We start from the raw sequence: 57,038 nt of genomic DNA, 5'->3' as shown, positions 1-57,038 counted from the left end.
CAGTTAACAAGCTATTTCTTAAAGTGATTTTAAAAGTGTGCAAAACCATTGTCCTTTCAGAGGCACCAACTAGAGTTTGAATGAAATGATTATTCCCTTCTCCCAAACTTCTAAACCTGCCAAAGACCACTGTCTTTCCGTCTCCTTGTGAGGAGCAACTGTCTGGAACACTTGTGGGCAATCTCCTTTCCTTGTCTAAACAGGAATTACAAAGAGACAATCTATTTGTCAGCTCTTCATTCCAACACTATTGTTGGTCCCTCTTTTCATAAAGTCAAACATTAAAAACATTTGGATTTCTGAATATAATCTCACACTAAAAGAGCATTTGTCAACCTGAAAAGACAAATGTCACTAAGGAGTTTTACTTGTCACGGAATCTCATTTGAGAAAAGACTCCCTGATTAACAAGACATTGTTTTGCATCAACAGATATAAGAATTGCAGTTGTGTTATTTTGGGGGGGGAATATATTTTATTGTTTTTTTTTTAATTTTAACAAAAAGTATTTAAGATACACCATGGTTTGGGTAAACAAACATTCCAAGGGAAAAATAACATACAAAAACAGCTCAACTTAATACATTCACTATCATCTCTCTATTTCTTACAGATAACATAATAGATTTAATATATTCCATTTCTAGCTTAAATTTCTATTACTACTCAACCTGTTTTAAAGCTTTATCAATTTAGAATTACCATAATTAAATATTGTTTTACATCAACAAATTATCACTTCAAATATCTCTACCAAGTATATTAAAGTTCTTAATCTCTCTCAGCCCTCTTTTCATCATCAATCTCATTCATTTCTTCTTCCAATGATAACTAACTTAATTAAAAAAACAATGTTAAACCTTAATTCCTTTCACTTCATTACACAAATTTCAAATTCCATTCAATTAATTATCATATCTTATCAACCATAAAGCCAAGGTTCTTTTTTCCAAACAAATTTCCATACAACAAAAAAAAACACATGTATATAATTGTAACTAACTTAATTAGGGAAGAGAGAAAAGAAAAAAAAAGGAAAAAAAAAGAAAAATATTTTCAATTCATTACACAAACTTCAAATTCCATCCAATTAATTATCATACTTTATCAGATCATATTATTATCAAAAATCACCTAAACAGTTTAAGCATTTCAAAATTCCATTTCCATAACTGAACATTTTTTCAATTCCCAAACATATGTATCTGTATGTATATGATTATATATTTTCTATCCTTAATAGCCTTTCAAAAAAAAATCATCTAACTAATTTAAACACACATGTATATAATTGCATTTTTCTTACTTCTAACTTTAAATCATTATCCTTAAAACAATCCCTAAAATCAGCATTGCCTTTTACTCCATTAAACATTTTTGAATTTCTTTTTAAGTCTAATTCTGGGTTTCTTTTTATGCCACACAGGCTTCCATAGAAGTGCTTCCCTTTCAACCAATAAATCCATTCTTGTTGCTTGTAGTAATCTTTGAAGGAATATAAGTCCCTTCCTCTGAAGTAAATGTCTTTTTTCCCTTTCAACCAATAAATCCATTCTTGTTCCTTGTAGTGGTCTTTGAGGAAATATAAATCCCTTCCTCTGCAGTAAACATCTTTTCCTGTTCTCCTTGGAATGTAGTTGCTTTGTAGTTAGAAATCTTGGTCTCTGCTTCTTCTGGTACTCTAAGTTGCTGAAGAAAGAGTTGTCAGATGAAGTAAATTCCTCTTCTATCTCTTTAGAATCCTCTTCTGGTACATTTTGATTTATGCCATAGTCAGTTGTAACCTGAACATCAGTTTGAGCAAATGTAGTAGAGTCTCTGGATCTTAATTCTAAGTTAGAGTTTTTAATTGTAGCACATATTTCTGCAGTGGCCTCATAAATCTTTTCCAATATAAGTGCACAGTTCAGTTGTAACTGAGGTTTCTCCATTTTAATATTAATGCTTAAAAGAAGATCTTTTTCTTTTTTGTGAAGGCTATATTTAATACAAAAAAACATCCACCCCCCCCCCAGCTTCACAGGTGCACAGCTTATCTTTAGTATTTTAAAATTCAATAGAAAAATAAGCAAAGTTGTAGTATTGAACTTTCACCACTAGATGCCCTCAGTGAGTTAAGAAAGTCTTTTCCAAAAATCAATTCCTTTTTTTCTGTCTTCTGAAGTATTTTTATATATATATATATATATATATATATATATATATACACACACACACACACACACACACACACACACACACACACACACACATATATATATATATATATATATATATATATATATATATATATATATAAAGAAATGGTACAGTTCTTAAAAAGAGAAGAGAGAGAAAACCTTTTCCATCTTTTTTTCCTTTTTAGTATCCAAATAGAAGTAAATAGTCTTTCAGTATTTGTAAAATGCCTTTCTTCCCAAAAAGAAGCAGAAGCCGCCTTTCGAAGCCAGGGAAATAATTCCAGAGGCTCTTACAGGTACACAAACAAAAAAATCAGAAAAGAGAGAAAAAACAAGAAAAGATTCTCACCCGGATTCACCACAGGGGCACTCTTAGTTTAGATGTTGTCTGACTTGCGGTCTGTAGTGGCAGGACGATCAGCCATTTTACTGACCGATCTTCTTCTCCGTCGGCCCTCGGAGATTCGTCCGGACAGCTGGAGGAGCCACTGCTCCTCCGTAGCCGGACAGCAGCCTCCTCAATGGAAGTTGTACCCTCCAGGGCGACTTTGGACCCGTATAAAGGTCCACCAATGGAGGGAAACCTAGCCGACAAGGAGAGAGATCTTTCCGTACGACTAGTGACGCCGCAAACCGGAACTGGAAGTCGCAGTTGTGTTCTGATGGAATAAAAGTCCAGACGGTTGCCTCTCTCAGTGAAATGACTTAAGGCATAATGAACTTGATTTAAAAAGCCATTCTTACCTATACAATGTTGTTTTATGTTTGCAAATGATATTACATAAAATACCTCCAAGTGTATTATGAGATCCATACACAGAAGAAATATGTGAAGAAGCATACAACTATAGACAGATTTTTTTCCATCCACTAAAATAGATGTCTAACTATGTTTCTTTGCTTGTAGCATCTCATGTGTGTGAGCTTGTTCCTGTTAACTTTAGGATATAATGAGTGCAAATTGGGTCTGCTGAGCTATGGACATAACTGGTTAAGCGTCCCCCATAGCAATAACCAATTCTAACACTCAAAAATTATGTAAGTTGTATGCCAATGTTTACCATCTCTCTGATGAATCTAAAGCAGTTTAGTTAGTATATTTACTTTAAAAAATCTATTTCCTGTTTTATTTTTCTATGAAAAGCACTGCATTGAACAATAAAATAGACAACAATAAAAACAGAAAACAGTAGCATCAATGCATTGTATTAAGATGAACAGATAGCAACAGACTAGACAAACTGGTAATTTCCAAGCTATGCAGAAATATGTTTACCCATGGGACATGTCACCCCCACTAGATAAACCAAACCAGTTTAGGAAACAACTACACAAGCAAGCTAAGACTACTTTTGTAAAGATTGGTTGTAATAAAATAATCTTGAAAGTATGATTGTGCTGTACCTCCTTTAACTTCTTATAGTCCTGTGAATCTCCCAAGTAGAGGCTGCTAAAAAGAAATAACTATCTAGTTTCCATTCTCACTTGAAAAGAAAGAAGAAGGATCTTGCATTATTTTAAAATGTTGGTGAAAATAAGATTGGTTCAAGTGTCTTGCTCATGTTGATATTCATATTATTTGGTGACTAAAGATCTGCATGTTTTAACATGTCAGCATTTCTAAATAGGGAGACTTATATAACTCTACTCGATATCCAGAGAAGATTATTGTAAATGATTAAAATGATTAATGTAAATATTGGCCATGGTTGAACATCTCCATCATATCATGTGTACTGAAAAAATCAACCCTTGGAACCATAGAATAGGGAAAGTGTAAAAGAAATCTAAAGGGATAATTATTATTATATCAATGTCTCAGACATGCTCATTGTGCTACCCATTAGGCACGAACATGAAGCGTTTAAACCTGCCCCATCAGTAAATATAAATCCAATGTCTCATTTAATACATTGTACTGCTAAATTAAGGAAAGAGAGCTCAAGACATGAAGCTTATTAGTGTTCAGTTGTACTGTATGTCCTAATCCTACTACTGTAAACTCAGATTACCCCCACTCTTCCATACGGATTGGCAACAAGGCTGGATATCAGCACTATTCTCCATGTATTGTTTGGGATATTCTTAATGCAAAGCACTATAATCTTGCTACACTGTAAGACCTATTGCCTGGAACAAGGATACTCTGGATGAAACATATTATTTCATCCAACTAAAGTAATAAATAGAGTAATAATGATCTCCGGATCTGTTGTACAGGAATCAGAAGCCAGTATCATAATGAACAGAACTTTTAAGGAGCTTTTATTCTTGTGCAATACAAGCAGGTTCTGACCGGCAAAAGTAATCACAGTATGTGGAAATCAGGCATCTAAAAAAATTACAAGTGAAACGTTACACACGTATCTTTCCTTTCTTCTTTGTTCCACTCATTTCTTTGTCCTTACCTTACATAGTTAGTTCATTTAACTATAACATTGCCCAATCTATTGTCTATCAGTGCTGACATATTTTTTTATAACATGTCTTCTTTAAGGAGAAATGTAACTGAACTGAGTTGGACTCCATTGTAAAAATGAAATTTAGTCTCTTTTACCCAATAGTGTAAATGCAGCATTTCTGGATATCATAGAAAACTATAGAAAATTCTCAAGTTTTGTGGAAACACTCCAAAACCGTGAATGCTCCCATTTGAGAACAGTTGCAAATATGATGTTGCAATAATACAATAGCTCAATAAAAAATTATGATCGATAGATTTATGGAGGAACAAAAAAATAATCATTGATTGAAGATTATCTTGCATTTATAACATTATTATTTTGAAAGAAATAAAATTATAGGTACAGAGATATGAATCAACTCTATTCCTATTCTAAAAATATATAGGATTGTCAATATTTTTATGATAAATAGCTTGCTCATCCCCACCCATTTCCTGTCTTCGCCTCTTTCTGGTATCTGAAGTCCTGAGTTATTCAAAAGTATTTGGTTTCTTCATACTGAAGGAAACACCAAGACCACTTCCACCAACACTGACAGGGAAAGCCACTAATATATACAATGAAAGCAAGCCCCTCTCCCTACTAGCACTGATGATGTTATCTAATTTGGTAATGAAATAGCAAGCTCAGAACATCTCGGACCCCACAGTTCAACCCTCAGCTACAAATATTCTCTTCTATCAGTTTCTTCATAGTACACCAGAGATTATTGGAGTTGAAGTCCATACATCTTAAAGTTATGTTAAAGTTTGAAAAATGTTGCTATAGATCAGGGGTGTCAAACTGCCAGCCCACGGGCTGGACGCATCATCTGGAAGCCGCACCCACCCCATTGCCGGCAATGGCAAAACCGTCCTGATACGTTGCACGACATCACATGACGTTGCAAGTTTAACATGTCTGCTGTACGTCATGACCTTCCAGGTAGTGAACAGCAAATTTCAGGAAGGTTTTATCTGCTAGAAATGGTGTCGGACTCCCAAGTAGAGCAGACAGTAAACATGACATGCTGAAATGTTTCTACTTGAAAGGCTACATTAAGAGTATCTGGTAAATCTGAAAGTACAGACCTTGTCTTTTCACAGCCTGATAAATTAGGGCAGATCCTTTCTAAGTTTATTTCTCTGCCCATTATTCAGTTTTGAGCTTCTGCCCCTTTTTTGGATTATTCCCTAGCTAACATCTCTTCTCCCCAAATCTTCCAAAGTCATCCTCATAGTCCATTACAAATATTTCATTGCTCATATTCTATTACACATGTAAAGTTTTTGCTGAACTTCTGGTGCTGGACTCCTGCAATGGTTCCTAATTGTTCCTGATCAAAGCAAGAACATGCCTAGTTCTTGCATAGTTAAACTTCTTTTCCTGACTTTCTCTAGGCTGCTTCTTGGGGAGAGATTGTCATAACAGATCTCCACATAGAGAGGAAGCAATGGCACCTTAATCCTTGATAAATCAGTTTGGGCAATTCTGTGAGTACCAAGGCCATCCACGGAGTACACCAGGTATGGGTTCTGACAGAGATCCAGGTTTCAGTGCAGGAACCTAGTTTTCACCTGCACTATTGAATTCTACCAGACGCATCTCTCACTGCCTGGACAAGCCAACAGCTAGCTTGTCTAGGCAGACTGGAAACTGCAGGATAGCAACAGTCCTGTCAGAGTGCAGGCTAACTATTTTATTTCTTCATTTATTATGCTGGAGAATCATTGTGCAACAAATCTGAGAACGGAAATTACTGCAAAAATAATTGCAATGTATAACCATTGTGTGTGTGTGTGTGTGTGTGTGTCTTTTAACTTACCTGAAATATAGTTCATTTCTTAAAAATGTATGTGTTGTACTTCAACACCATCTCCCCCCTATCCTTTATCTTTTAAAATAAAAATCTGCATTCTTTAAAGCTGAGATATGCTATTTTTTTCATTGTCTGAACCTCCCTAATTTTAGTACAGCTTTAGAGTTTACAACTAGAATATTTCCTATTTAATTAATTGTTTATATAAGCACTTCAAAAGGTAAAAGATATATTTTGAGGTGCTTATATAAAAATTAATGAAGTATTAAATGTGCATTCTGTACATACTGTACATACTATACAGTTTCTCAAACTTGTTGTACTATGTTATCTGCACTAATCCATAATTTGTTTTAACATAATTTGTTTATGATTTATCAAACAAGCCAAAGTGGTCTGGTTCAGTTACAACATCAGGCTATAAATCATAGCTTGTAGAGCACAATGGATATGTTTGGAGCATCCAAAAAGAGAAATATTAACTGGTATAACAATCATATGAAATAGTAGAATTTTAAAAAGGATAAATAAGAGACAGAAATCATTTCTTGCACTACACAGTAACCTTGCTATACCAACGGTTAATATTGAAATGTTATGACTGCTCTTACTGAATGGGTATTATATGAGATAAATATCTGCAGGATTATATTTCATGTTTCCTAAATATTGTACAATATTTCCTAAATGTAATATCCTGTATCTTTATATTAAAACAATAACTTCATTATTTTGTTAAAATTATTCTTATTTTTTATATATTATCTGGGCTACAATCTTATAGCAGACTGTAAGGATACAAAACCATTCATTACGATTTACATGGGCAGAGATATATTGCAAAAGTGAGGAAGTTGTAGCTATGTCAAAGTTGTGGAAGTGCAATTCCCAACAGACCAAGCCATTGGCTGGGCTAGTTGGGACTGCTGATTTATAACTGAATATTTGAACAGTCACACACTAATGTATAGGATTGTGTAGTTTGCCTTCTAACAAATGGATCACTTCTAACAGCATCCACAGTGTGCATGTGGGGATGGATAAAAAGAGACATGGCTTTGATCCTGTGGCAATGGCTACCATCTTTGAAAATTTACCAAGGAAACTGCAGGAACTAGTCCAGGCAGTTACTAGGAGTCAAAAACTGACTGAAAGGCACACATATACATAAAGACACATAAATGTAATTCAGTTGCATAAATTTTGATTTATTAACTCCCCATATAAAACATTTCTCATAACTAATTAAGAAGACTAACCTCATGGATTTGTCTAGTCACCTTTAATAGACAGAATGATCTGCTAATTTTAGTGGACAACTTCAAATTCTAGTGTTTTGAATGGAGAGCAGTTTCTTCTGCTGCTTCCTGCTTTCATGCTTCATTTTTTTAAACTTCATTGTGTATCCCCTTTAGAAGGAGAGTTAGTTGTTATTTGGTGAAAAAACAACTCTGAAAAGCCAACGTTTTCTTTTATGTTTTTGTTTTGCTTTTTTTGTATGCAAGGAGAATAGAGGACAAGATCCAATCACAGCCATTCTTCAGGTAGCAAATAACATCCCTCAGACTAATTCCTGAAATAAAAACCACTAGAAAAACCACTGCTGTCCAGCAACAACGATAAATTTCTAAAGGAAGCAATAACACTAACTGTATTTCTTACTTGCCTGGAAGTAGCAAAACTGGTCAAGAACATGGTGGGTTTGTTTGAGTTGAAGCAATTGGTTAAATAGCACATAGGTAAAGCGTTCTTAATTAAAGATATTGATTTCTAGGAAAGAGAACACTGTATCTCTACTGCCATGTAAATGCCATGTCTTTCTGAGGGAATCATTAGCATTTCTTTAGATTTTGAAAAGTAAAATGTAATAATAATTGTATTTTTACTTTCAAAGTCTATGGCTAAAGAAAACCAGGCTACTGCTGTTGTGAGAAGAAAAAAATAACATTAGGAATCAAAGGAACTTCTCCAAAATTCTAACATTGGAGGGGGCTTTATTTATCTATTTAAAATATTTTTATTTTACTTCTCAGTTGTAAAGCATTCCAACTTTACAATTAAAAAAAGCAAGCTATCTCTTTTCAGTCAAGTTTTTAAAGTCCAATAAATATATTCAACTACAGGTAATCCTGACTTAACAACTAGACTGAAGTTACAATGGACCGTCCAAAAGGTACCTACAAACCAACTTTGAAGTTCCAATGGTTGCAACCTGCCACCCATGATCATATAATCTCATTTTGGGCATTTGACTCATCTTTACGACTCTTGGTGGCTTTTTCTGGTTTCTGGTATTTGCTTCTGCTCATTGAAAAAACTGATTTGCTTAACAACTGCTGTGTTTGCTTAATGACCACCACATTCACTTACCAACCATCACAGAAAAGGTCATAAAATTGGGCATGGTCACTTGGGGATCTGCTTAATGTCCACAGTGACTTATGACTGTAATTACAGGCTCAATTACAGTCCTAAGTCAAGGTCTATCTGTGGAATTGCCAAAATCCCTAATAGTTCAGGAAAAAAGAAACTCTGCATCTGAAATATGAAAGACTTTAAGATTCTACAGATAGTCCTCAACTTAGGATTTTGTTTTTATATATGACCACTGCAGTGAGATTATTATATAAACAAAAATGGAAAGACTTGATATTGTTGTGCAATTAAGGAGTTTTCATTATGGCTTCTGATTGCTAACTGGTATTCATGGATGTGCTCTGCTAATCTTCTGCCTGTCTGTCTTACATAGTGGCTGTTATACTCCTTACACTGTATGTCACAACATATGGACAAACTTCCCCATAGTGTCAATGGGGAAACTGTATGCATCCTAGCCCAACAGCAAAAATTCTAGAGAATCCTGGAAGCCTGGTACTCATATAAATCAGCCATCAACGGGCACATGGAGATAAGCAACATCTACATACCATTCAAAAGAGACAATCAAAAATCTGAAAAAAACCAAAAAGACCAAAACTTCCTCACCAGCAATCAATACTCATATGAGCAGAGATTAACACCAATCTCTTTGTAGATCAAGGGGGGGTCTACAAAGTCAAAAAAGTGGCTGTGTGATCAAAACCTCATCCCACATGTGTAGCATACATAGAAAGCTGTGACTTTTGGATTGACTGACTGCCATCTTGAGGTTTTTTTTAAACTCCCCCCCTCCATCATGAATGCACATTTCCTGAAGATGGCCTGGCTGCCAATAAGGTGGGAAAACTTTTTTATGTTATTACAGAGGCAGCACACAATTTGCATTCAATGTGGATCTCAGATATAAAAAGATCAAATCTGTGTCCTTTTTTAAAATACATAAATAATGCCTCATTTCTTTTATCTATGTTTGTAACTAGTGAGCTTAATGTTACAGCAGCACCTAAATGACCCTGGCAGATTTCACTAAAGCTAAGCAGGCTTGGATCTAGTTAGCAGTTGGATGGAAATCCAACAGAAATTCCATGATTGTAGACTGCAGTGAGAAGATCTGGAAGGTGCAATGAAACTATATTGTTGCCAAGAAAAGATTATGGTATGTCTATGTAGTGAACAGGATCTGAGCTGGTACTTTGGATAATAGGTTGATTCCCCTCATTATTGTGGCAGCCTACATAATTAATTAGTGAAAGACCACTCCTCTCGGAAAATGATTCCATTGTTGATCTGCTCTTCCTATCCAGAAATACAAATATTATAAATGTATCCATGTATAAATGAAATTCATTAAATCTAATTCTAGGATGTACAGGGGGAGGGGGGACTCAAGATGGCACATGTGGACACACAGCCAAAACCTTGCCTCCTTTTGATAAGTGTCAAACCCACTATATTGACCCTTTAAATCTTAATATTCAAGAATACCTTTTTTGCTTTCTTCTACCTTTTGGGTTTCTAAAGAATACATATATTCAATTCCTTCAAATTACTATACCTAAAAATTTAGTACATAGAAAAATTGTAATAAGGGTAATTATTTCTATTTTACTATAGGATTAGGATAATTTTATGTCAGCACATTATGAATTGCTACATTTCTTGCTGTTATTTAATTGGATAATAAATTAATTGTTGACACTTTCCCCAATATGTGCCTTCCTATGGTGATCAGCAAATCTTCATTTTCAGTTTCAAAGACTTCTTCAGAAAAAAATGAAGATATTTAAAAAATAATAACAAAACCAGGGACATGTTATATTCAGGAACAGACTGCGAGAGGAAGCTTTTACAAAATGAATAGATGCTCAGAGCTGATATAAAATGGGGCAGAGAGCCAATAATGGTAGTGACAGTAAAGAAAACTAGTTTCACAGCCTTTGACAGCTTAAATATTTGATATTTAAGGGAGAGAAAGGAGGAAAGAAGGGATGCAAAACTTACGTTGTCTTCTATTTATGATCTTGGTATACATATGTTAGTGAATTGTGTTATAAATGAAGTATCTTCATAAGCAAATAGAATATTGCAGTTTTTAAAAAATGATTAATGGAGTTGGCATTTACTCTAAGCAGAAGTCATAGCTGCTGATCAACAAAAAAAGGAGCAATGAACAAAATCTTTTGCTTCAATCCAAAACAGGTTTACGGGGATTTTGTTTGTTTGTTGTGCCTTCCAGTAAATCTTGACTCCAGACCACTGTATGGACAAGTCCATGCAGTTTTCTTCTAAATATTTTTGGGATGTAGCTTGTCACTGGCTTATGCTAGGACTCCAAGTCACCGAGCTGGCTTTGTGTCTAAATAGGGACTTTTCATGATTCACAGCCTCCCATTTTCTAGCCTGGTATCTTTAAGCACTACATCAAAGTGGCTCCAAGATAATTTAGTGAATGTAATTTTAACAAAATGACTTTCAGATCATATGCTTTAGCAAACGCCTTTGGATTCAGAGTAAACATTGGAAGCAATGTTGCCATAGTTGTAGGATTTTTGTAATATGTTCATTAGAATAAGGAAACTTTTGTAACTGAACATTTATTGCCTTCCTTTGGTTGCTTAGAGTGGGCTTTGACATAAGATGTGAGAATTATGGGAGCAGAATCTCATAGGGATTTTTGATCTCGTATGCCATAAGACAATAGTCTTAACCTGCCTTTGAGTTAGCATGCTGTAAAAGGCATGCTGAAGAACAAAAACAAAGATAGTAGTAGCATTTATTTATTCAATCAGTGACCAGCAAAAAACAAAGATAAATAAAAAGCAATAATAAAAAAAAATAGAGGGCTGGAGCAACATCCTATGAGGAAAATAATGTTCAGGACTTTTAATGTCATGGAAAAAATGGGCTAATGGCTGACATGAAACTGGCATATTCATTTATTTTTGGTGATGAGAAGTAGGTAAGAATTACTAGCTCAGGTTTTAGGTTCATCTATAAGTCAGTGGTTTCAACCTTGGGAACTTTAAGATATGTGGACTTTGTTTCCTGAATTCTTCAGTCAGCATGTATGTGTGGACTAGATGCAAATTCTGGAAGTTGAAGTTATCAACTTCTTAAAGCTGATAACTTTAAAGTTATCTTAAAGTTCCCAAGGCTGATAAACATTGCTGTACATTGCCATGGGTCTGCTTGAAGTTAGCAAGTTACAAACCCAAACAACAAATATTTTTACCTCCTTCTTGTAGTAATATTACCATAGTTCCATCCTATTCCTGTGGAACAGGATAGGGTGATAAGAGGAAAGGAGAAGAAAAAGATTGCCTGCCCATAATGTAAATGAAAATTTCTGCAGAAAAAAAAAGATTTTAAAGGTTAAAAAGCAAGCTAAGCCATTTGTTTTCCTCATCAGTTAGCAACCTCAATAAAAACATCACTGCAGTCTGATAAGGTTAACAAAGGAATCTGATACAAATGATTCTTTGCTAGATACTTAAAATGTAGTCATTGTCAAGGCTTGACATATTAAAAATAGGGCTAAGAGGGCCAATGGAGGGCATTATTTTGTAATACTTATGTCCTTGCTCTTAAAATGAAGTGCATAATCAACTCCATCCTTGAAGATGACTTTCTAAGGAGGGAAAGACACTTTACTGAGGCAGCAAAAGGGAGACTTGTGACAAACATGCTAAAAAAAATAATTTTGCACTGCATATTACTAACAGAGCCAAGTTGCCATTTTGACAACAAGCCCAACTATGAAAATTGAGAAAATCAGTTAGGTGAGTAGCACAACAGGAGGTTCTTAATTTAGGACAGATTATTTTTAGGGACTGTAAAGAGTTCATCTTCGAATGAATATGGCAAAAAAAGAAAAGAAATCTAAGAAATGAAAATGAAAGTAGAATAGGAAGGGGAAGTGTAAGTATTGTGTGAAAATGCATCAAAAGGCAGAATAGTCTTCCAGAGAATTAATCATTAAATATAAAAAAGATTGTTTGATGAAATGATGATGTGAATGATATACTGTATAAGAAAAAATGCACAACAATTTTTTTTAAAAAAAAAATAAATGTTTTAAAATGGATGAGGGGAACTAAAGGATGCACCTCCTGTTGAATGAATGGTATTCAAAATAGAAGTGATGGAATAATTTAGGATTAAACTGAAATGACGGAATGCTGAAAGCCCCATTTTAGAGATGCATACAGAAATAATAGTTTGTTAAAGAATAGCTTTGAAACAAACACTATATATGTTCACATATAAGAAAAAAATATAAAAGGAAGTAAGAAATGCTGTAAAAGGTTAAAAATGTGAAGTTGAAAGTTTAATGGAGTAACCAGAGATGTGGCTTACTTGTGAAGTGGCTATGTGACATTTAATGTATTTGTAAAGACTGTGCCTAACACTCAGAGGAATGGAGTTCCCCTTATATAAAAACTTGGAAAGTATTGATCAGAATTCTGAAAGACTTTCAATCTCAGAATTCAGAAATATCTGAAAGGTAAGAATGACGTTGAGGATGTACAAACCATACTTATGCTCTTTGGCTATTTAGAAAGTAATGAATGTGAGATTTAGGTAAAGCATTTGATAAAGTGAAGAGGTTTAAATTTATTATTATTAATAATAATAATAATCTAATGTTTAATTATTGAATGTTTTGCATGAATATGAAGTTTAGTTGTTGAAAGCAATCAGTTGTATATGACAGAAGTAAATAATATATGAAAATAAATGGAATGCTTAGTGAACAGAGCAAGTAAAATGTTAAGTAATATGTTCTTTGTTTAATGTATTTATTCATAAAGGAACAAGGAATGTTTGTGGTGATCTCAGAGCTGTGTCAATTGGGGAATATCAGTATACTTTTTTATGATCTTGGCTATTTTGCAGTAAATGTTAGATTTTATGAGCAATGAGTAGCAGATCTGAAAATTAATATGTCAAATATCAAAGTAGCTGCATTTGACAAAGAAATTGAACTGATTGAAAATTATTTATAAATAGCAGTAAAATTAGATGAAGTAGAATAATTTGCATGCCTTGGTAGAATGTTTATGATAGATAGGAAATAGTTGGACAAATATTAAAATATGCAATCCTTGACTATCATAAGATATAAAATAGAAAAAACAAATTTAGATGCACACACATTAAAAAAGTGTGGACAGTATATTTCAATTGCGAGGAATGAAAGTTTGTTGAAAGCCATAAAAATGGCTATGTATAAGAATATTACCCTGACTATTTTGTTAGATGTAAATGAGATCTAGTTGTCTCAGGTAAAATATAGAATAAGTTGAATATTGTGATGACAGGATACTTAAGCATAATAATACAAGAAGAAATTCAGTACAAAAATGGATAGGTGCTTAATGAATATGGTCTGAATAGAAAATATGAGTGATCATTGTGAAATAAATACTGTGAGGTTATTTAATAATATAGCAATAGCAATAGCACTTAGACATGCACTGCCCCATAGCTTTACAGTACTCTCTGGGCAGTTTACAACATCAGCATATTGCCCCCAACAATCTGGGTTCTCATTTTACCAACCTTGAACCCCATTAGGATCAAACCCCAGGTTCAGACTTTGCCTGAAATACTGCATTTTAACCAATTTGCCACCAGAAAAAAATAAATGAAGATCAAATTGCAAAGCAAATATGTTTATATATTAGATATGTAGAAAAAGGAAATTGGTCAAGAGGATGACTGAAAAAAATGGCTTGGGTAGTTGATGAGATCTTGACAGCAGTAAGAAAGTTAAAAGCTAGGAACAACCTTTCCCTGGAGATTATGGATGACCCTGATTGCATTTGTCTTTTGAGAGGTATTTGTTTATTTTACTCATTTATTAAGAAAGTAAGGCATGGATTCCTGGACTGGATAGCTTGTTTTTTTGTTGTTGTTGTTTTTTTGTTCACCATCCAGATTTTTATTTGACAGAGGACATATCAGTTTGAGAAAAACAGGCACACAAGCAATGTATGAAGTCATATATGAAACAACAATGATTTAGAAAGAAAGAAAAGTATGGTGCTACAGTGAATGTGTAGTTGAAAATGTCAATTACCCACATATTGTTTTCTTCTCTTATCTCTCCTGTAATTTAGAAATAGAAATAGAATCATGAGCTAGAAAGGATATTGAAGTAATTTTAGTCCAACCCCCTCCTTAAGACAAGAGTCCTTATTCCATCCTGGAGAAATGGTTGTCCAGCCTTTTCTTTAAAACTTCCAGCAATGGAGCACCTACAACTCCAATAGGCAAGCTGTTCCATTGACTAATTGTTCTCACTTTCAGGAACTTTCTCCTTAGTTCCAAGTTGGAATTCTCTTTAACAAGCTCCCATGCATTGCTTCTTACCCTGCCCTCAAATGCTTAGGGAAATAAATTGACCCCCTCTTCCCTATGACTCCCCTGCAAATATTGGAAGATGGCTACTATGTCACTCCTAAGCCTTCTCTTTGTTAGGCTAGACATATCTAGTTCCCTTAGCTATTCCTTGTATGGTTTAGCCTCCAGACCACTTATCTTTGTTGCTCTTCTCTGCACTCTTTCTAGGGCCTTAGCATCTTTTTTTGTGTTGTGGTGACCAGAACTGGACACAGTATTCCAAGTGTGGCTTTACTAGTGCAGTATAGAGGATACTATCATTATCACACATACCTGTATATTTGGGTTTTCCTTCCTAAGTGCAGGATCTTACCTTTCTCATCACTGAACTGCATCTTGTTGGATAGGGCCCAGTGCTCATGTCTGTCAAGATTATGAATCTTGAGTCTATCTTCTAAAGTGTTAGCAATTCCCCCTAGCTTGGGGTCATCCGCACATTTGGTGTGCACCCCCTCAGCCCTCTCATCTAAGTCATTTATGAATATGTTACTTTTCTGTACCCCATATTATGTTGTTTTGCAATCTATCTAGATATATGTGCCAGCAATTAAATTCTCTCCCTGCTCACATTAGTGAACTTCCTTATTTGTACCCAACCTTGCCTATCACCTGAGTGTGATATGAATTTGTGAGGCTGTGCCATAATATTGACAGCTAGACTAAGATAATTGCCTAACTTGGATGAAAAATGCACAAAAGAAATAAACTGCTGTAATGTTAGCTTTTATATGCTTTTGAAGGCTTCACATTTACAGTCAGGAAATATATTTCAAATATTGCTTGATAAAGTGCATAATTTCTTTAATTGGGGGTTTAGATCCATCATATATTCCCCTTCTTCCCACACATCTGGGATTGATGTCTTAGCAGAGTTCAATACAGAGATTTTTTTTTAAAAAAAAAAAGGCGGGGGGGGGGCTCATTTCATTTTTTTTTTAAATATGACTCATGTTCCTTCTAACCTTGGAATGGCACTTTTAAAGCCTTCCTCTAATTCATTGGCAGGAATGCTACTCTACCAGCCTCTGATAGAGTTTTCTCTCCTCTGTGTTCCCTGCTGTTAGGAGCCGCAAAATGACTGGAGGCTCTGGAAAAATGTCATCCAGGGAGAACTCTGGACAGTTGATTTTTGCTGCTGCAGTATTCTAGGTATAAGCAGGGATGCTGGTCAGGCTGTAAAAAGTCTCTTCTTACCAAGGAAACAGAAAACAAATTTCTTATCTTGTTCACCTGGTGTTTAAGTGGGGATGCTAGATCTAAATTGTGAAACCTAAGCAACCAGCCCTTGGCTGCAAAAAGCTATTTTCTTTTTGCTGCCATCTAGTGGTTTGCCAGAGTTTTTTAAGCATTAGTTATCCATAGACACCTCCAAAATGTATATTTCAACTAAGGAATTCAAAACTTTGAGATAGTGTTCCTGTCCCAATGTTATCTTCCCAAAACTGTTTTATCTTATTTTATTGCTTCTCTCCCTCCTAACTCTCTTGATCAGAACAAACTTTTTTTTCCTGCTGTGCAATTCCCTTGCAGGAATTCACATTGAGTTCCAGGATGAGACAGGATAAAAGCAAGCAGGAGAATTATGCAAAGCCCAAAGTAAGAGAAACTCTTTTTTATTCCTTTCTAGCACACCTGCTCTCACTCTCAGATGGTGACTTGCACAGGAAAATGTAATACAATTAATGAAAATAGGCTGATGGACTCATTAAATTAGGCTAAGCTTTGCAGATTGCTTTAGCATTAGGTGTTCTATTCCTGTTTAAGTTGAGGTGGCCTTTTGGTGACATAAGGACATGCTTAAAATAGGGGAAAAGCTATGAACCATATTATATGAGGATAAGAGCTGATTTTTTGGAAGAAAGGAATTTGGGCACTGGACTTCTTTATATCTTAAGAGTGATGTTCTTTGATTAAGGCTTATTTTTTTTAGTTTTCATCTGTTACCCAAATTAAAGTAACAAAAAACTTGTTTTCAACAATCATGAACAAAGGAGACTCGTAGATCACAAACGATTCTGAGTCTCATGGGTTGTCCACCCATTTAACCAAGTTACAGTGTGCTTCCTTCTGCTTCAAATAGCCACAGGAAAGGCACACTTTTATAAGCCATGACTTTACATCAATAATGAAGTATTGGTATACAAAGCCATGAACAGTTTCACCATGAAGAATTTACAGGCCCTGAAACTCAGCCAGACAAAGAACAGGCTCCTTGTGCAGGAAAGTATTGTGTGTAATATTTATGTTTAATAATATCTCTCTTGAATAGGTCAAATTAAAAGTTACTACTTTTACTTTCTCCAATGTTTAAAATATGCAGAAAGAACAGTCCACACATAGTATTAGTGTGCCACCTGCAGGGGAAAATGGGCTCATGCTGAATTTTATATTTTGTCCAGAAACAAAGAGTGATACTGTCCTTTGAACCTACATAGATTTTGAAATAGGCTGTTGTTTTAATAAGTAACTTGTAAATATTTTATATAGTCTGCAGGGAAGTAAAAAGTATCCTCAAAAATTGCTACTCAGATGCAAGCAAATTTAACTGATGATTGAGCAAAGTATTTTACCTCAGATCTGCCCCTTGAGATAAAAAGAAAGAAAAGGTACACATGGTTACATTTTGTCACTAGCAAGTTATAATGTCATCTATTATTCATTTCAATTTATGAAGCAGTAACAGAATTTCATGTTAGTTTATGAAAGGTAAAAAAGGATAAAAAATAGATAAGAGACATTCTTTCTCAACCTGTATAGGTCAAGCTTTTCTATAAATACAATAGTCACCCTCTTCTTTTCATTTAAAAAAAAGTGTTCACTTTTTGCCTGCATGTTGATTTAATGTAATTAATTCCCTGCCTTTCAATTCAGTAAAAACTGTGTTAAAGGCTTCCAATTTAAACATAACATGTTATATATTTAAAAGAAAAGTAAAATAAGGGAATGAACAAATCAAAAAGAAGCATTGGGAAAGAACATTTTTAAAAAAGATTGGGAAGAATTTAATAAGAATTTAATAATAGGAAAACAAACTTCAATGCATTACAAACTTGAGAGAAAATACATGGTTTAGCTTAATGTTACTTGTCAGAGTTGGCATCAGATTTTTCTGGGAATATATATCTAAGGCAATGTCCCCATCTCTAACATTCAGCCTCCACCCCCACATCATTAGTTGATTATCACAGGTTGGATCAATAAGAAAATTATCTTCTTTATAAATCATGTAACAGCATAAGTTCTGACATACCAAGGACCAGACAATAATGGGAGATTTGAAATGGAAAAAAAATATTTAAATTGCATTCAGCAAACCAGAGAAAAGCCACAATAGTTCTTGTATCCTTATTAGTTTTCCATTAGTTATCTGGTTGGCCACTATGAGAACAGAAATGCTGAATGAGATAAATTTTTGATCTGATATAAATTGGTTGTTCTGAACTATTCTAATATAGTAACAGGGATATATTTCAAGTTAATTCCAATTAATTATCAAGACCCTCTTTTATATCTCTTGATATCTGTGAATTAATAGAACTTATTGAAGAAGTTCACTCCATTCAAATGTAGCAACAAGGAAACAAAGGAAGAAAGATAATAAACTTGAAAGGATTTTATTCAGATTGGAGATTGATGATTACAAGAGGGCCTGAGTTAGTTCAAGTTTAGTGAACTGACTTAATTCAAGCTGCTGTGAAAGTCCATTAAAAGAAGATGTGTCCATAAGCTACAATGGGAGAAATATCAAATAGTCTGAAGTTGCCCCATTATTTGGGGCAGAATAGAATGAAAATTACAGGGATGGCAAACCATTTTGCAGGTATTCACCCTGCTGTGTTTCAAATAATGCTTTAAAAAAGTAAGACCCTATTTTTCCAATTGCTTTAATGGAAGCTAAGAATAAACATGATATTAAATATATATATATATTATTGTGCTTCCATCATGGAGTGCTAGGCTGCCTCTCATTGCTTTCTTTTTTGGGGGGGTGCCAGGAGAGTTGTCAACCAGCATCACTGGTTGTGCCAAACTGTATAGGCCACACATTGGCAAAGCTTGACATTTCCTTGGCAGGATTTTAAACAATGACTGTTGTTGATTTTTCCTTATAGGAAGTGTTTTGCCTCTTCCAATTGCTGACTTTTGGGGGTGCCTGGTTGGCATATCTGGTTGGTAAGCCTGGCTGCTCCTGAAAAGAATCTCATCAGTACTGTCAGAACCTAGTTATCATCAGAGTTGGGACATGTTGCCACTACTATATACCAATTGGTTAAATCAGCAGACGCAGAAGAAACATGTTAGCAGAGTGAGATTTACTACCACAAAGACAGGTAGACCACAGAGAAAATCACATTTGTATGTAGTTTATCCACATACATAACATAATACATGTTTAGAGCAATGTGTGTCAGTAATGGCTTTGCACCATTCACTCATTATAAAGAGCTTTAAACATAGCCTCTGAATTTAACTTGACTCCCGGTGAATGAATCTATATAGTATTTCTGGCAGCATTATGAAAACACCTTGCTGTAGCCTTCCAATTTTTTTTTTTTTTTTACACTTCCCAGTCTAGCCAACACCTATCCAAACACTCGCCAGGCCTGACATGGCTTAACTTCTAAGAACAGCTAAGGTCAGCTGAGAACAGCCCATGCTGAGGCATCAAACCCTAAAATCTGTTCAAATTGATGTAGAATTCAAAAGTACGGTTTGATCCAAGTGTGTGTTTTGGAATTGAACTTTTCTTCAGAATACTGAGAGCTGACGTGCACCTCCAGGAGCAGCATAGAAACATAACGTTCCATTAGCACAAGAGAAAGCAGAATGAAAATGTGCAGGTGACCTCATTAAAGAAAACCGGAGCAAGGACGGATTGAAGTTAAAGCAGTATTCACTTTTTGCCATGCCATTCGGAACCTTGCTTTGCAAAAAAAAAAGTAAGGAAGAACAATGTTGCTTCCTAAATTAAAACAACTGGCAAATGCCAATCCCTAATGTGAAGAGAGCATCCATTTGCAAACCTGTTCCCTAACTCTAATAAGACTTGGGGAAAGTCATGTGCTTAGCCATGTGAGCTTGCCCAATTCAAGTGATGTGAGCATGTATGTTAAAACTAACCTATAAATGTTCTGGTTCAACCTCCTGGGTCAGTGACTTATATGGACAGGAAGGCAAATTTGCACACCTGCTTGAGATGAGAAGTTTCCCATGATTTTCCAAAATTAATATTTTAAAATCAGAAGTCTACTCATTATGCCCTCTTAGCACCTAGATTAGCCATGTCTTATTTAAATAGTTCCATATGAAAAAGACCCAAGTGGATGATCAGGGACATGTTTCAATCTTTAAATTCAACTATCAAGTTTGTGACTTGCTGGCAGTACTCAGTGTCAATGATGTAAAGAGTTGCCCTTCAGAGTGCTGCTCCACCTAGTAAATTTATTGCAGATAGAGGCAAAGTGGCAGGCAGGCTTTCGCAAGACAAGGTAGGCAGTCTGAGAAAAGTAAAAGGATATGAGTTGTGGGGAAATGGAAAGGTTGCACAGGCTGTGGTAATTGGCAGGCAGTTAGTATGTGACAAAGGTCAGCTAGTGGAGGATTACAAACACAAGGAAAGAAGGACCATAAGGGCCAAAACAGGCAGGCTGGCATAGGAGGAGCAGGAAATTTGCTATTAACCGCATTCCTGTACAGTTTGTATAATTGTACTATACAATTATGGTCAACAACCATAATGTTAGGTAAACATGCCACAGAAAGGGGATCTAGCAAGAGTAGCTTAAATATACCGTACTAATTAGCAGCATGGCATTATAGTAGTCAGAGCTATTAACTAAGCCAGGTTTCCTCATCCAATCCATTAACTTTTGTATTTCTAAGTAATTAATTTCATAAAAATGGTCTACATTTGGTAAAACCATGATCATACTTTGCATTTGAAGAATCAATAGGCATAGCTTCTATTAGCAGTAATTAAAAATTATTCCCACCTGTTTCCATGTCTCTCCATTAACAGCATCAGTGGACATTCAGGGTCAACCCCTTTACTCCATGTTGAGATGTAATTTTATATCTTTAGTAGAAATCAAAGAAAAATCAAATGCTAATTGCCAGGTCCCTTGTTCCCAGAAGGAATGAAACAAACCTGTGGAATCAGGCATAATGTTAGCTGTGACCTATTATTTTTAAAAATTGTATAACAAACTAGCTCAACCTTAATTATGTCCCCTATTCCCAGAAAGTATAAAATGAGCTTTTGGGACTTGGCCTAATATTAGTTGTAGCTATTAGCTAAGCATAGTTCCTTATTCCAAAATATTAACTTTTGACATCTTAAAATCAATGTACACTTGTCAAGACTCATTATCATACCCCCCCCCCCAAACTGCCTTAAACAAATGCATTAGCAACCAAGGGCCAATCCATTTACTCAGGGTTCATTTAATACTTGCCTTGGGCAAATCAGGTTCCTTGTAGATTCTGTTCTGTCTTTAATTTTTAAAAAATATACAGCTGCAGTGAGCCTCTAAAGACAGACAATCAAAATAGCATAGATGATGAAAGTGCATTTCCAAGTGATTTGGGAAGAAAACCATAATACAAGAAGCCAAGATAGAAATAACAGAAGAAGGTCCAGGACCCAGGCCTGCTAAATTAAGAAACAAGCTTGCATGATGAAGAATTGCAAGATTGAACTGCATCTACACCCTAGTTATTTATTTATTTTTTTAGAACTGGCAGCTGCATCCAGCCTACTATGTGTGGACATTTTAGCTTTCTATACATTTAGGGTCAGGTGCCCTAGAAGTCAGAGCTTTTATTTCAAGAGCATCAAGCCTCAGCCAGATATTTTTCCCAGGACTCTTTTCAGGCAACAGTGGCCCCATCTCTTCCAAGTCATTTCTCCAAGGGGGGGAAAAACAGACTTCTCATTTGTACATTGTTGTCAATATTGCATTTTCCCAGTTTCCCAGAAACTTTCAGATAATAATGATTCAAAGCTTCTTTCAAGCCTCCCCAAAAATAGTTGAAACAAGACAAAACACAAATAAATTAACATTCCTCCTCTCCCCCACATACACACTTTTTTTTCCCAGCTATTCTTTCAGACAACAATGATGGTACCATCTGGAAGGTATCCCTAAGAGAGAGAATAGGCTGGTCACCAAATATAGGGAAAATTAAGATGAAGATGCTTCAACTGTATTTTTAGAGTGCTCAAATGTGGTCGTGGTGGTGAATAATTTAAGGCTAAAATCAGAATGATCACCCACTCTTCTAGAAGCATCATAACCCATGTAACATCTATAAATTATAATAAAACCTCAAACCACTAGATTGCAGTTTTCTGACTCTTTCTTCGTGCTATCTTCAATTAGTATGAATTCAGACTTTTTTTATCTGGATATGATAGCCTAAAACCTGTGTTCAGCTGCAGTATATTTAAGTTTACCAAATGTTGGAAGTAAGTCATATATAAAGGCTGTTTTATCCCAGTTTACAACTTGGCGACTTTAAAATGTGTGGAATTCAATTTCCAGAATATCCCAATCTCACATCTTAAAGCTGACAAGTTTGCAAAACTTTGCCCTAAGCTTTCAAAAATTTCAAAGTACACCCTTTGATACCTAGAATAATTTATTAGATAATCATTATATAGTCCACTATGGTGCCCTTTTGACTGCTCTTCTTCTTTACCCTTAAATTTGGACACTTTTAGTTCCCAGCTTCAGACTGCAAATTTTAGTTTATCCTTAAGGTTGGCTTTTGCTGTGATTATTTTTAAGAGTTTCTGTTCTAATCTCATTGGCCTACATCTATAACTAATTAATTATCTATTTGTCAGAAGAGATTATTTGTGGTGAGTCACGAAACAAGCAATTGACTTTTTATATTTCTGTGCTCTTTGATGAAAGGCAACAATTTTATAGTAGAAGAGTTTAAAAAATGTAATTTTTCTACATATATAGGCATATAATTGTAGTAATTATTTCATCTATATAACCCAAAGTAATTCCAAGCGGCTTTTGAATTGAAAAGAAATGTCTTACTAGTATTATTTGTTGCAGTCAGAATGAACAAAATTCAGAAGAAATAAATAACATCAAAGAGCATCCAGGGTGAAAAGAGTCCCATCAGCCATTCTCAGAACAAAAGAAAAAGATTAAAGCTTTCAGAAACTCTTACAAGTTAGGCTTGTTAAATCATTAACTGACATGCAGATTACACAGAAGTCTGAAAATATTGGACTTAATTATTGGAACATTTGAACTGGATCACTTTTTAATATTTTAATGGTTAATATGGGTGGTCAAATGCTATCCATTTCATATATGAATGCAAGAATTATTTTAGATAATAAATCTGAATCTGAATGCTTTTCTTTGCTGGATCTGATAATGCTTCACTTAAATGAAAAAGTCTGACCTGCCTTCATAAAACTGAAATTACAAAAAGAGTTTCTCAACAAGAATGTATTATTTGCTAAAAGCAGTTGGATTTTGATATAAAAACAAGTCACATTAACCAGGTATCAGCAGGCAGCATCACATGGACAACCTTGTGTAGGTTTGGAAGCTAAGCTGCATCAAAGTTTGGAATACTTAGAAACCATCTGGGCATCCCAGAGCTATAACAGGGTCAAAAAACATTACAGGAGAAGACAATGGCAAATTACCGCCAGATGGTTGCCAAAAAAACTGCTTGGACAAGGAATCAAATATGGCTTATATGTGTCTTCACCTGTATATGTTAAATAAGTTAATAGAACATTCCTTTGACTTAAAAAATTGGAATCAATTTATCTGGATTAATATTTTTATTCTCAAACTGGAGAGCAGTTATGGCAGATCCCCAGCTTTTCCTGACCTCCATTCTGCCAGTTTCATCTCCTGGCCCTCTTAAACTTCTTCAGTGTATCCAGCCCCAAGTTGAAGAAATACAGTTCAGTGGTAGGTTTGTATGGAATAAAGATAAAAATCAAGTTGCCTTTTGGGGGAAAAATATATTGGGATGACTCTGTCTTTTCTTGCTTTCTTAGATGATGGGATAATGCTGGGCTGAATTACAAATGGCTTATCTGGAGAATAGGCAATAGTCCAGCTGTCATGAATCAAGACTAAATGAGCTCCAAAGTCAACAGGACTGGCCCAAAACAGTAAAGATTCATAGGACCGTTGCATTTGAGTCCATAACTGACTCCAGTTCTTTCCAAATAAATTGTTTATGCATTTATTACAAATAATCCCAGACGTTATTAAAATATTTAAATCTTCCCTATATTGAATTGGGGTACTAGATATCTAGATGTTCATTAGCTATAACAATAATAAGAAATATTGCTACACCAAAATCACCAGCTAGTGTAGTCAGCAAAGGTGATTCATCAACTACAGGAACACTCAGACGTGTTAATGAGAGTTAACATGGGATTTTTTTTAATCTATTTACCAATGGTGAAGATTGAACATGGAATCTTCAATAAAGTGTAGGCTCAACCAATTTGCCATCCCAAGCAAAATTAATGAGAAGTAGCGTAATATCCAAGATGTTGCTTCTACAATAGACATATACCTAAGACAATTTGATTTAGTGGGAGGATTCCTGCTCACATCTCAGGGATATTCATAAGATCAGTTTGAGCATGGCTGATGCCTGGTACTTCAGGGTTATAGGAAAGTTAGTAATACAGCTGATTAAACTCTGAGCTGAAGGAATTTGGCAATTGGTAGATGTTGTGTCCTGAGCCTGCAAAAGCAGACTCGGGATGTTGCATTGGTCCTGGGCATTCCAAAAGCTGCCTGGGACTAGACTGAGTGGCGCCAGCCTTGTGCGCATGCGCAGGGTACAAAAACCCTCCGCTACTTGTTGCCATTGTGTACGGGTCTCTGGGCAGATAAAGAGAGGCCTGCGTGCCGTTTGCATCATTGGGGTGTTGAATAAAGAGCTATTAACTACACAATGAGTCTTCATCATTCGCCCACGATCAAGGGACTTAACACTGGCAACGAGGGTGGGTTGCTTTACAAGCTGAAGAAAAGAAAGCTTTAAAGACTTACCCAAGAAGTCCTGAAGAGGGGAAGACGGCATTGGAATCAGCATCCCAGCCTGCCAGTATAGCGTTGCTGGAGGGTGAGCTCGGCTGAAAGACCCTTTCCCCAATAGAAGTTGCAGAGGAACGAGTGGTGAAAGTTGTAAACTACAGGATGGCGAAGATTGGTTGTTTATCCGAATCTGATGTCTCACACCCAGAGAGATGGGAATCCTACATTGCAAGGGTGGAGAATTACTTCAGGGTAAAACAGATTAGAGAACATGGCTTGAAGGCTGCAACCCTGTTGTGTGTCTGTGGACAGGAAGCTTTTGAAATTGCAGAGAACCTGGTGGCCCCTGCACGTCTGGAGTCAGTAACGTATACTGACTTGAAGAAACTGCCAAAGGAACATTTCCAGCCCAAGTTGTCTGTTATTGCTTGGAGGCACACGTTTGAGCAAAGGGACCAGAGGGCAGGTGAATCTGCTAAGGATTTTATTGTGGCCTTAAGGCGAGCAGTCAGACTATGTGAGTTCAAGGACCTGGAAGAGAGGCTGCGAGATCGCTTTGTATGCGGTTTAAGGAACAGAGACTTACAGCAGAAGATTTTTGCAAAAGAAGATGTCTTTTTCCAAGATGCTCTATGAGAGGTGACAGCTGAGGAAGCAGCAGATGGGGCAGTAAAGACTTTGCGGCCCACCAGGAGCCCTCCAGAGGCAGCCACCATCCATCAAGAGGACGCTCGAAGAAGAGGTGGATAGGCTTCACCAAACAGCTGAAAGGAGGCAGAAGGAATGTCCAGACAAGGCCCCTGCAGCTCTTCAATGCTTCGGGTGTGGAGGACGCCACGAGCGAGCTGACTACAGGTTCCGCTCTGCCATTTGCAGAGCATGTGGCAGGCAAGACCACATTGCATCCATCTGTTTGGGTCGCCAGGAGATCCAACCTCATGAAGAATTGTGTCTGAAAGGTACCAGGGTCCCCAGCCAACATAGGGTGGGTTTCTGCGCATCGCGCAGGAATATTTTGAGGACAGGCGCACATAAACCCCTAAAGAAGAAACTGTCCATTAAAGTAAGGTTGCAAGGGGTTCCTTTATCCATGGAGTTGAACACTGGGTTCACTCTCTCCATTATTTCCATTAACACATTCAAAAGGATTTGCAACAGCAGTGGCCTTCGAGCCAAACTCAGGCCATCCAATATAATACTCACAGATTTTCAGAATTCTATGGTGTGTGTTAAGGGGGAGGCCACCCTTAAGGTACAGCACAAGGATTTTGAAGGTCCCCTAGATGTGGTGGTTGTTGGGGGTGAACGCATGAGTCTTAGGGGACTCGATTGGTTCGAGGCTATGGGAATCCAGGTCACTGGGCTGCACCATTTGCAAATGTTGAGCCTGGCAGAAGTCTGCAAGGAGTTTGCAGATGTGTTTAGTTCAGAGCTTGGATCCTATAAGGGGCCTCCAGTTTCGCTACAGTTAGACCCAACCATCACGCCCATCAGGGTTAAGCCTAGGAGGGTACCTTTCACCCTCAAAGGCAAGATTGATGCTGAGCTGGACAAATTGCTACAGCAGGGCATTTTAGAACCTGTAGACTCAAGTCCATGGGAAACCCCTATAGTAACGCCTCCAAAGGCTAATGGGCACATACGTATATGTGCAGACTACAAGTGTACACTGAACAAGGCGCTGCAGCAGCACACTTATGCAGTACCTGTAGTAAGTCACATCCTGGCCTCCTTCAAAGGGGGGCTCATTTTTGTGAAGCTTGACCTGGCATAGGCCTATCAACAGCTACCTGTTGATGAAGCAGCTGCTGAGGCACAGACTATTATAACTCACAGAGGGGCCTTCAAGGTCAAGAGACTGCAATTTGGAGTAAATGTAGCCCCTGGCATATTCCAAAGTGTCATGGAGAGCACACTTCGGGGTATTCCTGGAGCCTGTCCCTATTTTGATGATGTCCTCATTGCTGGAGAGTCATCTCAAAACTTAGCAGAGAGACTAAGGGCTGTCTTGCTTCATTTTCGAAAAGCAGGCCTTAAACTAAAGAAGGATAAATGTAAGATAGGAGTCACTTCTACTGAGTTCTTAGGATTCAGGATAGATGCTCAAGGCATTCACCCTGCTGAAACTAAATTGCAAGCTATTCAGCAGGCCCCAAACTCTAAATCTAAGAGTGAGCTACAAGCCTTTTGGGGGCTATTAAATTTTTATCATGCCTTTCTCCCACATAAGGCTGCTGTGGCAGAGCCTTTACACAGGCTCTTGGATAAGCAGGCTCCTTGGCAGTGGACTAAAGTCCATGACAAGAGTTTCAAAGAGGCTAAGGCCTTGCTCACGTCTAATGCTGTTTTAGCACATTTCAGTGAGCAACTGCCTGTTTGTATCACCTGCGATGTATCTCCTTATGGGGTGGGAGCTGTACTTAGCCATCTGAAGGCTGATGGGATACAGGTCCCTGTGGCCTATTATTCAAGGACTCTGTCTTCTGTAGAGTGTAATTATGCTCAAATTGACAGAGAAGCATTGGCTATTGGCTGGCATAAAGAAATTTCATGATTTCTTATACGGCCGCCATTTCACGGTCTATACTAACCATAAGCCTCTGCTGGGGTTGTTTACTGCTAACAAACAGACCCCACATATCATTTTTCCTCGTATGCTGAGATGGTCCATTTTCCTGTCAGCATATGACTATACATTGGTTCACAAACCAGGAAAAGAAATGGGTCATGCCGATGGCCTGAGCAGATTGCCCTTGAACCAACTGGAGCCTGATCCTGCTCCAGCCGTGAATATTCTGTCCATTCAGGAATTGCCTGAGTCTCCCCTCAATGCTAAGGATGTGGCTGCAGAAACTGCCACTGATCACACGTTTACACGCGTGCTGACATGGGTGTTGTCAGGATGGCCTGACAAGTGCCCAGATACTGAGTTCCAAAGTTTCTAGCAAAAGAAGCATGAGTTTTCCACTTTCAATGGATGCCTGTTATAGGGTAGCAGGGTAGTGATCCCAGCCTCATTGAGGTCTAGAATCTTGGTCTCTCTGCATGAGGGACATCCTGGCATAGTCAGGATGAAAGTGCTTGCGTGCAGCCATCTTTGGTGGCCTGGACTCGATAAAGCCATCGAGACCCAGATGCACGGGTGGCAAGTGTGCCAACAGTCACGGCCTGAAATGCCTCAGGCCCCAGTACATAGGTGGGAGGAAACTCAAACCCCATGGCCTAGGGTGCATATAGATTACGCTGGGCCCTTTCAGGGGCAATTCTTCCTGGTTGTTGTTGATAGCCATTCCAAGTGGCTAGAGATTCTTCCTGTTTCCTCCACTACTACTGCCAGGACCATCCAGATTCTGAGAGGAATTTTTGCAGCACACGGTCTTCCAGATGTTCTGGTTTCAGATAATGGCCCTCAATTTACCTCTTCTGAGTTCCAGGCTTTTCTTCAGGCCAATCTGATCTGGCATGCAATATCGGCTCCCTCCCATCCATCCTCCAACGGATTGGCAGAGAGAATGGTGTGCACCACCAAAGGTGCCCTCAAGAAACTGACTTACAGTAACTGGCATCACGGGTTAGCAGATTTCCTTCTTGCACACCGCACCATACCATACACTGCCACAGGGAAGAGCCCTGCTGAACTCCGTTGGGGTTGCTGCCTCATTACTAAACTGGACAGGTTGCACCCCGACCGGGTGGCTTCACAGGTGTCACAACCACGGGCACCTAGGAGACTCCAAGTGGGCCATCCGGTCTGGGCATGGAACTATAGGCCTGGTCATCTCTGGGTCACAGCTGTGGTCTGCAAGGTCTCCAGGCCGTCGTCATACGAAGTTGCCTTGGGAGACGGCCGTGTTCTGCACAGACACATAGACCAACTGCGTTGGACTCTTCCGCTCTTGACTCTGCTCTGGGAGGGGGAGGAGGACCATAACATGCATTCTGAGGCTCAGTTTCACCGGCCCAACAGGCCATCACTAGCTGATACTGAGGCTACTTGGGATTCATCCCAAGGTTCCGCAAGTGCTCCAAACAGGAATTCAATGGATAGGGGGTCATCCCACACATCCATAATTACTCCAGACAGGGAATCACACCGGGGGTATCCACAATATTCATATATGTCAGATAGTGCTCCAGACAGGGAGACTGGCCAGGGGTATCTACACAACCCACAAACTACAAGAGAAAAAGAATGCCAGCAGGAACACTCGCCAAATTCTGCAATTGCTCCCAAAAGGAGGTCAACAGCAAGGGGGGTTGCCATGCAGGCGACTCCTGATTCTGACACCTTGGGTATGTGCTTGGGGGCTACGGAGTATTGGGGCAACTCCACTACCCAGCAATCTCTATCTACTGGCCTGGGGTTCGAGGGACAGTGTCCCAAGAAGGTTCCATTGTGGACCAGGGGAATGCCACCTCTCCTAGGTATGCTGGCCTGGACTTAGAGGGTCCAGCCAGCCAGCAGATGGGCGGGTCAACCGGGTATTTGGGGCAGCAAAGTCCTGGGCTGCCGAGCCTGGTAGGCAAGCAGGTAGGCCAGGTAACAGCACCAAGGTCACCTGAGAATTTAGGGTAGCAACGCTTTGGCCCACCTAGCCTGGTGGGCGAGCAGGTGAGCCAAACAATCTCTCCTGGTCAGAGGAAGTCACAGCGGGCTAAGTGCCCACCCAAATATCTTAGGGAATTTGTGAAGTAGCTGTCATGTTCAAAAGGGACTACTCATAAGGGACCTGAATAAAAGGGCATGGTTATTTTGTATTATTTCCTGATTTCGGATACATTTATTCCCAAAACAAAGTGGAGGGGGTTTTGCCTGAGGGTAGCCTCAAATATTCCACATTCCAAGCATTTGATTTATGGAATTATGTATCACTTCCCCAATGTAGGACGTACATGTATGTATGCAGAGATGTTCCATCTAGGGGGCTGGGGTGTTGTGTCCGGAGCCTGCAAAAGCAGGCTTGGGACGTTGCATTGGTCCTGGGCATTCCAAAAGCTGCCCGGGACCAGACTGAGTGATGCCAGCCTTATGTGCATGCACAGGGCACGAAAACCCTCCACTACTTGTTGCCATTGTGTCCAGGTCTCTGGGCAAATAAAGAGAGGCCTGCATGCCGTTTGCGTCATTGGGATGTTGCTGTTAAACGAATAAAGAGCTGTTAACTACACAATGAGTCTTCATCATTTGCCCACGATCAAGGGACTTAACAGTAGAATAAGGTCCTTAAGTGGGTTTTAAATTGGACCGGCAGAAACTGTTGCCTTTAGTAAATAAAAAAGCAATATGGGAAGATGGAACTTTATTTACTATATCCTAGGAGTGATGCTGCAGGATACTAAAATGAGGGAGAAAAAGTCATTTTTTAAGTTTAACAGAGTCTTATTTATTTGTCAGGTATCTCTATAGTTCATACTGAGCTAAGATTACCGCACAGATACAGAACAGCACTGAATGTTAACTTCACTTTAGATGCTAATATTAACAGTATGTATTGAAAGCAGATTAGACTAGAAGATAAGCTGAAGCACAGTCATTCAGCACTACTCTTTATTTACCAATGCAGAATAAATATGAAGCTACCACTTTTCTAATTCTGGGCTTCTAACAGAGTTGCTTCCAGCTTTGTTTCTTGGACCTCCAATACTCTTTAAAGCAGCCTTAGCCCTTTTGCAGCCCCAAAATTGCTTGTCTGCAGCCCTCTGAGACCCTTCTGATTTGATTACAAATGATCAGAACTGACAATTGTTTTCAACAATTTTGCTTGTTCATTTGTAAACTATTGTCATATTTGGCATGCCAGTTGTAAAATATTGTCATATTTTTGCCACGAAAAGTACATTGAGAGTTCTTTGAAGTTACCAGAAGGCAACATTGATGGAGATCTCACTTTTGAAGAACACCTAATTACTTAAATTAGGCTTCCTAAACTGAGGAATGTCACCAACCCGGTAGTTGCAAGCAGATTTGATAACTCTTGATTTAAGACCTTTCATTTTTTTCTTGCTTTCTAGTTAACGTCTACAACTAACAGATAGCATAAATTAAGAATAGCTAATTCGAGATTGAATTGTTTATCCAGGACTGTTCATTGAACCAACAAACACTCATAATAATATTTTGTCTTTGAAACCAAAGTCTGAAGTTCAGAGTAATTATTTTAAAAACCAAGCAAAATGGGAAAACGCAATCTAATTAATATTTTGAATAGGCACTTATTAAAGTTTATTCTTTAAACATTTTATAGCCACTTCCTACATAAATTATGTGGATCTGAGTACTATATTCATGGATCAAGAGAGAAAGCCATATATATTAACATCAATTTGTTTGAAGTGAGCATAAGCACAGGCTTGGTACTTGAATACATTATCTATTTAACTTCAAATCCCCTGATATTAAAAATCCTTATTGGGAGTTTATAGGAAATAGCTTCAATCTCTGGGAATGTTAGGTAAGAATGCCTAGTGCATTCACATTCCCTTTTTCAAACATAAAAGAATATTTGGAAATTGATGAGGACAGGTATTGTAATCAAATATATCTGGAAGTAAGAAGTTGAAGAAAGCTTTCATAAGTAATCGAATCTCTTTTATTGCATGTCTATGGAGTTTCTCAGTAATCTAAGTCATGGTTATCCCAAAAGTCCTTTTTCAAGAGACAACTGGACTTTCTTGTTTTCTTTAAAGACATTTTACTTCTCATTCAAGCTGAAGAAGCTTCTTGGATGAGAAGCGAAATGTCTTCAAAGAAAAACAAGAAACTCCAGTTGCCTCTTGTAAAAGCACCTTTGGATTTTTTATTACATATTCTCTCCCCATTCCTATCACAACACATAGAATGTGGCTTTTCAAGGTAATTAAAACAAATGGTCAAAAGTAACTAATAGGCATACCCGTGTTTCCCCAAAAATAAGACCCAGTCTTATAATTTTTTTGCCTCCAAAAGAGGCATTAGGTCTTATTTTCAGGAGATGTATTATTTTTTCCATCGTGTCACCGCCAGCCCACTTCTTCTGCGACCACTTGCTGCTGCTTGCATGTGTTGCTCCCAGCCTCTGTTTCATCTGAAGGCCTCTGCCAGCAAAGCAGAGGCTGGGGGGGGGGCGACGTGTGCATCAACCCAGGGCTCCGTTCTCAGCTTCAGAGGCCTTTTCTGAAGGTCAGGGCCTGGGGTGATGAATGCAAGCAATGGTGAGTGGCCGCAGAAGAAGTGGGATGGTAACAGCCACATAGGGTCTTGCTGGATGGGGCTGTTGGTGCCACCAAGTGTCAGGGCATTGGAGGTCTGTGTCGGGGCATGGGAGGCCTGGCTTTGGTGGTCCTGAGGTAAGCAGGTGTACGGTGCATGGGCAGCTCCACCTACCCACCCTCACCTTCGCTTGATTTTTACGTGTGCGCCTCAGCCCACCTCATGCAATCAGATAATATAGAGCAGGCATGGTGTTAACAAGAGCTTATTTTGGGGGTAGGGCTTATATTAGACACACACATAAAAATCAAGCTAGGGCTTATTGTCAGTATAGGTCTTATTTTTGGGGAAACAAGGTAGGTAAGCAAAAGTAAATAGCAGCCATGATGATAGCAATGAATTTAATCCTTCCTCCATTTTGTAATCCTCAGAAAAAACAGCAAACTGAAAGTGTTGTCGTGAGAAAGAGTCTAAAGTTTATTTATTTATCTATTTATCATATGGTATATCATACATGGACCAGCAATATTTATTAACATTTCAACTAGATTACTAGAATCCAATAAAATATAAATGTTAAAAAGATCTATGTTCAAATATCAATGTCTAGGCCATCTAATGACTGAAGCACAACATTATTTATATAGTCTAAAGTTAGTTCTGGTTTTGACATAATTAAATGTTCAAGGTATTTTTGAAAAAACGTCTTTTGAAAAAATTTTCAATAATTTCAAGAAGTGCAGAAGAACACTGATGTTATTGGTGAAAGTTCTTAAACTGTCACAAAACTAAAGAAGAATTAGTACATGTTCATTTGAGAACCATGGGTCACCATCAATTGAGCAGGCCAATTAAGCAGATCTATAACAGTAATCCTGCGACAATGTCTCACAATTTAGAAAAATGCATGAAAAGATGACAGTAAGTACATGTATTGTGTCTTAGACTCTATGTAAAAAAAAACTAAGCAAAGTGAAGAAGTATCACATTCTTAGATGGGCCATTAATTCCAAAAACCTGTAATCTTTTTGTTTCATCTCCTTCAAAAAAAAATTTGTATGTGCAATATATACTATTGCCACACGATGTCTCCATTTCTTCAGTCATTTCTTTTTGTCATCTACTGTTTGGATCCAATGGTTTGGTTCAGGGGATTTAAAACTGACTATAAAAACAAAAACTGGATGAAATAACATCTTAACAGCTTTTTTGAGTGGTTCATTTCCAAAACAGACATTTCTCTTCCATAACTTTCCTGGCAATTATCTATTATTCCAGAGCACACAATAGCTTCTCCATTTGTGTTCTGATTGTTGCAACAGATAGTAATCAGGTAATTGCTATAAAGACTTATAAAATATTCCCTACAATGTGATTAACGTCAAGCAATAAACACCTAAGAACCGTCATGCCTACCTGCTACCCCTAACAGGTATTCTGCTTTTAGAAACTAAAAAGAATACTATCCTCTGGTAGTATGGGCACCAATGTTATCTGTGCAAGCTGAAGATAATAAACTAAAGCAGAAGCTCCCCACCTATGGCATGATGAAAACACCTGACCTATGGCATGATGAAAACAAAGAGCAGGCTTAAGCTTTGGAATGAAAGATGGAATAGAAATCTAATAAATAAATAAGTCCTCCATTAAAAAATGAAGAGGTTATAGAGCCTTGCTTTAGAATAACAGAGTTGGAAGGGATCTTGCAGGCCTTCTACTTCAATTCTGCTCAAGCAGGAAACCCGGCCTATACTATTTCAGACAAATGTCTGTCCAGTCTCTTCTCCGGTATTGGAGCATTTACAACTTCTGGAGGCAAGCTGTTCCACTGATTAATTGTTCTGTCAGGAAATTTCTCCCTAGTTCTAGGTTTCTTCTCTCCTTGATTAGTTTCCATCCATTGCTTCTTCTCCTGCCCTCAGGTGCTTTGGAGAATAACTTGACTCCCTCTTCTTTGTGGCAAGCCCTGAGATATTGGAACACTGCTATCATGTCATCCCTAGTCCTTTTCATTAAACTAGACATATCCAATTCCAGCAACTATTTTTTATATGTTTTAGCCTTCAGTCCTCTAATCATCTTTGTTGCTCTTCTCTGCACTCTTTCTAGAGTCTCAACATCTTTTTTACACCATGGCAACCAAAACTGGATGCAGTATTCCTAATTTGGACTTACCATGGCATTATAAAGAGGTATTAACATTTCATGTGATCTTCATTCTATCCTCTGTTAATACAGCATAGCATTGTGTTGGCTTTTTTGGCAGCTGCATCACACTGCTGGCTCATATTTAAGTGATTGTCCACTAGGATTCCAAGATCCTCTCGCAGTTACTACTATTGAGCCAGGTGCCACCTATACTGTACCTGTGCATTTGGTTTACTTTTTTCACCACGGAATTTCATTTTGTTAGATAGTGCCCAATGTTCAAGTCTGTCAAGATCCTTCTGTGGAGTAAGTCTATCTTCTGGAGTGTTTGCTGTTCCTGCCATCTGCAAATATGATGAGTTCCTCATCTATCCCCTCATCCAAATCATTGGCTAACATAAACTTTCTTTTATTACTCTAACTGCTACCTGGGATGAATCAAGAAAAGTTTATAAGAGCATAACAGCACAAAAGAAGTCCTGCTAGATATACCATAGGAAAAGATTTTGTGTCACATAATGGCATCTACCCTGGACTTGAGGATGACAAATTCCTTCCACTGTTAGTTCTCAGAAATCAGAATAGAATGCGTACTGCTTGTGATTCAAGAGATGGTAAGGAGCCCGATGATATCAGTAGCAACTGATAACCTGATTCTCAATGACCCTCTCCCATCTCCCTTTAAAAACAATCCAAATTTGCTGCCATTGCCACCATTCTACTGTTATGCATCTGTGTGTGTATGTGTGTGTGTGTTGTTGTTGTTGTTGTGAGGGATTTCCTTCTGCTGGTCCTAAATCCCCCGACATTTAGTTCCAAAAAATTACTTAGTTGTAAGATAGTGAGTTAGGAAGAAAAACCTCCTCTCTCCCTGTTATCTATGATGTGCATGGCTTTATATATCTTTTTATGTCTCCCCTTTTCTTCCTTTGTTGTAAGCTAAAAAAAATTCATATGCTGAAACTCACTAACTGTTTCCTAATTTTGGTTCCTCACATTTTGATATCTTTCCCAAGAGTTAGTGATCAGAACAGTACACAACACTCCAAACTTAACCATAGATTAATATATGTTGTTATATCAACAATTCAGTTCTGAATTGCTTTCCTAATGATTAGCAAACTTGCCTCAGCTGTTAGATTGCTTTTACTAGAATTTATTTGCAACACAATAAGCTGTTGATATATCTAATCTGTATTTTCACTAACACAGAAATACTGTTCTCTCCATAATATATAACAATTTAAACAAAACGTATCAATTTATACTTATTACACTGTATATCCTGCTTTCTTGGGACACTCTAGAATAATGGATTGGTAGCATTAGTAGGCAGCAGATAAACTAATATATTTAACTTTTCATAGATAATATATCAGACAAACTGAAATAGATAAATAAAAACAGAAATAAGGAGATTGCGAAGCATTGTATTGTTCCAATCTTCTTGTACCAAGTGAAAAAATTCTCTAATCTCTGTTGGCATGTTTTTATTTATTTATATTTCATTTTTTTTAATCAGCCATCTCCCTTGGAGAGGGGCTCTGGGCCATGTATAATGCTACATGTATTATTCATCATCTAAAAGTAAACAGGGCTCTTGGGCTTGCTAACCCAATCAACTGTTTATTAGATCCAGGACTTTACAGGCTAAAAAAGGCCACTAGAAGTAGTATGTGGTTGGAGACATTGACAGTGCCAAATTTGTTGTTGTGGGGTGATAGTCCAACTTCCTTGAAGAAGAAGGTAGTATGCCCTCTCTGCTGGAGGCTATTGCTGAGCCCAACAATTCTGAATAATTTTTGCTCAATTGCCAACCCCCATTTTGGGGGGTACTCAGAGGTAATTTCAGAACCCCAGAAAAAATAATCTGGATCCTTTTCAGTCAAATTTCAGACTAGAACATAATTCTGAAATGGCACTGGTTAGACTTGTTGAAGAGCTTTGGTAGAGCTGAGTTGGGGGTGGTGTAACCATTCTGATCCTTTTCTTCTTTCAGGAGCTTTCAATTCCACAGATCATGGTACCAGCTATAGGGATAAGGAGTGAAGCAATGCAGTATTATGGTGGGTTCATATTATTGTGTGGGTTCTCTTTCTTTTTCTGTGTTTGGTTTCTGTTGGTGTGGGTAGAAAGTGAAAGATTGAGCCCAAAGCTTCTGATGTGTCAGGTACAATAAAGCTCCTCCTGTTTAATATCTACATGAGATCATTGTGTGGATGAGGTCATGTGCAAGTGATACATGGTTCAACAGCAGTAACTGTGAGAGTGATCTAAGAGTCATAGTGGACAATCACTTATGTATGAGCCAGCAATGTGCTGTAACTGCCAAAAAGCCAATGAAGTCCTAAGATGCATCAAGAGAGAGATAATATCAAATCACATGAAGTGCTAGTACCACTTTATAATATCACATTTGGAATACTGCATCCAGTTTTGGTCACATGGTACTAAAAAGGTGTTGAAACCTAGAGTTCAGAGAAGAGCAATGGAGATGATTAGGGGTCTGGAGGTTGAAACATATGATGAATGATAGCAGGAACTGAGTATGTCTAGTCTAAGAGAAGCACTAGTGGTGACATTATAGCAGTCTTCCAATATTTGAGAGGCTGTCACAGAGAAGATGGGGTCAACCTATTCTCAAAAGTACCTGAGAGCAGGATAAGAAGTAATGGACAGAAGTTTATCAAGGTGAGATCCAACCTATGGTAGAACTAAGGAGGCTTGCTTCCAGAACTTCCAAGTGCTCCATCATTGAAGGTCTTTGAGAAGAGATTGAACAGCCATTTATCCAGAAAGTTATAGGGTCTTCTGTTTGAGCACTGGGTTGGACTAAAAGACCGCCAATGTCCTTTCAATTCTGTCATTCTGTATTCTGTAAAGGAGATAGCTCTAAAGAAATCTGGAAAAAAAATCAAATTTTCTGTGTGAGAGCTTGATAGGGAACTACAAAATCCCATAGAGAAAATGAATTCTATGTTCTATAGAAAAATGATATTGCAAGAAACAGATAGATATTTGGTACCATATGTCAAGTTGACTATACCTTTAAGAATTTACACGGTCTTAAGAATCATCCTTCTGTGGCTTTATTACAAGACACAAAATATTCATGCAAATTAGATGCTTTGTTTTTCATCTGTGCAAGTGTAAAATATGTTGAAAAGGTTATAAATATCTTCGCTCATTATTTTTAACCCACTGGGAACAGTAGATGGTGTGATTTGAATGAGTTTTCATTGCCTTTAATCTATTTGATTCTTTCTAAAACTATTGTGCATTATTTAAATTAGTTAGGAGCGTACGTAAAGCAGAGAGAGAGAAAGAAAGAAAAGGAATACCAAGAGGATTTGCAAAAGTACAATAAATAGAGGGAAATTGGCAGGGTACTAAACCTAATGTAACAAGGTTTGGGAAAGGCATACCACCGCTACCGAAGAACAGAAAACGACTATTGTACATCAAAGGGGACAGATAGAACGGCAGCTGCAGTTAGTTACGCGATCGCTGAGTTAAAAGGCTGGCAAGCACTGCAGTCCCGCCCTCTTTCCGCCAAGCCCCCGATGGGCGTGGCTTCTCTTCAAGGATAAAAGCTGGAGGACGTGGGTGACTCATTCTTTTCGATTGTTGGGGGAGCTCGGTGTGCGGTTGTTGTTGGGAGATGAAGGAGTATTCGGTACTGAAGGAACAAGTTTTACACTGGTTAGTTTCAGTATTTGAATGAGTGGCCGGGCCGTGGTAAGATACAAGGCATTTGCTGGAACTTTTTAGAGTTATTACGAAGGCGGGGAAAGTTGAAGAGTTGTGGCGCATGCGCCCTGCCGATTCTTCAATTTCTGAGGTTGAGCTTCAGCAAGGAATGGCGGGGCTGGACTGGGAGAAGGCCACGAAATCCTTGGTAAAATGGCGGGCGATTATTAGAACCCCCTTTCCAACGGACAAATCAGGAGGGATAAAGGGAAGAATGGAGAGGCGCTCCAGGACAGTCACGAGGGAGCCGACATTGAGAGGGAGCCGGTTGATTTTGTACTGGCAAAGCAAATAACGGTCGGTTCCTCACGAAGCAGTGAAGGCCGCACGTGGCCCCGTACCTCGTGAAGAGAGGGAGTCTGCTTCCTTCTCGCCTCCCCCCCCCCCACCGAAGCTCTTGCGCGCGTGTCTCGGGACGCCATGCTTCCATGGGACCTGCCAGGGTGGCAGCCTCCCTTCCTACTCATGGCAGAGTAACCGTCGCCTTGCTTTTTGGCATAGCTCCCCCCATATGATTGCGGGGAGACTCTGACTTGGGCAAGTCACATTCTTGTGTCATCCTATGCAGTTTCGCGGAGGGGGGGGGGTTGCTTTGGAAACGATATGGTGGCCTGGATGAGGCTGCCTCTTGAGACGGATGATAGTCATTGAAAATATATCTTGGGTAAAGCAGAGTTTAAATATTTTGAGAGGCCTGCAGATCTGTAATATGAAGCTGATCTTTCTCTTTTAAAACGAGTTTTGGGATTGATAGTCGATGATCGAGAATTTAAAGGCATTTTCTAACCATTGAGAACGGTACTGGGTGGGGCGGAGTGCTACACATTTTGCTAGTTGGTATCTTGGATTTATGAAAAAATTTAATCTATGTAAATTGAACATGGTAATAACTTTTCGACTGCAAAAGTGATTTTTTTTTTCCTGTTTTGCAGGGTTGGTATGCATGCTGCTCTGATTCTGAGGATAAATACAAGAAATCAACTTGTATGACAAGATCTGCAATAATTTCTAGAAATCTTGCAGTGTATCTTCTGAGGAATAAACCTGGTATAAAGCAGTGCTTCAGAGCCCAACTAGACAGGATTAACCTTCTTGCCCTTAATCTTTATTTTATTGCTTTTCCCAGTGTAATGGCTTTCTCAAGGGAGCTGGCTTCATTTGTTCATCAATCTGGCTGAATTTGTTCTCTGGCTATCTAGGGTACTCTCAAAAGGAGTCCTTGGTGCTCTCTGAGCTTGGTTGCTTTCTTGATATTTCATTATCCAATTAGGCAACATCTTCAGGGTTAGAAAAACAGCAGTTTGCCCTCAGACACAGCTAAGTTATTGCAGAACCACCTTTCCCTAAGAATATCTACTCATCATACCAGGTCAGATAGGGCATGCACTCTCCTAGTCCCTTCACTTAAATTTTGCCATCTGATGGGAGCTAGGAAATGTGCTTTTTCTATGCCAACCCCTGCCTTGTGCTCCCTGATTTTTGGCAGACCCCTACTCTCATAGCCTTGTAAAGCTTTTGATGGCCTGGCTTTTCACCCGAGTATAAGATAAGATACTATGATTTGGCTCAAGGTTTTTGATATTTTAAATGTGCATTATGGTGTTTGTTTTTACTTTTGATGAGAGCTGCCCTGAGTTGATTATAAAATGGGCTGCTATATAAATATTACAAATAAATGACATTAATATTTGGGCATCAGTGAACTGAAATGATGAACTGGACATTGTCAGCCATGATTACACAATCAGGACATAAAAAATGAAGCAGTGATCTTAGTCAAAAATATAGCTAAGTTAATATTTGGGTTCAATGCAGCAGTGACTAGTATCAGTTAGATTTCATGGTTAACCTGTTATTACTGTGCAGGTGGTCCTCAACTTATGACCATAATTGAGCCCAAGATTTATATTGCTAAGCAAGACATTTGTTGAGTTTTGCTCCATTTTGTGACCCTTTCTTGCCACCGTTAAGTGAATCATTGCCGAGTGTGAGACTGGTTTACCCATTAACTCTCTTGTCAGGTTGCAAAGATGCTTACATGATTCCAGGACACTGCAACCATCGTAAATGTGAGTCAGTTGCTAACTGTCTGAATTTTGATCACAGTGGTGATCAATGGAAAGAAGTGTGAAAAATGGTCATTTAGTCACTTTTCAGTGATGTAGTAACTTTCAGCAGTCACTAAATGAACTGTTGTAAGTTGAGGACTACCTTTAGTTAATCAAATACCCCAACCACTGATGCACATTGAATATATCCATTGGTAGACACTGAAGGAAGAATTTTATTTCAATAGCAGAGTAAAGTGAAAGAACAAAATCTAGCCAGAATGGTTGTTAGCATGTACTTGTGACATAAATGCAATAAAAACGTATTGAGATTCTTTATGTTGTGTTCTCAATTCATTTTGGAGGTGCATCCTTTAGCATTTTGTCCTCTAGAAAAGTTGTACTAATTTCCATAAATACAGAAAAACACATTGACTTTAGTTTTGTTAATACTTGAGATTGTATACTCTCATGGGCCTTATAATCTGGCCATATATATTTCAAAGATTCTCAGTCATCTGAGTAGAGTTATCTGGAAGTTGAGTCATTTGGATTTCTTTTTTTATTTGAAATGCTTTGCTGCTTATCCAAGTAGTTGCAAGTTGGTTGTGGGATCCCTGTAATACTCTTCAGGTTGGTTCCATTTCTCATCTAATCTGAATAGGTTGGCTCAGAGAGTAGGCAAAGAGTTAAGAATTACTCCTAAATCCTTTCTTTGTGAGTTGTTAAGTGGGACTTCTCAGCTGAACCTGTAAAGTCTTGGTCTTTTGGACAATACAGAAAATAAAGCCCAATTTTCCCATAGGTCATGTTATGAGAAGCTTGTGAAGGAAATAGATTTGGGTGTGTATAAATCAAGAGAAAGAAACACTTTTGCTGAAGGTATTGTATAAGTTTGATGCCTCCCAGAGTCATCTTGTAAGAAAGATGGGCAGCATAAAAAAGACTAAAGTTGAGGCAAAATTTTGCAAGTCTTAATGGATTAGAGGAAAAAATGGGTCTCAAGTCTGAAGTTTTCACATAGTAGAAAGCAAAGGAAGTCTACTGATGGCATAAGTAAATTGATAAGCTGCATATGTCTTTAGATTGTTGCATTCTTTATCACAGTATTTAATATAATATGGAAGCCGCATTCTGCAGTATCTAACCAACATTAGCTAATTGTTAAAAACTAGAAAAAGACAGGAAATCCAAAATAAATGCCGTAAGTATTTATTAAGGCCTTATTTAGTTTAGACAATATTAGACAAATTAATCATACTTAGACAAAATAATGATGAAAAGAATCCATGAACTACAAGGTTAAATATGCTTTCTAAAATTAATTTGTAGGTATGTTAAATATTTGATAACATTTAATTTGGGCATAACTTTGGTCATTACAAAAATGGGTCTCAAGTAATTTACAAAGTTTGTAAAAAGCTGAGGCAATAAGAATGCCACTTTTAACAAAACTTATGTATTATTTATTATCTTACTGAGAAATAACTTGAAATAATCGCTGAAAAATCTAGGGTGTTTATTCCAATACAGCAGAGAACAAGTTGGGGAAAACTAAGATTACAGTATAAAAGTAAAGTCTACTATATGATAATAAAATCATTTTAGCTGATATTTAAATAATGAATTGTCATAAAACACATATAAGGCTGCCTTTACCTACCTCATTAAAAACCACAATTTAATAAATAAACATTACCTAATCTTGACATTTTACAAGATATTTTATTCAACTGTTTCATGTACAATGAAATCAGGGCAGGAAAGTTTTCTGTAAAGATAAAACGCAGTATAAAGTCAATTAAAATTCATTCTTTGAAACTAGTAGGGTATACAGTTCATTGTAGAAAATTTGTCACAATACAAAAAGATAAAAATACTATATATGAGGACCTTATATATAGAATGAACTGATTTGTGCAGCTGTAATCAGTACTGTTTTGTCTTGGTGGAATTCATATTCAATCAAAATTACTTCGAGGATGAATGATTTTAATGTCAAAAGTCTATGAAAAAAAATATTTCCCCAGTACAACAAGGGACATTCATAGTTTGGTTATGCTTCTTATCCAAGGTATAAAAAAAGAAACTTTGGTATAGACACCTGGAGAATCTTTGACTCCACATCCATACCCCCAGGAAGTCACACCATACACGACCCAGATATTTCCTTCCCGTCCGCACATTAATGGTCCACCACTGTCTCCCTGACAACTGTCTACCTGTTTTTGTGCATGGAGGCTACCAGCACATAGCATTCTCCCTGTGAATTTTGTGTGATACCGTTCTTCGCAAATTCTTTTAGGAATAAGGGGAATAGCAGCTTGTTGTAATGTTCTTGAGTAGGCTCTACCTGATGGGAAAATATTGAAATTAAAATGCTGAATAGTAAGCAAATGCTTATTCTTAAAACTTTGTTTTACCAAACAACTGAAATATTAGCAAAACAAATCAGGTCATTCAGTGAGGTCTTTTGTTTATATCAAGAACATAGTAATACACAATCCTGCAAAAAGAAATCAATGTTTACTGAACAGTTAAAAATGGCTTGAAAGATGAAAATTTTCTGGTGTTCCTTATTTACTACAGTAACAGAAATAAACTTTATAGGAAGCTGTACTTTTACTGTCTTCTTGTATTCAAACTTAGCTTGCCTTTTTTATAGATAAGGGCATCTTCACAGTTTAGGAAATATTTTCATCTGCAATTTTTTATCTAGATTATGTCAATTCTGCTTCAGTTTGAGCTGGAATACTGCAATTCAGGGTGAGATGTTGATTCAAGTTTCTGATTCAAAGTTCAATGGAAATGTTCCGTTTCAAGTGTTAATTTGAAAAATGCATGGACTATAAAGAAGTTTCAAAATTTCTGATATTGTTTAACTTTGCAGCAGAATGCAAAGAAGCAGAGGTGGTAGAGGAAAATAGGTAATTTTAAGCTAGCCAAATTTTAGTTTGACCATACCAGAAATCATCAATAACAGTAATTGGGACTGGAATTCCTATCACTACAGTGTCATAAACTATGGTGTCATGTGAACACATTGCTTAGCAACTACAATCTTAGCAGCTCTTCTTTAACCAAATCTCAACTGGCCATTACGTGCAGATTCGCTCCGATCCAAGTCACTCCAAGTTTGTTCTTCCCAGCACTGAGCCTCGCAAAGCAATGGATTGCCACCTCCGCAACTCACTCCACTCCCTTATCCCCCATCTACAACAATGGAAAGAATTATTTGATCCCCTGCTGATTTTGTACATTTGCCTGCTGACAAATGATTAGTCTATAATTGTAATGATAGGTTTATTGTAACAGTGAGAGACAGAGTAACAACAAAAATATCCAGAAAAACACATGTCAAAAAAGTTATAGATTTACATTTTAATGAGTGAAATAAGTATTTGACACCTTTGCAAAATATGACTTGGTACTTGGTGGCAAAATTCTTGCTGGCAATCACAGAGGTCAGAAGGTCCCACTCCTCTTTGCAGATCCTCTCGAAGTCATTACGATTTTGAGGTTGATGTTTGGCTTCAGCTCTCTCCACAGATTTTCTATGGGATTAAGGTCTGGAGAATGGCTAAGTCACTCCAGGACCTTAATGTGCTTCTTCTTGAGCCACTCCTTTGTTGCCTTGGCTATGTGTTTTGAGTCATTATCATGCTGGAATACCCATCCACAACCCATTTTCAATGCCCTGGCTGAGGGAAGGAAGTTCTCACCCAAGATTTGACGGTTCATGGCCCCATCCATTGTCCCTTCGCTGCGGTGAAGTTGTCCTGTCCCCTTAGCAGAAAAACCCCCAAAGCATCATATTTCCACCTCCATGTTTGAAGGTGGGGATGGTGTTCTTGGGGTCATAGGCAACATTCCTCCTCCTCCAAACACATTGAATTGATGTCAAAGAGCTCGATTTTAGTCTCATATGATCACAACTCTTTCACCCAGTTCTCTGAATCATTCAGATGTTCATTGGCAAACGTCAGATGGGCCTGTACATGTGCTTTCTTGAGTAGGGAGATCTTGTGGGTGCTGCAGGATTTCAGTCCTTCATGGCGTAGTGTGTTACCAATTGCTTTCTTGGTGACTATGGTCCCAGCTGCCTTGAGATCATTGACAAGATCCTCCCATGTAGTTCTGGGCTGATTCCTCACCGTTCTCATTATTGAAACTCCACGAGGTGAGATCTTGCATGGAGCCCCAGACCGAGGGAGATTGAGAGTTATTTTGTGTTTCTTCCATTTGCAAATAATCACACCGTTGTCACCTTCTCATGAAGCTGCTTGGTGATAGTCTTGTAGCCCATTCCAGCCTTGTGTAGGTCTACAATCTTGTTCCTGGTATCCTTGGACAGCTCTTTAGTCTTGGCCGTGTTGGAGAGTTTGGAATCTGATTGATTGATTGCTTCTGTGGACAGTTGTCTTTTATACAGGTAACAAGCTGAGATTAGGAGCATTCCCTTTAAGAAAGTGCTCCTAATCTCAGTTTGTTACCTGTATAAAAGACACCTGGGAGCCAGAAATCTTGCTGATTGATAGGGATCAAATACTTATTTTATTCATTAAAATGCAAATCAATTTATAACTTTTTTGACATGCGTTTTTTCTGGATTTTTTTGCTGTTATTCTGTCTCTCACTGTTAAAATAAACCTAACATTACAATTATAGACTGATCATTTCTTTGTCAGTGGGTAAACATACAAAATCAGGGGATCAAATAATTTTTTCCCTCACTGTTAGTCAGCCCTACACTACACTGGCCCTGCTATCCCCCACTTTCACAAGACTTTCAAATTGGACAAGGGGCCAATGTGGCCTTGGGAAGAAGGCCTGGTTAGCAGCTGATTTGCAAAGCGCAAGATTAAGCGTGCCTCATCAGCTCAGGAGGAAGAAGATGGTCAGTTGGGGATAGAAGGGACTGCAGAAGTAGCCAAAAGAGCAAAATTGAAGGTGACAATAGGCAGGTGGAGGGAGTTGGTGCTCCTGTAATAGTAAACACAGGAAGGCTGCTAAGAACCTGAATTTTGACCCTGAGGGTGCTGCAACAGCAGTAACTTCAGGAACCCGGTGTAACTATCATTTAATCAGCATTGCCATAATTTCAAATAGTTGCTGAACAAATGATTGTTAAGCAAGGACAACCTGAAATAAATGTTTAGCTATCCTATAGAATTATTTCAGAGAGCAGCGATGAAGAAATGGCAGCAGAACAGTTTCAAAGTAGTTTAGCAACACACCCATGAAGACTAACTGAGGCAATACAGAAGTATTGTCTTCCATTTTACATTTTTCAAAACTATATTATGCTGCCTTGCAACCTAGGATTGCTAGATGTTTCAGATTCCAGGAGGGCTAGTACAAAGTTGACTTCCTATTAGGAAAGATCTCATAGTTGGCTTTAGCTGGCTAGGATAGATAGGGCACATTGATGAAAATTTGATTCAGCAGAACAACCATTCTCCTGCCCTTGCTCCTTCAAATCACTATTTTTCCAGTGGCATCAGAAGTATTATATATTTATTGTACTTAATATATCACCTAGTGCACTAAGCAAAAGTAAAAAACAACCACAATCTTACCTGTATCACCCCATCCAGTGATGTAACAATCAGAAGCTTTCTGTGGCCTCTCCCGCCTGAATGGTAAACAAGCAGGTAAAACATGAGCACTAAAGCGAGTACACTGTTCTTGAGGCCCTTGCAGCCTAACTAATGCGATGTCATAGTCACTGTTATTAGGCCTATATTCTGGGTGTTGCACAATTTCTTCTACTCCAATTTCTTCTTCATACTCCTCAGGTACCAATGTGTGGTAGTCTCCAACACGCACCACATAGTTTCGAGTACTGTTGCCATACCTAAAAGAAGGGGGAATAATTGATGTAGGATTCTGCTCTTATTATTTAATTTAAAAACACTGGAAATTCAGCAAGCGAGAATTAGATTTCCAGTTCAGTAATAATTCAGGAACTCAGTAAAATACAACGGTGCTTAAATGTTGGTAAATCTTTTTAAATTTTCAATATTTTGGTAAAAATATGGCCTAAAATGTGTTATGTTCTCCATACAAGTTCCAAATATAAAGACAACTCAGTTAAGCAAATTAATCAAAATATGATACTTGTCCATTTACTCACTGAGGAAAATAATCCAAGGTTACATATTGTAGTCTATCTGTGATAGACTAGGACAGTTCATCACAGAATACAAGCAGGGATGCAATATATGAAAGGAGACTGAGTTAATTTCCTTTTCTGATTTCTGATTCCTTTTAGCTTTATTGCCACTCACTTGTGGATTTTTGCCCTAATTTTTGGAAAGCTTTTCATTATATGTTCTGATCAGGTCCAAATTAAATTTGATATTAAAAGCCTCTCATAATCTGTTGCATTTCCTCTGTGTTATTTGGTAACTAAGATGAAGGATGTAAAACTAAGACATATTCTGCCAAATATTAGCATGTTCAAATTGTTTCATCCTGACCATTCTGCAGTGTGATATAGATATAGTAATCATACTATATAGATAGAATCGCATGTTGAATGTTAGCATCTTGAAAAGGGAGATATGGCTGTAGCAGTAAAGGGAAAAAAAGCACACAAATATATTATTTCTCTCTGAGTTTTTGAGATAAAGGTGACAATAAGAATCATTTCAATAACTTACATTAAAAAACTTCCTTGTATAGTATGAATATATGTAATCCATATTAAATTATATCTTTTTAATTATGTTGAAATATCCTACTAATCAGATCCTCAGGCTAATGAAGATTATGAAGGTCATGAATTTAACCAAAAGAACAATGTCAGTGTAATAAATTGGCTGTTTTCAGCTGTTTTATAGAACCGTGTTTTTTTCATAATACTTGTTCTACATTTCTTCATAAAGAATGCAATCTTCCCATAAAATGATTAGGTCTAGAGCATCAGATGGAAATAATCTCAAAACTATTTGTGATAGACAATTACTCAATGCATTTGATAACAGTTATTTCTTTTAACACTTGCTACATCTAGAAAGTATCAGGTTCATTTATCTTTTGCTAGCAATTCTTAGATCCAACCGATTAAATGGGAACATAATTCTGCAAGGTATCATCAATGGCTTGACTGTATATGTTCAGTTTTTGGACTAGATGACCTCCAAGGTCCCTTCCAACTTTACTTATATATATATATATATATATATATATATATATATATATATATATATATATATATATATATATATATTTGGTAATAAAAACTATTGCAGCACTATGCAGCATATTGTCCTTCAGGTTCAGGAAAAAGTAACATAGCTTGGAAAAGATTGGGTGTTTTTCTTCTTTTTTTCTGCTTGTTTGCAGATTGATCCTATACACTGAGTTACAGATTTGTGCATCATATGTTTGTTCATTCCAGACTGAGTACATGTCTTCCTCTAAGTTACCCATCTGTTAATTCTGGGAGTTGTATTCCCAAGACATCTGGAGAGTGCCTAATCGGGGAAAGCTGACTTATGTCTATTGATTTGCTTTCAGTTTCCATTCATTCATTTTCATTTATTTATTTTAAACAAATCCAAGCTTTTCAGAATGACATTAATAAAGGCATTTCAGATTACAGAAGCAAAAGCAATTTAAAATATATATGAAATACTAATGTTGTGTTTTAAAAATGCAGCTGTTGTTTCTTTGAGCATAGTTTCAGAGCAATGTCAGAATCGTCCATATATTTTATTATCTTTGTCTTTCTGCATTAAGTTTCTGCATTATTATGCTAACACACTCCTCTAAATTTTGCAACAATACCTCTTAAAACAATGTGCTGCAGTAAGCACCCAGCAACTGCTGATAAGAGTGGCACCACATAGAAGTCTTCCATCTCCATGGGATGATTTAATGCGCAAAGCTACTTGCCAGGGCCAACCACCCCTAGACACAGATATATATATATAATTAGTATGAAAGTTCCAAAGTTAAAAATAAAAATATGTTTATATATTTGTATGAGTGCAAAAAATAGTGTCGTGGAGCATCACCAAACAGAGATATAAACCTGCCCAACCACTTTATTCTGAATTTATCTGAGGATAGTTAAGATATTCAGCCAGCCTCTTTCTACACGTCCATACATTTAAAAAAAAAAAAGCATTTTAGCAAGTTAGTTTTGCAACATGCTCATTTTGGGATTTAGAGCTATTGAAATAATGAGTGACAAATACTGAGGCATATGTGAAAATTCTTGCTAATTTAACAAATAAAATTATTATTTTTAATATATGACACATTCATTTAATTTGAGAATGAGTCACATAGAAAAGTGTACAACTATACATTGTTTTCATCATCATTAATATAATACATAAGACAGCTGTCATCATATTCAAGATAAACCTTGTTAATTTTAGCTTCTCCATGCCCCACCTTGTTTTTAATCAAAGGTGTACTTCTGAAGGAGTTGCATTTTTAAAGATCAAAAACACTAATGAAATTCTGCTCACAAAACAAAGACTTTTCAAATCTGTTTGCCTCTGCAATTCTTCCATTGCACCTAATATTCTAACAAAAATTGGGGACTCTGCAGTTATGTGTTAGAGAAATTGCAACCCAACATACTATTGCAAAATTAAATTAAGACACTGCATATGTGACTGTGTCTTCAGATCTCATTTTTAGCAATTATTGGAGATGCCTAGTAATTTTAATTATTTAGCTAGCAATTGTATGGTCTGAGTCCACAGACTCAGATTTTCACATGTAAGCCAGATGCATCTTCTATTAATGAATTAGAGTCTTCTTTTATATTTGATTGATCTTGTATCACCAAATTGGTGTCAACACATCACACAGATTTTCTCTAGGATCATCTGTCCCTAGCCTGATCCTGTCTTCCACATTTGGAAGAGAATGCCTTCCATGAAGTGCAGATCCTGATGGTTACAACTCATTTTCTACACTTTGTGGAAGGCATTCCCTTCCAAATGTGGAAGACAGGTGACATTCTCCCATGGGATGTAGAAACAGAGCTTAGATCCTGATATTTGAGCTCCTTTTCTGCTCTCCATAGAAGGCATTCCCTTCTACACACAGAGAAGAGATGACATCCTTTCACAAGGTACAGAAACAGAGCTCAGATCCTGGTTAGTTGAACTCAATTTTTGCACCTGTCAAAGGCATTTCCTTCCACATGCTGAAGAGATGACATCCTTTTGCAGGGTGCAGAAATGGAGTTCAGATCCTGAGGATCTGAACATCATTCCTGCACTCCATGGAAAGCATTCCCTTCCACGTGTGGAAAGATGACATTCCTTAATGGGCAGTTCTTTCCTCCAGCCCTAGAGATGAGAGGGAGCTGAAATCCTAGCAGAAAGCAAGAAAGCAGTGTGATGACGTAAGCAGCTTGGGGTGATTGCTGAAGGACTCCCAGCATAGGTCACACATGAGTGTCTCTTCCTCAGGGTCAGAAAATCCTTGGATTTTGGCAAGGAGGATTTTCAGCTCCTGAGCATGGGGTCTCCCCGGGCACCCCATGCTACTTACCTGGGACTTTGCCTGCTTACTGATTGGCATAATTGCTTAACAACCACAAGTGGGAGTGCTGGGATTGAGGTTGTTGAGTAAAGCAGTTATGTAATATTTTGCTTAATGACTATTTCACTCAATGAGTGAGATTCCGGACAATTGTGGTTATAAAATGAAGAGTCTCTGTAATTTTCTCCTTGCTATTGGTTATCTTTTTCTTCTCTTTCCTTCCACATTTCACAGTACTATGGACTTCTTAAGAAATCTAGATCTTCTCATATTACTTATACAGTCCTCGGGTTACAACAGCAATCGGGACTAGAATTGCTATTGCTAAGCATTGCAGTAATAAATCATGACATCACATGACCACAGCAATAAGAATTCAGATCCTAATTGCTGTCGTAAGCTGAGGACTATCTGTATAAGTAATATGTAATGTGGGTCTTTTAAGAAGTGCTCCAAGATATGTGGGTCTTTAACCGGGCAACAATGAGGTGCCATGGGAACCTGCTATAGGAAGGCCTGGTGCAGTCTGTGTGCAAGTGAAGGAAGGCCAGGTGCTGCACAAGTGTAGGAGAGCCAAGGTAAGGGAAGCATTGCTTTGTGATTTTAAATTGGTGTCTGTAACTTACCTTAAGGAGTTTTTCCCACCAATAATCCGTTTTTGGCGACGCTGCAATATTCTTAAACCACATACAGAAGAAAGAGAATCTAAAATAGGGTTCAAAGGAGAGAAGTTAAATTTTCCAACCAGTAAATACAGAGAATACTCCAAATGACAAGCAAAATGATCAAACAATTTTCTCCTAAAAACAACCCAAATACTCCCCGATATTTCTTTACAATTTACAGATAAGAGAATTATTGAACTTTATATTCATTTCACCTTTACTACTGGATGCTTTCTTGATAAGATAGTCACAGATAACACCAGCATCTTCACTGTGACGACAATTATGTTTGCCAATATCCTGTTTAATACAATCAGCAAGGGATCTTTCATTTCCTGTACACTTCACATTATCCACATGAATGGGACCTTTTCCTTCCCCAAAATATGCCATAGTCCTTGCTCGTGATAAACCTCTGGGGGGAAAAAAATATCAATTGGGCAACTTTTAAAATAAATCATAATGGCAACGACAACAAGAACAAGATACGGAATTCATGTGAATCATGTGAATCAATAAACCTCAGTAATTTTCATGTGAATCAATAAACCTCAGTAATTTTCCTCTGCAATCTCTAGTAGGACTGTCCGTTAGATGGAGAAAGGTTTGTTACAGCATTATTTTTCAAAGTATTATTTTATTTAGCATATTAATAATTTTCAAAGGCTATATATATATTTGTATAAAGAATTTTTATTACCAGATTGATTTAATATTAGAAAATAATGATATAATGATTTCTTTTGTTATTCGGATGATAAAACAAAGTTTTACTTAATAGTTATTTTTTAATAATTTTGTTGTTAATAACTTCAGTTTTTAAAAAAATTCAAGACTATCAAAATTAGTGGCAATTTTCACTGAGAGCAATCAGCCATTTTCATTCATCAGAATGGATGAAATATTATATACTAACCCAAACAAAACTTCAGAATTCTTCATTTGACAAAATCAGGGTGAAACCTGACAGATACTGTATAATAATTAACAAATATATCTTATATATGCTTCCATCTCAAGACTCAGATTGAACTGCACACCTCATGGCTGTAATATTTACCAATTTGGGGTAAATCTTACGAACTCTTTATGGTAGCATCTTACATGACAAAGAGTTCAGAAAATATTCAAAGTCCATACATTGTTTTTGTTGGCCCTCATAAAGTTATTATTCTATTCTGAATTTTCATCAGTTTTAAATCCTTGCTGCTAAGTATGTTACCCAGTCCAATATGCCCATGTACAAGAGTACAATATATTTTTCTAGAGCAGTATCACAATATGACAAGCAACAGCAAAAAGAGGAATTTGCAAAACTTGCTTCTTTTGCTTTCCCATTCATGCTACCCATATTAGAGTTTTTGTTCAAGAAAAGGATACATGGCTAATTAATATACTGTAATCATTTTATCTTGCAAGGAATAATAATAGTTTATGTTATCTGTAGATCTGAAAAAATAGTCATCACTTCACTTGCTATAACTAAGAACTAGGCTATAAATAATCTGATAATATGGTATCGTTCATTAACACCATGTGGGTCATTTGATCAAATATAATAGTTGTGTTAGATTATATCTCAAATCTGCAGAAATTTATTTATTTATTCAATAATATCAACTCCAGTAATACTATTTGTAAATGAAGGATATGTGGCATAATTAGAAATATAACACAGCCTGCTTTATCACTAGTTTCTCAGTTACTATTATGACATAATACTACCATATATACTTCTATCTTTTATAAACTAAAAGCATCTCAAGAGACAGATTGGTTTGTACAATGTATAAAGCATTTTAACTGAAGATTTTTCAGAGAAACATTTTATGCATATAGTTGCAGCAAGCAAAATACATTATTAAAATAAAAAGGAATTAAGCCCCTCATAGCTTTAGCTCTTCTATTGTACAATCCCCTGCCTTAGTCCCAGTGAAGGAAATGATGCCACAATAAAACTAATTACTATCTTAAGTATTATAATGTTAACATTTTAGGCACTAAAATGTTTTATAATTCAAATATTTTTACTAAAATAGATCTTTTATGTAATTTAGTCAATTATGTTTACTTAAGGCTGGTTTTATAAAAGCAATAAAGAAAACAGAGTTCATTAAAATTCCAGTAGTCCAGTGCTCAGAACTAAACTGCCCACAAGTGTTGATCTGTATGATCTGCATTTATAGACTAAGACAATACACAGGAGATCTCTTCTGTTTGGAAAATTCTCCCTTTACTCTTAACCTTATACTGATTGCAAAGGATTCAAAGGATTGTATACAATATATTGTATACAAGTTGTATACAATATATTGTATACAATATATTGTATACAACTATATAATTCCCCTACAGCGGTTAACATTTTTTTAATTTTGTATATAAAATAGACTTTAAAAAGATGATGATGAAATGCAGGCAATAATGTAAGAGTTTGTATGTGTGTATGTGTGTTAAAGTAACTAAATATTTTTTATTATCCATTAAAAGCTTCAATTATTCAATTTTCTAAAGGGAAGTTATTCATTCTGAACAAGCATTGCTTATACTTACAATCAAAACAGATTCACAGGTCCGCTTTCCTTTCACTCACTGCTTAGATATTTTTCAATAAACAACAAAAAAATGATACAAAAGTCCTTAATTTTTAAAGATAATTGTCTTGAATTTCCACCTAGTTTCCCATGTTGCTTAGTTAATACGCCACAGAAATCTCTTATTTGGCCATATGCCTCAATTTCCTATTCCCCATACATTCCTATTTTTACAATTAAGACAATATTAAAATGACAAAGCAGTAAAGTGAAAACATAGCATTTATCTTAGTATATGAAATTATCAATATGTTAAGCTATTAATCTGGCACAAAGAATAGATTATACTATGATTTCTGAAAACTGATCTCTTACTTGTAGCCTAGTTGTCGACATACCACAGCTGCATCCTTATCAGACCATCCATCATCACAAATTGTGCCCCATTGGCCATTAATATAGATCTCCACTCGGCCCTCTTTCTTATTCTCACCATCCATCAATCTAATAGGAGGCCCTGGGAATAGATTAATAACTATTGACATAGCCGCAGAGTAGTCTCAAAACATTCAAGGAAAGTTGTTATCTAGAAATAAACATTCCAATTTATATAGCCATATGGGAAAAATATGTTCTCTGAATCTATAACAAACACCTTGAAATCTGACAAAATTAACATTCATTTTTTTAAAAAATATCAATTTTTTTTGCAAACTAGAGTACACAAATAAAACATTTTAAATGTAAAGACTTGAGAAACCCACACAAAAAAATCATAATATATGATCAGCAATTACACACATAAAATTTATTTTTCAGATAACACATATCAAACTTTGTTCCTGGCTATCATGAGTATGTATAATCACAATGTCAGGCAAATATGTGCATGTTGTAATCATTTACACTAACCAGAACACATTCATATCTACGATTTGGTAAAGTTGTTTTATTTTGCGTTTTGCCTCATCAGCTAAGTGGCCTGAACATTCACTCACAAAAGTTTTCAACATTCAATGGGAATTAAAAACAAAAACAAAATTGGTTCCATTATATTTTATCTTTCAGAAAGTTATTATTTCTTTACTATTCTTTCAGAGAATTATCAACATTACACAAGGACCTATTAAACATAATTAATGTCTTATATTATTGAAAGAAAAATCATCAGGGTCCAGTCCAAGCCAGGAATAAACAAAATGGAGACAGCTTAGAAAAGAATGTTCAGTTTATTTAGTTGCCAGAAACCCCAGTGATGGTGGCATGTTTCTGGGGTGGCTGACAAAATGAAGCTTGGAGTGGATGGATTTTTATACCTTTTTGGGGTTTTGTGTTTGGAGTTGTTCCTGTTTGAGGTTGCTCCTGTTCCTGTGTCATGTACTTTGACCTGAGCTTTTGGTATTCTAATGGTGGTAGGTTAATCTTATTATGTCCTAAAGGTCATGTTCTGCTTCGCTGGGGCTGTGACTGAGGGCATTTTGCTTATGAACAGATGGCCTAGTTCAATGATGGCGAACCTTTTAGAGACCAAGTGCCCAAACTGCAACCCAAAACCACTTATGCATCGTCGGATGCCGGGTGGCCCATTGGCTAGGTGTGGCTGCGGTGGTAATGGCAGACTGGGTGGGACTAAAACGTTCAATCAATCAATTCCAACTTTGCAAGATTTTTTTTCCCTGCGAAAAGTTGAAATTGACTGATTGATTGAACCCTTTTTTTTTTTTGCACACAGTGGCAGGGGCCTAAAGCAAAAAGGTTTTATAAAACCCAGATGAAGCCCTAGGAATGGGGCGACGGCACGCGTGCTCACAGAGAGGGCTCTGAGTGCCGCCTCTGGCACTTGTGCCATAGGTTCGCCACCTCTGGCCTAGTCTTTCTGAATAGGATTATCAAATCTGCATTTCTACAGAGCTGGCCTGCTTAGTTTCTGCCTGGGGAAACCTGGGCAGAAAAGCCTTTTAACCCTCCATTATTCCTTTGGGGAATATAATATTCTGCCTTTTTTTTAATATCCCCCCCCCAAATATTTCCTTCTCTAGGAGGGGGGTGCTGACTTCCTACAATATTATACTATACTTTTCCTCCAAAATCTAGCAGTAAAGTATTATAGGAAAGTCTTCCACCACCGGTACTATGATTTTATTATATTTAGAAAATTAAAAATCAACTTTTTAAACTGAGCATTAACAAACAAAAACAACCAAGAATTTTCTATTTACTGAGATTCCAAGGATATACAGTTCTTCCTTTTTAATGTTTTCTTTTTCTCTGAAACCTGTTACTACTACAAAAAAAAATAAAGTGAATATTCTCTGATAAATACATATAGCAGAGACTGTCAATACATTTCAGAAGCTGCTGGATTTCAGCTCTCCTGTCCATTATTCCTAATTTTGATCACGATCCTGCTGGCTGAGTTGATATTTGGACTCCAATAATCTTTGAATGTCCAAGCTTCTCAGTCCTGGAATGTGGTCTCAGTTATGATTATACGTAACTGTTTTTAATGTAAAAATATACTTGCAATCATAACACATTAAAGTAACCATATTAATTAGCTCTCATAAGTAAGCAATTGTTTACCTAGTTCAGGGGTAGGCAACCCAAAACACTCAAAGAGCCACTTGAACCCGTTTCCCACCAAAAACAAAACACTGGGAGCCGCAAAACCCTTTTGATATCTAAAATGAAGATAACACTGCATATATCCTTTTTTATCTTTATTATAGGTGTGTGTGTGTGTGTGTGAGAGAGAGAGAGAGAGAGAGAGAGAGAGAGAGAGTGTTTGTGTATGTGTGTGTGTGTACACACACACACACACACACACACACACACATTAAAAATAAAAGTAAAAATATGACTTTTGGGAATATCCATACTATTAAAACAATGATCACCGAGAGAATGCTTTAAGAGAATAAAATTACATACACACACAGGTAAAAAAAGGATATATGCAGTGTTATCTTCATTTTAGATGTCAAAAGGGTCTCTCTCTCTCTCTGTCTCTCTCCCTCCCTCCCTCTCTGCCCTTGGTCTGCCACTCCTCTTCCCCCACTCTCTTTCTTTCTCTCTCTTTCCTCTCTCTCTCCCCCTCCCTCTCTCTCTCTCTCTTTCTCTCTCTCTCTTTCTCCCCCCCCATCTGCTGCTCACCTGGCAAGCTTCAAGTTGTTCTCCAACAACCTCCGGGGTAGGCAACCTCGTCTCTTTTATGACTCATGGACTTCAACTCCCAGAATTCCTGAGTCAGCCTAGCTGGGCTAGCTAGCTTTCTCCTGCCCTTCCTGCTTCCTGCTGAGACGCAGCAAAGGGAGGAGCTCCGCCCAGAAAGCTTTTCAGCTCCTCGGAGAACAATGTGAGTTCACTCTCTCTTACACATATATATACACACACACACACACACACACACACACAAAACACACACACACCCAGACACACACACACACACAGAGAGACAGAGAGAGAGAGAGAGAGAAGCAGGGAAGTGCAATTGCCTCTCTCTGTCTCTCTCTGCAAAGGCAGAGGAGGCTGGGAGCCACAGGGGAAGGCTCAAAGAGCCGCATGCGGCTCCGGAGCCGCAGGTTGCCGACCTGTGACCTAGTTCATAAATATTACGCTAGAGCAAAACTAATCAGCCTTTATGAAAGAGTGAAGTAGTGGATGAATATTCTCAAATTAATTCTGGAAATCTTTATGCTCTTATAAATGTTTTATTTATTTTTACCCAACTGAATTCTGTTTAATGGAGCTACTATTTTTAGAAAATCTGATTCAGAAAAAGAAAAAATAATGTGACAATATATTTGTCAAGGTTTAATTCATTGGAAACATTTATAATAGAAATCAAATTAAATGATCCTCTGATTTCTGCAACTTTCATTAATTTATTTGCACATCAATAAAAAGCTCGCTTTA

General features: G+C 37.3%; 1 protein-coding gene, 1 long non-coding RNA gene and 1 other non-coding gene across 5 annotated transcripts; 2 read left to right on the top strand and 1 right to left on the bottom strand.

Annotated features, from left to right (window-relative positions):
* The first annotated feature begins 38,178 nt into the window (after window positions 1-38,178).
* On the top strand, window positions 38,179-40,745 carry LOC120319368. Its single transcript, XR_005559744.1, has 2 exons — window positions 38,179-38,312; window positions 39,293-40,745. It is a non-coding gene; the product is annotated as an uncharacterized LOC120319368 (long non-coding RNA).
* Window positions 38,777-38,910, top strand: LOC120319371. The gene has a single exon (XR_005559745.1). It is a non-coding gene; the product is annotated as a small nucleolar RNA SNORA24 (small nucleolar RNA).
* An 870-nt stretch (window positions 40,746-41,615) lies between the features above and the next one.
* LOC120319369 (neurotrypsin-like) lies at window positions 41,616-53,720 on the bottom strand. Of its 3 annotated transcripts, none has more exons than XM_039368178.1 (6): window positions 53,499-53,720; window positions 50,805-51,004; window positions 50,551-50,629; window positions 48,203-48,325; window positions 45,988-46,265; window positions 41,616-42,179 (listed from the first exon to the last, which is right to left on the bottom strand). In XM_039368178.1, the coding sequence occupies exons 1-6, from the start codon at window positions 53,666-53,668 to the stop codon at window positions 42,076-42,078; spliced, it is 954 nt and encodes a 317-aa protein (XP_039224112.1). In that variant the 5' UTR covers window positions 53,669-53,720; the 3' UTR covers window positions 41,616-42,075. The 3 variants fall into 3 exon arrangements, with proteins under 3 accessions (XP_039224112.1, XP_039224110.1, XP_039224111.1); XM_039368176.1 differs by having other exon boundaries at window positions 41,616-42,761; window positions 53,499-53,717; XM_039368177.1 differs by lacking the exon at window positions 41,616-42,179 and adding an exon at window positions 42,479-42,757.
* Between the last annotated feature and the right edge of the window lie 3,318 nt (window positions 53,721-57,038).

This window comes from Crotalus tigris, unplaced genomic scaffold (genome assembly GCF_016545835.1).
Source record: "Crotalus tigris isolate CLP2741 ecotype Arizona unplaced genomic scaffold, ASM1654583v1 scf7180000020680.57038, whole genome shotgun sequence".
NCBI classification, from domain to species: domain Eukaryota; kingdom Metazoa; phylum Chordata; class Lepidosauria; order Squamata; family Viperidae; genus Crotalus; species Crotalus tigris.
Note: the sequence above shows the minus strand (reverse complement) of the source record. Positions and strands in the feature narration are given on the sequence as shown.

Bases quoted from the DNA above. Each gene is read 5' to 3' on its own strand.
- LOC120319369 (XM_039368176.1), bottom strand. From the start codon at position 53,668: ATGTCAATAGTTATTAATCTATTCCCAGGGCCTCCTATTAGATTGATG. The intron at 50,630-50,804 runs GTGAAATGAATA...ACCCTATTTTAG, and splicing joins GAAAGCATCCAGTAGTAAAG to ATTCTCTTTCTTCTGTATGT. The intron at 46,266-48,202 runs GTATTGTTGCAA...CCCTTCTTTTAG, and splicing joins GCAGCACATTGTTTTAAGAG to GTATGGCAACAGTACTCGAA.